This window comes from Neovison vison, chromosome 14 (assembly GCF_020171115.1).
Source record: "Neovison vison isolate M4711 chromosome 14, ASM_NN_V1, whole genome shotgun sequence".
NCBI classification, from domain to species: Eukaryota; Metazoa; Chordata; class Mammalia; order Carnivora; family Mustelidae; genus Neogale; species Neogale vison.
In genome coordinates this window covers 11383580-11450403 of record NC_058104.1, presented here as the reverse complement: position 1 = coordinate 11450403, position 66824 = coordinate 11383580, and the positions used below count along the sequence as shown (strand labels likewise).

The 66824-nt window shown below is 57.2% G+C and overlaps 6 protein-coding genes and 1 non-coding gene across 7 annotated transcripts in view; 3 read left to right on the top strand and 4 right to left on the bottom strand.

Moving 5' to 3' along the window:
- The window catches only part of ABHD11 (abhydrolase domain containing 11), a 2321-nt gene extending 2285 nt beyond the window's left edge, over positions 1–36 (top strand). Inside the window, exon 6 of the mRNA XM_044233162.1 lies at positions 1–36. This exon is cut by the window's left edge and continues 256 nt beyond it. The gene's annotated coding sequence lies outside the window, so the exon portion shown is untranslated.
- Positions 1–1462, bottom strand: part of LOC122895631 — a 1485-nt gene extending 23 nt beyond the window's left edge. The window contains exons 1-4 of the mRNA XM_044233164.1: positions 1071–1462; positions 629–723; positions 290–410; positions 1–200 (exon numbers count right to left, since the gene is read on the bottom strand). The exon at positions 1–200 is cut by the window's left edge and continues 23 nt beyond it. Of these exons, the coding sequence (XP_044089099.1) occupies positions 54–200; positions 290–410; positions 629–723; positions 1071–1430 (723 nt within the window). The 5' untranslated portion in view covers positions 1431–1462 and the 3' untranslated portion in view covers positions 1–53. The remainder of the gene's footprint in view (positions 201–289; positions 411–628; positions 724–1070) is intronic.
- A 9435-nt stretch (positions 1463–10897) lies between these two features.
- Positions 10898–27481, top strand: STX1A (syntaxin 1A). Its single transcript, XM_044233321.1, has 10 exons — positions 10898–10984; positions 19059–19136; positions 19337–19436; positions 22060–22134; positions 22827–22900; positions 22999–23107; positions 23194–23267; positions 24041–24178; positions 25650–25760; positions 26055–27481. The coding sequence occupies exons 1-10, from the start codon at positions 10955–10957 to the stop codon at positions 26130–26132; spliced, it is 867 nt and encodes a 288-aa protein (XP_044089256.1). The 5' UTR covers positions 10898–10954; the 3' UTR covers positions 26133–27481.
- Positions 27482–28126: 645 nt separating this feature from the next.
- Positions 28127–39510, bottom strand: BUD23 (BUD23 rRNA methyltransferase and ribosome maturation factor). The gene is made up of 12 exons (XM_044232822.1): positions 39424–39510; positions 39288–39325; positions 37174–37269; positions 37004–37086; positions 36810–36906; positions 34763–34859; positions 33236–33286; positions 32493–32578; positions 32242–32287; positions 32023–32081; positions 28509–28598; positions 28127–28380 (listed from the first exon to the last, which is right to left on the bottom strand). The coding sequence occupies exons 1-12, from the start codon at positions 39469–39471 to the stop codon at positions 28326–28328; spliced, it is 846 nt and encodes a 281-aa protein (XP_044088757.1). The 5' UTR covers positions 39472–39510; the 3' UTR covers positions 28127–28325.
- On the bottom strand, positions 29065–29195 carry LOC122896194. The gene has a single exon (XR_006382372.1).
- A 167-nt stretch (positions 39511–39677) lies between the features above and the next one.
- Positions 39678–42306, top strand: DNAJC30 (DnaJ heat shock protein family (Hsp40) member C30). The gene has a single exon (XM_044233184.1). It carries the CDS (start codon positions 39678–39680, stop codon positions 40356–40358), a length of 681 nt encoding a protein of 226 aa, XP_044089119.1. The 3' UTR covers positions 40359–42306.
- A 4379-nt stretch (positions 42307–46685) lies between these two features.
- Positions 46686–50538, bottom strand: VPS37D (VPS37D subunit of ESCRT-I). The gene is made up of 4 exons (XM_044232738.1): positions 50386–50538; positions 48872–49043; positions 48320–48402; positions 46686–47768 (listed from the first exon to the last, which is right to left on the bottom strand). The coding sequence occupies exons 1-4, from the start codon at positions 50521–50523 to the stop codon at positions 47406–47408; spliced, it is 756 nt and encodes a 251-aa protein (XP_044088673.1). The 5' UTR covers positions 50524–50538; the 3' UTR covers positions 46686–47405.
- Positions 50539–66824: the final 16286 nt, after the last annotated feature.

The following is a 66824-nucleotide window of genomic DNA, read 5'->3' as shown; positions in this document are numbered from 1 at the left end:
CTCAAGCTTTAATGAATAAAGACACTGCTGCCAAGGTCCCGGGCTGAGCTCTGTCACCGCCAGCGTCCCCACCGACCCAGGGGGAACCGGACCCAGGGGACCCTCGCAGTTCGGGGGCCCAGGGGGGTGCCCAGAGTGCCCCTGGACTCTCTCCGCAGCTGACTCTCGACCCGCTGCCTCACCAGCTGCTGCATGTCCTCCTGGGGGCGGGAGAGCAGGTTCAGGGCCAACCCTGAGCCCTTTCCCTTCTCCCCATGGCTCCCTGGCCCGGCTGGCGTTCCCATACTACCTCCCAGGCCTCCACCTCCTGCCTCAGCCTCAGTTTCTCCTCCAGGACCTCCAGCAGCTGGGCCTCCACGGCGCGCAACTTGGCTTTGCATGTGTCCAGCTCGGCCTCCAGTGCCTGCTTCCTGCAGGTGGCGGGGAGAGCCACACGAGGCTTGAACCCCGTGCGTCTGCTGCGTGGCCACAGCCCCCTGCCTTGTGACAGGGTGAGCGCTTCCGTGGCTTTCCTTGCGGGAACACCTGACTTCTCACCTCCTCTCCTCTAGCAGGACGGAGCCCCGAGGGCGAACCACCCACTGCCCTCCCAACACCCCCCCACCCCCCACAAGCATCTGCCTCTCACTTGGCAATGGCTTCATCCCGCTCCTGGAGGACTTGGTCCAGCGAGGGCTCTGTCTGGGCGTCCCCCAGTGCTCCAGCCACTTGGGATTCTGGGCTCTGTTGTAGGGTGACAGAGGAGGGAGTGGGGATCTAGAGCTTGTCTAGATGAGGTGTCCTGCTTCTGGGCCCGGCTGCCCTGCCCTTGGCTCTGATGCTAATGTCAGCAGGGGAGGGGTCTGGAACTTTCTCTTCCTGCCTCCTTCCCCCATCCCATCCCCCACCGCCTCTCCTGGGCCTCTGAAAGTAATGCAGGGGGACTGGGCCACGCTGAGGGGTGGCAGCTGTGGCCCCCGCCTGACACAAGGCTAAGCAGAGGGGATGGGGCGTTTGGCCCCTCAAGGAGGAAAGAAGTTCCCACCCAAACCGCAGGAAAGAGACAAGGAGGGTTTCAGAAGGACACTTACCCCTCTAGGGCCCCAGGACAGAGAGCGTGGCCTGGTGACTGGGACTCTTGTCAGTGGGGTGGGGCAGGCGGACGACGTAGCCCTTTGCCCTCCCTTCCGGGCGAGGCACTCCCTGTCAGGCTCCGCCCCGGGCTGGCCGGCCAGCCGGGCCCCTCTCTCCCCTCCTGGATCCTGGAACCTTCCTGCGGGGCCCAGAGCTTCCTCAGGCCCTTCCTGTACCGTCACACTCGTCCGCCCCCACAAGGGGGCGCTCCACCCTCGCCGGGAGAGGAGAACCGAGGGCCAGAGCCAGGACTGTCCTGCACACGGACAGGTGGGGGTGCCCCAGCACCCCATCTCGAAAGCCTGGCACCTTGGCATCAACCACGCATATGGCCAATCTTAGCTCAGCAGGAAACAGAAGGGAAAAGGCCTAACCACTCCGGTAGACTCTTAACATCTGGGATGTCCGTTCTTCCTAGTAACATAGCTGGTCACTCCTCCAGGATCCCCAGCGTTCTGATCCTGGAGCCGGGCGGGGTCTGCTGGGGTGGGAGAGGGGTCACCTAGGTAGCCCAGGCCCCCCCCCACACTCCCCCTATTTCTCCCCACCCCACATGCTCACTGAGCACACCAGTGACGTCAAAGGTGTAAGAGAATTTGCCCCATTGAGAAGCGTCTTCAGCAAGGTATGTCCAGAGGAGTAGATCCTCAACTCTGCCTTAAACATAAATATTTCTCCCAGGCCACCCCACACTCTCCCAGGCCACCCCACCAGACATGACTCGTGGCACTGAGACATGGGTTCCTCCAACAGCCAGACCAACAGCTTCCTTGGTTGAGCCCCAGGCAAAGAGGTGACATTGAACTGTACCCCCAGACACACCTCCGTCTCTGTGTTTTGAGAGTCTGATCTGTGCGGTGATCCAGACAGGGCCCAGGGACCTGGTCTCAGGGACCTCCGAGGCCAGCAGGGACGAAGCACAGATAAAATCAGAAAAGAGTGTCAGGGGCTCCCGGAATAGTAGGAGCACGAAGGAGGTCACAGGAGGTCACACCCAGCCCATCCCAGGAAGTTCCCTTAGGAGCTCATCTACAATGAACCCTGCAGGCCAGCAGGAGTCGTTCAGGAGAAAGGCATTTCTTTCAACTTTTTATCCCGAAACAGTTTCAAAACTGCTCTTCAGTGTCCAAAAAAAATACCCTTTTAGGGTAAAAAAAAAAAAAAAAATCAAATACGGTATCAAACATTGTACCCAGTCGTCGCATCCCTCTGGTCCCCCTAGGTCTAGAACAATTTGTGGCTTTTCTTTGAATTTCGTGGCCTTGACATTTTGAAGATTACAGGGAAGTTATTTTGTAGACCATCCTCAAATTCGGGCTTATCCACGCCTTCCTTATGATTAAGCCACTGTTAACCCACTTTGGGCAGAGACATCACAGACAGGATGCTGTGTTCTCCTTTCTAATATCGTTTGGAACCATGACTGGTGGGACCAATGCTGAGCGCTTGACCACAATTAATAAGCACTGGGGAAGGGCGGTACTTAGAGACTATGACACATCCTTTCCCTTACCCCACTTTCACCCATAGGGTTCGGCAGCCGTCGATGTTTCTTGCCCGCATTAATTATTACTACAGTGGTTCGCAAATGTGGGCGCCTGGGTGGCTCCATCCATTAAGCGTCTGACTCTTGATTTTGGCTCAGGTCCTGATCTCAGGGTCCTGGGATCGAGCTCCACGTTGGGCTTGGGCTGAGTATGGAGACTGCTTAAGATTCTCTCTCTCTGGGCGCCTGAGTGGCTCAGTCATTAAGCATCTGCCTTCAGCTCAGGTCGTGATCCCGGGGTCCTGGGATCGAGTCCCGCATGGGGCTCCCTGCTTGGCGGGAGGCTTGCTTCTCCCTCTGCCACTTCCCCTGCTTGTGTTCCTTCTCTTGCTGTCTCTCTCTCTCTCTGTCAAATAAATAAATAAAATATTTAAAACAACAACCACAACACTCTTTCCCAGTGTTCATCCTATGGTTCTGGTTCTCTGGAGAACCTAACTAATAGAATTTACATATATTAAGAAAAAGTTCACTTTTAGACCTGAATTCCCATCCACCAGGCTCATCCTAGCTTTCCATATTTTACCTTCTTTCTCTGCAGTTGTCTGCAGTACATTTTGTAATTTGTTCCGTCTTCCTGGGTGCCGCTAACCCCCCAGAACAATGGTGCTCCCCCTGACGTGGATGCCTTTCTTATGGGGGCCTGGCTTCTGCGGGGACAGCCAACCCCCACCCTCAACTCCGATGCCACCCTCAGGCGTGGCCCTGGCTGCCACTGGGGTGTCAAATGTCTAAGAGCTTTATAGTCATTAAGTGAGTCATTCATTCCACAAATATTTGCTGAGCACCTACTATGTTCTAAGCGTGTTTCCAGGTGGTGGACATAAAACAGAAAGACAAAATTCCCTGACTTCAAAGAGCTCACATTTTTTTTTTAAAGATTTTGTTTATTTGATAGATTCTCTCTGGGAATCTCCCTGGGGAATCCTGGGTTCATGCCCCAGCTGCCCCTGTCCAATCTCGCTCCTCCCCTGCTTCCCCAGGATGGCTCAGCCTCAGGGCTGAGCTGGAAGATGGACAAGATGGACAAGGTGGTGCGCTGGGGTGGCGGAGGCTGGAAGTGGGAAGGAGAACTGCTGGCTGGGAGGGGGCTGGGGGGCTTACCTGTATGTGACCTTGTTTGTGGTTCCCTCCCTTAACTTCATTGTCCTCATCTGTGACATGGAACTAATGGGTCACCTCCCCGGTGGGATCCCAGGGAGGGTTAAGTAAGGTCGCTCACACAATTACCAGCACTTTGCATAGTAATGGACCAGGGTCGGACTTCCAGGAAAGGCGAGGAAGCCTGCCAGAGAGCAACAGAAAAGAAAATTCTATACGAGCTGCCTCCTCGTCCTCCTCCAGACCCCTACAGCCCCTGCACTTCCCCATCATTGTCTTGTCACTGTCAAGGTGTCTCTCCCACCAGCCTGAGGGCTTCTGGAGACAGGTGGTGACTGTCATCATCCCAACCCCGGGCACATGGGTGCTCGGTGGCCAGGACGCCAGTGAAGCAGTACTGGCCATGTCCAGCAGGTGGCAGCAGTTCCCAACCTCAGGGATTAGGTGAGCAAGAGGCCCTTGCCCAACCCTTCCAGCTTGAGGGATGGAAGCCCCAAACTGTCCCCAGGGACTTTGGAACCTCCCAAACGCCCAGCTTTTCCCTCAATGCTCCTTTATAGGAACACAGCTTATTCGCATGTGCTAACATCTCTCACTCCACAAACCCACTTTCTGTGCCGGCCTTAAGAAATACACTAGAAGTGACCTGGTTCCTTTCCTGTAGATGTCCCCATCCAATGAGGGGACAGACACCTAACACAGACCACAGCCTCACAGGACAAGAAGTGCTACAATCAGGAGAAATACAGGTCTTTGCGGGACCACACAGGAGCCCGGCCCTCATTGTTGGGCAGTCAGGGATGAATTCCTGGAGGAGGTGATGTCTGGGGACGGAGTCAAAGTCAAGGGCCAGGTGCCTGGAGAGGAGCAGGGAACAGGGAGGAGAGTGTCCCAGCCGTGGGGAACTAAGGCAAGTGCAGATTCCTAAAAGGAGCGTGTTGTGTGGGTATCGGGCATCACGGCTGTGTCAAGGGAAGGTGGCCTCCAAGAGGTGACACAGGGCTGGACCACAAAGGAACTAGAAATCTCTACTGGGGTATCAGGATCCTCTCCCTGGGGGCGATAGGGAGACCTCACTGCCCTGAACAAGTAGAGCGCAGAATGCCACAGAGAAGCCCTTTTGACTAAGATGGGGACAAGGCTTCACAGGGCATTGGTCGGGACAGACTATCCATTGATTACATGCTTTAAAACACACCTGGAAGGTTCAGTCTGTTAAGCGTCCTACTCTTTTTCTTTTTTTTTTTTTTAGATTTTATTTATTTATTTGACAGACAGAGATCACAAGTAGGCAGAGAGGCAGGCAGAGAGAGAGGAGGAAGCAGGCTCCCCGCTGAGCAGAGAGCCCGATGCGGGACTCGATCCCAGGACCCTGAGATCATGACCTGAGCCGAAGGCAGCGGCTTAACCCACTGAGCCACCCAGGCACCCTAGCATCCTACTCTTGATCTCAGCTCAAGTCTTGATCTCAGAGTCGTGAGTTCAAGCCCCGCATTGGGCTCCACACTGAGCGTGGAGCCTACTTAAAAAGAAAAAAAGAATGGGATCGAAGTGATGTGTGTTACGGGGACTGCCCTGTCCCCACAGGGAATAAACCCTGCTCTCTCCCTCTGTCCTTGTTCACACCGTTGGCCCAGAAGGCCTTTCCCCGCGTTCTCCACCTGGCCACCTCCTACTCATCCCTTAAGCCCCCATTGAAATGCCCCACCTCTGGGAAGTGGCGCCTGATCCCAGGGAGTTGGCCGCTCCAGGACCCATGTCATCTTGTGCAACAGTTTTTATTTTTTTAATTATTTATTTTATTACTTTACTTATTATTTTATTTATTTTTTATGTATTTATTTTAGTAATAAATACGTAAGCACCTACTATGTGCTTGGTGCATTCCATTCCAATGTCAGCCCTTGTTTCTTATTCCAATCTTACACACACACACACACACACACAGATGCATACACACCAGGGACTGTGGCCCCCCAACTTCATCTCCAGAATGAAGCCAGACTACTCCTGCCTCCTTAGTCTCCAGCTGGCGTGGCACATGAACTCCTCACTGACCATCTGCATGTCTCCCCGGCTATCTGGGCGGGCACTTGAAATGCTCACGGGTGTCTGGTCTGGACTCCTCCCCTGTCCCCCTGGGTCTGCTCCTCCTCCCGGAGCCAGCTCTGCCCTTACCTGCACGTGCCCAGTTATCAGCACCTGTTGCATCCAGTTCATCATCTTTCACACTGTTTTAATGTCTTTTTTAGTATTTTTTTTTTAAGTAATCTCGGCTTCCAACGTGCGGCTCGAACTCACAACCCCAAAATCAAGATCAAGAGTCACATGTCCAGGGAGCCTGGGTGACTCAGTCCTTTAAGCATCCAACTCCTGATTTTGACTCACGACATGATCTTGGGGTCATGAGATCAAGCCCCACATCGGGCTCTGGATTTAGAGGGGTATGTCTACTTGAGGATTCTCTCCCTCTCTCTCTGCCCCTCCCCCAGCCCTCTCCTCTTCTCTCTTCAGATAAATAAATAAATCTTTAAAAAAGAAAAGAAAGAAAAGTCGGGACACCTGGTTGGCTCAGTGGGTTGAGCCTCTGCCTTCAGCTCGGGTCGTGATCTCATGGTCCTGGGATCAAGCCCCGCATCGGGCTCCCTGCTCGGTGGGGAGCCTGCTTCGCCTGCTGCTCTGCCTACTTGTGATGTCTCTCTCTCTCTCTGTCAAATAAATAAATAAAATCTTTAAAAAAAAAAAAAAGTCACGCGCTCTACAGACTGAACCAGCCAGGCTCCCCTAATCGTTTTAATGTCTTACAACAAACATTCTTTACATAATTGAAATACAGTATAATAATATTAAATATGTCTCTTGAATGGCTTTGACCATTCCCTCCAGGCTGCCAGGTCAAGGTCTCTCTCCTAGACACCACTTCCAGGCTGTCCTCCACGCTGTCCTCTTCCTATGCTCCGAGAACTTCCTCGGCAGGCTGCTTTCAGCCCTAACTATTCCATGAAATCCAGATCACATGGGCAATGGGCTACTTGCCCTCCCCATTGCGGTGTCTGATGGGCAACTCAAAATTAAGAGAGCCAAACCCCAAAACCTGATCTACTCCCACACCAAACCTACCCCTCCTCTAGTTCTTCCCCACATTTGTGAGCAGTAACACCGTCTTTCCAGGTATTGGGGTCAAAGCTAGACTCCGCTCACCCTGGATTTCTCTCTTTCCTTCAGTTGGCTCTACCTTTAAAATGTATGCAGGGGGCGCCTGGGTGGCTCAGTGGGTTAAAGCCTCTGCCTTAGGCTCAGGTCATGATCTCAGGGTCCTGGGATCAAGCCCCGCATCGGGCTCTCTGCTCAGTGGGGAGCCTGCTTCCTCCTCTCTCTCTGCCTGCCTCTCTGCCTGCTTGTGATCTCTCCCTCTCTGTCAAATAAATAAAATCTTAAAAAAAAAATGTATGCAGAATACGACCGCCTGTCACCACCATCACTGCCGCTGTCACCTTTGTCCCGGCAGGACTGCGATGGCATCCCTGCTTCCTCCCCAAAGCCCTTCACCGTCTACAGATGTAGATTTAAGACCATTCAATTGATGATTTTTGACAGTATGACGGTGCAAAAGTGAGATGCCTTCAGTAGAAACCACATCCTGAATTCCGAATCTGGATCTCTTCCCAGGCTGGCGATACGAGGCACGATCCTCTCTCGTGATGCTGGGTCGCGGCACCAGCAGCAATCACGAGAGTGAGGCGGACCCCTGTGCTGCCAGCCCTCCACGCGCCCAGACAGCCATTCTGCTTCTCACCCCCTGGCCAGCGTTCAGCACATCACTTCATTATGACATAAGCTCTGTGCAGGATGATTCTGCCCAACTGCAGGCTAGTGTAAGTGTACTCAGCACATTCACAGACAGCTCGGCTCAGCGCTGGTGCTCGGTCGGTTAGGCGTTAGGACGTGCATTTTCCTCTTAGGATATTTTCAATTCACGGTGGGTTTATCGGGACGTAACCCCCGCTGTAAGTGGAGGAAGGACCTGATTTCTCCACCCAGCAAACAGGGCGATTCTGTTAAAGTCCCAGATGGATCTTGGCTCGGCTCACGTCCCCTTATCTGTGTCTGTGGCTTGCATCCCAGTCAGAGTAAAAGCCGAAGGAAGAGGTCCGGACCTCACCTCCTTTAAGGTCTTCCTTGCCCGCTAGGCTCCAGGCATCCACGCCTCCTTGCTGTTTCTCCGACAGGCGAGGCGTGCTCCCTGCTCATGGTTTGCGCTTGATGTTGCCTCTTCCCAGAATGCTCTCCCCCCAGAGACCTACATGACTCACTCTCTCCCCTCCTTCAGATGTTTGCTCAAATGCCACCTTCTCATGGTGCCTGGCTGGACCAGTTGGTGGGGTGTACGGCTCTTGATCTCTAGGTTGTGAATTCAAGCCCCACTTTGGGAATAGAGATTCCTTAAAAAGCAAAGCAAACAAACAAACAAAAAAACCACACACACACACACACACACACACACACACACACACAAAACAAAACCTTAAAAAAAGAATGCCACCTTTTCAGCAAAGCCTCCTGGACTATCAAATTGCAAATTGAAAACCCCTGCGTGCCTGGCAGGCTCAGGTGGTTGATTGCTGACTCTTGATCTTTTTTTTAAGATTTTATTTATTTATTTGACACAGAGAGAGATGATCACAAGCAGGCCGAGAGGCAGGCAGAGAGAGAGAGGGGGAAGCATGCTCCCTGCTTAGCAGAGAGCCTGATGCGGGGCTCAATCCCAGGACCCTGAGATCATGACCTGAGTTGAAGGCAGAGGCTTTAACCCACTGAGCCACCCAGGTGCCCGCAGACTCTTGATTTCGGCTCAGGTCATGATATCAGAGTTCTGGGATCGAGTTCCGCATCGGGCTCCCTGCTCACTGGGGAGTCCGCTCAAGGATTGTCTCTCTCCCTCCCTCTACTCTCCCCCCTGCTCCCATGCACTCTCTCTCTCTCTCTCTCTCAAATAAATAAATAAATATTTAAAAATAAAATAAAATGAAATGAGAAACCCACCTCAAACCCCACACCCCCTTCCTCCCGACTTTGTCTTCCCCATAGCATGTTTTCCCGAGCAAGGATGCTATTTACTCTCTCTTTCCTTTCCTAGACGTGGACTCCACGAGGACAAGGACTTTTGTCTCTCTTGCTTTCTGCCACATCTCCAACATCTAGAATAGGCAGTGCACAGTAGATGCTCAGTTAACTTTTTTTTTTTTTTAAGTGGGCTCTGCTGGGCATGGAACCCCACGCAGGGCTTGAACTCACCACCCTGAGATTAAGACCTGAGCTGAGATCAAGAGTTGGATGCTTAACCAACCGAGCCCCCCAGGTGCCCTAGCTCTGCTGATTTTTGACTCCCCCTACTCATTTGACTCATGGAAGTCTGATCCTTGATTCCTTCCTCCTTGTCTGCACAAGGAGGAAAGTTCCAAAAAAAACTTCAGCATTCAAGGAAGGCCTCCTTCACGGGCTTCATCTTTTACCCATGCAGAGCCGTGGCCCACAGCAAGGTCGGAGGTTCTGCAAACACTCCTGGCCTCACCCCAGTGTCTGGGCACACTCCTTCTGTCTTCCTGCTGCAATCCCCGCCTCCAGGAAGCCACCCCAAATCCCTCAACTACTGAAACCGTGTCTGTCTCTCCTACTAGATTACATCTTAAGTGCAAAACAGCGGCTCGAGCATGGTTTCCTCAGTCATGTTTGAGAACTGGATGAAGGCTTGAATGAGGGCAAAACCGCTAACAGAAGAGCGGAGTGAAGGGTACACATCTAGTCTTTAGTCATTGTTCACGCTACATTTAATATGGACATTAGTAAGCGATGCTTGGTGTGACCCTGGGGCCCTGTGAGGGCATGAGCTATGTCTCCCCATCCTGCCCAGACACTGGGCTCTGGGGGTGCACCCATGACCCACCCCACCATTTGCCCTGCACACAGGAAAGCACTCTGGATCACCACGGATTCCCTGTAACCCTGGGCAAGTCCCTCCAGTAGGTGAGTCCTGGTTTTGCATCACCAGTGCTTACTCTGTGGGATGCTCAAGGTTAAGGTCTGGACAGCTGGGAAGGGCGTGGCTGCCTCTGATGCCAGGCTGCATCTAAGCGAGTCAGTCTCTGGCCGGATTTCCAGGGAAGGAGAGATGGCTGGAACAGTGTCTCTAGCCTGTCTACCAGCCAGCAAACCTGTGCCCACAGTCTGGGAGAAGCGCCAAGCTCAGACACACTGGGCAGCGGGAGGCTGGCCCAGCTCCAGAACGACACCTTGGCAGCCCTGGGGAAAGGAAGAGGGAGTGCTTGGCTTGAGGTCAAGAGGGTCCGGGCCAGGGCACAGAGGGGACAGCTGGGGGAGGGGGGGTGTTATATGGCTGCTATATAACAAGCTGCTGGCAGGGATTAGAAAAGGAGCATCTGTTCCTGACTAGCCCCCACCCACCGCCCCTCTACACACTGCTAAGATCTTTCCATTAGCGCTACGGTGAGCTGGGCCCCAGGCTGAGCTGCCCCCAGCCGTGGAGAGACACAGGATCTCAGGCCTGGGGCTGGGACTCAAGGAGGGTCCCTGCATCCTGCTGTGAGTGGAAACTAAAGGAAAAAGGTGGTCACCCAGCATCACCAGGGATGATGATCCGTACCAGGGATAGGAGAAACCCCGGGGAAAGAGGGGCCAGAGCCTGAGTCGGGACGAGGTGTTGGAGGGAAAGGGAGAAGGGTGGGGGCTCAGCGGATGAAACTCTGGAGCAGGGTTTTGGGGGCAAGTGCCAGAGGTTCCAAGGAAATCGAGGGGTTTCCGACCTCCAGCAAACCCCCAGGAATGGGAGGAGCTCTGGGGGCGAAGATCCAGGGTCCAGACGAGGGCGGAGCTGCTGGGCGGCTGAGCGCAGAGAGGGAGCGGGGGCTCGGGGGGCCCCATGCCTGGCAGGGATCACGCGGCGTGGGGCACGCGGGGGCACGGGGCGCACGGGGTCCCCGGGCTCCCACCCCGCGGCTGGCGCCGGGGGCCGGCGGGGCGGGGCGGGGGGGGGGGCGGGGGGGGGCCGGGCTGGGGGCTGGGCCGGGGTCCCGGGGGCCGGGGCGGGGCCGCGCTGGCGCTGCGCAGCCGCAGGGCGGCCGCCGCGCATGCGGGGCTCACACGGCTGCAGCCGGCGCCGCTGCCACTCCCGGGAGCATGAAGGACCGAACCCAGGAGCTCCGCACGGTGAGTCCGGCCCCCGCGCGCCGCCGCTCGCCGCTCGCCGCCCGCGCCCCGCGCGCCGGCCGCTCCCCTCGTGGCCTCGGCGGCCACCCGGCGACAGCCCCCTGCGTCCCCGGCCGGGCGGGAGGGCGCGGCGCGGAGCCCGGGACCCCGACCCCCCTCCGGGTCCCGCCCCTCGGACCCACTGGCGGCCACGGGCTCGCGTGAGCTCGGCGCCGTGGGCCCGCGGGCTGGCGGCCGGAGCCCCGGGTCCCGGATAAACTTTCCCGCGCCCCCTTGTTTTGGGGGGTCGGAGGGCTATTACCGGATATCCGCGGCGGGACGCAAGGCTGACCTCGCCCGCGGCCCGCGGAGCCGGTCCCGTCTCTGTCCCCCCCGCGGTGCCGCATCACTGACCCTCCCGTCCCCCGGCACGGGTGAGGGCAGAGGGCGGGACCGCAGTGGCAAGGGGCCGGGGGCGGTCCCCTGCCCAGAGCCCAGCGGCGGGGCGCGCTGCGGAAACCGGGCCGCCGGGTGGGGCCGGGCCCCTCGGGCGGGCGCTGTCCCGCGGGGCGCCCCGCCGCCTCCGTCACCTGTAGCTCCCATCACCTGTGGCTCCCCACCCCCGTCGCGCTCGGGGGTAGGTGCCCGCCCCGGTCCCTGAGGGGTCGGATTCGCCCTCGGTCCACCTCGCTGGCTTCCTGGCAGCCCCGGCCTGCGGCGTTTTGAGATCTTCCGGGGTTCCCTGGTCTGAGTCCAGCCTGAACCTATTTTTCCACCTGTGTCTCGGGGCCCCCGGGGTGTGGCTCCTGGGGCGGGGTTTGGGGGAAGTAAGAGGATGCGCAAAGGCTCTGACCAGACAGAGCCCACCCTCTTCCTGGCCCTGACTGAGACCCCTGCCGCCTGCTCCTCACTCACCCCTACTCCCTCACCCCTGTCTTCCCTGGACTCTGACATTTATGAGGACATTCTCACCTCTGCCCTTACAGATGGCAAGCCTGGGGGCATGTGGGGGCATTGAAGGAAATGAAGCCTGCCTGTGGGGAGGGGGGCATCAGGACTTTAGACCAAGCTGACTCTTGTCGGATGCCCTAGCTGACCACCATGCTGGCTGGCAGGTGCCCTGTCCATAGTGCTGATCTGGGGTGGGGGGGGCAGCTAACTCACTGGCTCCTCTGAGCCCTCCCTCTGCTACCCAACTCGGAGCCAGAGACCGAGGTCCTCATATGGAAAGTTTCAAGTGTACTTCGGGTTTTTGAGCCCCTGGCTTGACCTGTCCGTCCAGAGGCTCCCTGCATTTGTGCCCCATCTCCTCCATTGTACCAGTCTTGTCTCGTAGGCAGTCTGGAGCTGGTACCTGTACTCTCCTGCCTCCATCTCCCCCCTTGCTCTGGCTAGGACCCCCCCCCTCCCAACAGACCTTTTATTCCTGGCCAAATGCCCAACCCCCAGGGTAAACCTCAGGAGGTTTCAAAGGAAGAAGATGGTCCCTCATGTCATATATGATGTCTAAACACTTCCCCCCGCCAGCCCTTGCGGTTGCCCTCAAGCTTCCTGTGTTGTGTTGAGTCAGAAAGAATGTTATCTCGGCGATGAGTGGCTTTGCGGTGCATTGGCTGATGTTCGGGTGCCTGGTGGGTCAGACGGGAGTGTATGTGAGAACCAAGTGGTCAGGGGAACACAGTCCTTTACATGTGACAGGCTGCCCGGCGTATCAGCGGTCCCCTCTCCTAAAGGGGAAATTGAGGCATAAGGGAGCAAATGGCACGCCTGGTAGCTCAAAAGGGACAGTAGAAAGGGGTTTTGTCCCAAAGACAGTCAGACTTAGGCCTGGCTGGGACTGGAGGCCCATGCGGGGGGCACGGGTTGTAGGGAGCTTGAACCCAGGACCGTTGCTCTGGGGTGTGTCTCTGCGACTCCCTCACCCCCATCCCTGCACATATATACATAAACAATAGCCTTGGGGCTCCCTTAGATGGCGAGGCCTGGCTTCTCCTCTAGACCCCACCCCGCAGGCATTCAGAGCCAGTGAAGGCTGCTGTCCTCATTGGCAGGTGGTCCTGCCCCCTGGGGGTTTCCGGCAGCCCCCAGGAGTCCACACAGGGTGGCTAGTCTGGGGGAACCTGTCATTCCCACAAGTCTCCCTCTGGGCCTTGGGTTCCCACCTGTGAAAGGAGAGAGAAGAAAAGCTGGAGCCCAGTTTCTCAAGGCAAGGGGTGGTCCCCTGAGTCTGACTCCGTATGTAAGAGACCTTGAACCCCAGGAGTCAGAATCCCCAGGAACCGAGGGGCTGGCGTACAGGCTGGGCTGGACAGAGGTGGTGCTCGGGCCAGTGACTTGCACCCCCCGCCGGCCCTCCCTCCCTCCTCCCCCTCCTCCTTCCACATCCAACGCCACCACATTTGGAAGGAAAGCAAAGGGAGCTTATTTATAAAAGTCACACTTGGGGAAGGAGCTGGCGCATTTCCTCAGCGCTCTGCAGGCCGGGCCCAGCCCTCCAGCCGTCGCCAGCAGCCTCTCCTCACGCAGCTTATCCTGCGGTTGTGCACATGGAGCGAAGGGATCATCGGGGGCCCTCAGAGATCAGAAGGGCCACCCAGGGGTCTCAGAAGAGCAAGGACTAGCCCAGGGTCACAGAACCAGAGAGACTTAGGGCTAGATGCCCCCCCGCGGGGCAGCCTCACCTGGCATGCTGCTGCCTCCTTCCCCCCTATTCAGAGGCCTTCCTGGTTTTCTTTCTGCGATCTTGGAGCTCACCCACCCTTCCCGGGGTCCAGAAGGGTGTTTACCTTCGTGCTGAGCCCCATGCAGGACCTGGGGCCTGCCTGGGGAGCCGGAGGGCAGAGAGGAGGGAGCGCGGGGGCCACCAGACCCCGGAAGAAGGGAACCTAGGGTGGCCCAGAAGGAGTTGGATAGAACTGGGGGGAGGGATCCACGTGAGTAGAGGCAGAGAGGCTGGAATGCCCAACCAGGAGAGGATGGGGGGTGGTCTGATGCCTGCTCACGGCGGGGCAGGCCTGGGTGGGGAAGCCCACCCGTTCCCGCGTTCTCTCTTGCTGAGAGAAAAGAGACTGGGGGTCCTGGGCAACACCAGGCAGGTTCTTGCCTTAATCCCTCTTGCCCCGTCCATCCCTACAGTGCACCTGGCCCGACCAGCCTTGCAGCGTGGAAGACGCGATGGACGAGTAGGCCTCCTCCCTCCCCTTAGCTCCCTGGGGTTTCCCAGAAGAAACAGTGGGTTTCTCTTCCAGAAGAATCCTGGGGTGCAGCCAGAATGATCTGCAGGGATGATCTAGTCTTTCCTCTTTCGCAGATAGGAAAAGTGAGGTCTGGAAGGGACCAGGGGTTTATCAAAGGTCCTATGGTGTGTTGTGGTTTGGGACAGGAGGGTAGTGCGGGGCTGAAGCCGACTCCTGTCCAGGTGGAGGCTGCCTCCTGCAGCTGCCCTGGGGCCCCCGCTCAGGGGCAAGGATCTGGAGGTGAAAGGCAGACACCAGGTGGGGAGAGGGCAGAGGGATCAGATGGGGGTTGGAGGAGCCCCTCTTTCCTGGAGACCCGGTTTGGCCTCACATGCCCCTGACTCAACGCTGGGTCTCTCTGCTCTAGTGGTATTGACTTCGTTGTGGTCATCAAAAACAAGAAGGGGAAAAAAACGAGCCCTCGAGGCAGACAACAGCCAACTCCTGCTCCAGAGGAATGAATCAACACAGGGGCTGGCCTCGAGCCATCCATCCCCAGGGACGGGCCTGGAGGCTGCTGGCCTCCAGCCTCTTAGAGGAATCACACTTCTGTTTCCAGGAAGGTATCCCGGAATCCTGGGCCTCCGCCAGCAGAGACCACCAGGGCTGTCTGGCCTCCTCTGGAAGTGCAGGGCTTCTTGGCCAGGGCGGCCTTCATCCTGGATGGCTTGTCCCAGAGGCCTCACGAGGCCAGAGCCTATCAGAGAGGAGAAAGATCAGACCACTGGTTCTCAACCCCGGGGTGGGGGGCTTTTTAAAAACTTAGCCTTACCAGCCCCAAACTCCTAAATTCTGATTCCGTCTCTCTAGGTAGAATCCTGGAAGCCGGGATTTAAGTTTTGGGTTTTTTTTTAAGCCTTCCAAGGGATCATGGTGCTGGACCAGGGTTAAGACCCAGTGAAAAGGACACCGCAACAAGTCAAATGTTGGATGGATAGGAGAGGAAGAGGAAGAAAGTAGATGTACCTGGTTTCTGATTTGGGGGGACCCTTGGGAATGGGGGGTTTCAGAGGAGGAGCTCAGGAGAATGAGGCAGAACCTAGTTTGGGCCAGATGGCTGGTAGGTTGCTCAGATGATGACGGGCTAGGTTTGTCCTGAAGATGCTTGCCACCCCCACCAGGTCCAGCTGCCACCTCAAGTCCCCAGTCCAGGCCAGCCCTCTTTCTGGTGCTGTGACTGTCACTCACAGAGGGCTAGCAGGTTTTCAAGGGAGCTGGGGTCCTCAGGATTCTAAACCATCTGGGTGCTCCCTTGGTGCGTGTCAGTGATACCCACCCTGACCACCCCCAGGACACGAGGACATGCCAACCCAGTTCCTACTTCGTTTTGGGTCCAAGTGTGTCTAGGCTTGGGGCTTGTCATTTATTTAGATTCCAGTGAAACCTGGCTGGGATCTTAGTTAATCTGGACGATGTCTCTAGAAAGGTGCCACAGGGCTCCAGCTTAGATATGGACGAGGTTGCAGGGAGCCCCAGAGTCATGAGCCATCAGATTCTCACCAACTGGAGCAAGGATCAGAACAAATGAAGACATTAAGCAAAAAAAGTCCTTCCCTTGAGCCTAAAATCCAACCAAGTAGACAGGGGTGGGTAAGGGCTTGGGGCTTTTCTGGCCAGGAAGTGCTGTATGATCACTTATACTGATCTCTGGTTGCATTAATGAAGGTAGACCACATAAAAAGAGGGAGGGGATGGGTCAGCTCTTTGGTACCACTTAGACCACAATCAACAGCAGATTGAGTTTATATCATGTACCGCAGAAGAAGACAGAGGCTGAACCAAACAAGTCTGGGGCAGGGGTTGCAACTTAATTTAGGGTCCCAGGAGGAATGTGAGGGGAAGGGAATGGTCAGCTTGAGGAGAAGAACCCAGGGAAGGTGTGGATGCTGCTGTCAGATCTCTGGCAAGTCCAGCCAAGGGAAAGGGCACCAACAGGTTCTTCATGGCTTAGGGCCACAAGAAAGGGACAGTTGGGGCAGCCCAAGGTAGGCAGAGCTGCCTGGGGAAGCCTCGTAAGCTCACCATCACAGGAGGTATGCAAGCTGAGGCCAAGGTGGCTTTTCATTGTGTGGCTGTGGTTCCAGTAGAGATGTGAACAGTGTGTGGGGAACCAGAGGAGCGAGATACTGACCTGGGGGAAGGCTTCTGAAAGAAGGTGGCATCGAAGGATGGCGGGAATGTCTGCTTCGTGGAGTCAGCATTCCAGGCGGAGGGAATTGCACTGGGGCAGGGGAAGACAGTGGGTGGGTTGTGGAGGCAGGGAGGTGGTTTAGGTGGGGTGTATCAGGGTCCGGTTTCAGGCTGCGCCAGCGAGGTAGCAAGGGGCAGTGGGTACAAAGTCCTGTGGGGGAGGAAGCGCCAGGACGTGGTAAGGAAGGGGTCCCCACGGAGAATCCCCTCAAGGTTTTGCTTGGAGTCACCACTGCTGTGACCCGGGCTGCAAATTCAGGCCCTCAGTCCTCCGAACGGCTTTGGGGCCAATCCAAGTGCCACCTTTGGGGTGTACCCCAGCCTGGGAGCCCCAGTCAGGCCCTGGCCCCTGGTGTCCCCTTCCTCAGCTCTGCCCTCATGGCCTAGGGGCCGGGGGGAGAGTGTGAGCGGCCTTCCTGCCGACCCTGTGTGGGAGAAACTCCCCGACTCCAGCTGTCAGATTTCTGGGGAGGCCAAGGAAGGGGCAGGTCGGAGCTGCTGGATGCTGGAGAAGATCCATCCTTATTTGACGGATGGGCGGGCAAGCGGGGGCCCAGGCCGAGCAGCGGCCCAGATCCCAGGGGTCTCTGGCAACGGCTCTCGTCTCTGGAAACTCTGATGCCCTTGTCTTTGGCCCTCGCTGGTCATTACTGTTCTTGGGAGAGGTCCTGGAACATTCTCCTTCTGTCCTGTCCTGTCCATCCCTCTGCTTCTCTAGATGCCAGGAAAAACAGACAGGGCAGGCCACTGAAGGGCAGGAGTTCCTGGGGCCACCTCCCAACCTAGCAGGCTGCCCCGGAGGGGGACCTGGGGCTCCTCCAGACTGCACTCTGCCTCGGTTTCCCTAAGGAGTGCTCCTCTAGCTTAGGTCCTGCTCCTGGCGGGGTTCAAAAGTGTGGAAACGGCTTCTAGATTCTCTTTGTCTATAGGTGGGCTTGGCTGGGGGGAGGGGGCCACCTGGTAGCAGCCACAGGCACTTGTGGGAGCAAGGATTTATTTTAGCTGCTGGGGGAGGAGGTGTGATCTCCTGATGAGGGGGCCTGTGAGAGCCACCTCCGTAAAGCTCCCAGCCAACCCCTCTGCTGTCTGGTCCCTCTCTGGGGGGGCAGTGGGACCCCGAGAGCCCCAGGGGCACAGCCCTTTACAGAACATGCTGTGCCTTCCCACCTTCCTCAACCTTCTGTCCCTGCAGCCAGGCGTCCCTGTCCCCACCGCACACAGAAGCAAACAGACTCAGAGGGCATGTCCCTCAGCCAGTCCCTGTCTGTGCTGGGCGCAGAACCTGGGTCCCTCCCCAGCAGGCCAGCTGGGCCCAGCCTCCGGGTCCCCCAGCTTCCCCATCCCTCAACCGCTGCCTGGTCCTTGACCTGGACCCTGACACAAGAGAGACCAAGGTGAAGGCCAGTGCTGAGCCTGCTCGCACCTCCTCCCCATGGGTGCCGGGACCCGAAGGGCTGTGATCAAGCCTGATAACCCCAGTGCGAGGGGGCCCCTGGCCTTGGCCATGGAGAGGGACTTGCCCTTGCCAGCAGAGCGGGCTGCCCCTGGCGATTCAGAAGCCTAAGTGTAAGGCGGACAGGGGCAAGCGCGGCCGGCACACTGGGAGTCACAGGTGTAATTACTCAGCCCCATTGTGGGTGGCTTTTGTCGGGCCACTCCCAGGGTGGCGGGGTGGGGCCTAAGGCAGGCCCCGAGCCAAGCGACAGGACTGGCCTCTCAGGCTGGTGGGGCCCAGCTCTGGGCTGGAAGGGAAGGAGGATGGAGGTCTGATGTCCCGCGTGACGGGGAGAGCTGGGTTTGCAGGGCTGCACACCGGGATCTCCCAGTCCTGCTTCAGGCACTGTGGGAAAGCGCCGCAGACTGAGCCAGCCTGCCTTCTCCGAGGCAGGTATGGGTGGCCTGGCACCCAGGCCGCCCACGCCCGGACTGCCCCCCACCCGCCCACCCCCTGCCAAAAAGGAGCTTGGGAACTTTGGGCTCCATCCTACTTAAAACCACAGGGGAGGGGCGCACACCTGGGTGGCTCAGTGGGTTAAAGCTTCTGCCTTCAGCTCAGGTCATGATCTCAGGGTCCTGGGATCGAGTCGCGCTTCGGGCTCTCTGCTCAGCGGGGAGCCTGCTTCCTCCTCTCTCTCTCTGCCTGTCTCTCTGCCTGCTTGTGATCTGTCAGATAAATAAATAAAATCTTTAAAAAAATCCCAACCTATCGGGACTGGGAAGTAGAGAAGGCCGGCTTCTAGGCAGCGTGTCCCAGGCAAGGTCCGTGAGTTGGAGCCGCTGGCCAGGGGGCCAAGCGTTTCCAACTGCCCCCTGGGGTGAGGGGTGTGTCGGGAGGGCGCCGGTTCTGTGGGAAAGGGGCAAACAGCTGGGCGGGGGAAGGAGTCCTTGGCCTAGAGGTAGAGACTGGGCCCTGTCACCAACTTGACAGGCAGGGCCTCTGTCCTTACGCTGGGGCCCCAGGGGTCCTCCAGGTCTCACTGTGGCTGGGAGCTGGGGCACAGCCAGACCTTGTCCCTGCCAAGAGGACAGAGCACAGAGGGCGGCAGTCAGGGCCCCGGAGCCGAGCCCGCCAGCCTCCTGCATATGATGCCGGGCAGTTTGCAGTCCCAGGCCCGGCGGGACCCTGTGGGGCCGCTGCAGTTCCACTCACGTGTGCAAACCCCGCACAGGCCAAGGACAGCGATGATGACGACGACGTCACTGTCACGGTGGACCGGGATGGCTTCATGGATGAGTTCTTCGAACAGGTGGGAGCCAGCACACCCCACGCCCTTGAGTACACCGGGAGACCTTGGAGGCGGGGTGGGGTGGGGGGACCCACGTCACACCCCCCACCCGAAGCCTGGTCCAGCCCCTCTGAACCTGACCGCCAGCCCCAGTCTGGTCCAGCCCCGGGGCCCACGAGCGCCCTCCCCGGTCTCCTGCTGACCGAGGCCGTGGCGCACAGGTGGAGGAGATCCGCGGCTTCATCGACAAGATCTCGGAGAACGTGGAGGAGGTGAAGCGGAAGCACAGTGCCATCCTGGCCTCCCCCAACCCCGACGAGAGTGAGTGTGTGGGACCCAGGCAGCGGGGGGAGGGGAGGGGGGCGGCGTCCTGTCGGGGAGGGGCTCCTGGATCCCCAGCACCTGCACTGCTGGGCCTGCCTGGTGCAGGGAGGGCCCCGTGGAAAGCTCCAGGAAATGCAGCTGGCCCGGGGCAGGGGTCGGTGCCCAGTATGCCCCGCTGGCCCCGGGTCTCCATGCCACAGGCTGGTGTGGGTGGACCAACCTTGGGCCAGGTAAGCTGGGTCGGGGGTTGCTGCCCAGCTCAAAAGGAAGCCTCTCTGCCCAGCCCCTCCGCTTCGCGAGCCTCCCAGGGGAGCAGATGGCCGCGCCGAGCCTCAGCGCCGTGGGAGGGCGAGCCGGCCAAGCGGGAGGAGCTTCCGGCAGGAGCTTCCGGCAGGAGCTAGCTGCCCTGGCACCTGGCCACTGGTACCCCGGAGCCGGGCCCTCCCAGGGCTCCAGGAAGTCACCTTCCTCCTGCACACAAGGAGCCTCTGTGTGTCTGCATTGCACTCTGTCCCCAGACAGGCCCCCCAAGCCTCTTGTCGCCGTTCCTGGTGAGGTATTGGTGACTGCCCAGCCCTGTGCTGGGCTGACAGCACACAGGTCAAAGGTGCCTTCCCCTCAGCCCTGGGGAGCCAGTGACAGTGCGGGCGCCCAGGCCTGTGACCTGAGCGGGTGTGCTCTGCTCCTGCCGGCTGGCCTCCTTGCCCCACCCCTCCAGCCCAGGGGGTTCCAAGAATGCAAGGGGGGGCGGTCCTGGCCCTGGATGGCCCAGGGGAAGCCCTTAGAGCTGGGTTTTCATGTGGCCTCCGGCTGCGTCTCCCTATCCCTGGCCCCTCGGCCCAGCCTGCAGGCATCCTCAAGCCCCCAGAAGAAATCTCTCCACGGCCCCCAGAGTGCCCTGGAACCCGAGGCCAGGGCCAAGCCGAGCTGGCCCAGGCCCTTAGAAAGCAATATGAGTCTGCTGGGAGCCGGGAGCCTGTCCCAGGAATGGGTGGGAAGGAGAGGGGGCCCCCCAAGACAGGGCCCGTGTTCAGTTTGGCCATGGTGCGTTGCCCCTCTCCCCAGAGACTTGTCTCAGGTAGCATCGTGTGACGTCATACGTCTTCACACACGCGTGTGTGAGTCTGGGTGTGTCCCCACGTGGGTCCCTCCTGCTGAGGGTCGGAAGGGGGCTGACAACGGGCGCAGAGTGCTGCAAAGAGCTGCGGCCTCCCCTGCTGGTGGACAGGCCGAGCGAGGGGCCCCAGACACGCCGGGTCCTTCCTCTTGTCCCACCTTCTGCACAAGGTGTCCCCACGTCAGTCAGTAGCGACCGGTTCGGAACTGCCACTGTGAGCCAAGCAGTCAGGACTGGCCGGCGGTCACTGATGAGGGCAGGGAGCTCCCCGGTAAGGGTTCCAGACCAGAGGGAGCAGTTCCCGAGGAGCCACGGGGAAGGACGGCAGCGAGGGGGGTGGCTTTCCCCGGGCCGAGGCCTGCTCTGCCTTCCCTGGGGGCTGCCATCTGGGCTGGGCTGTTTTGGGTCTGAGCAAAAGAGGCAGAGACAGCAGAGCAGCTGATAACCAAGTTTCCTTTGTTTGTAAGAGAGAGGCGCCCTCCTCCACTCCCTGAAGCCCCCTACCTCACGACCTACTTAGGAGGTACCCCCCAACTGATCAAATGCTGTAAATGCTCCTCCCACCCCCCCTCTAGGAGGGGCCCAGCCCCAGAGGAAACTAAGGCTCCCCCAGGAGCTCGGGCCTGGTTTCTCCAGGAAGTCAGAGTCCTGGGGTTGCCCGGAGGCTGGGGCACTGTCACCAGCACCCCAGAGGGAAGCAGCCACCTGGCCCCACTCGGCCAGCCTGCCACTTGCGGGGGGTGGAGCAAGCTGGGAACCCCCAGGGCCTCTGCCAGCTTTAGAGAGAGGTTCCAGTCGGAGCAAGGGCCAGAAACACTAGGCTGTGGCCTTCCCCCAGCATCACTGTCACAGGACTGGCCACCTGCTGCCCGGGGGCTGACCGTGTGCCAGGGGGCCGGCCTCTCTGAGCCTCTCTCCGCCAGCTCCCGTCCAGGCCTGGTGCCTCGTGCCCCCAGCGCCCATTGGGCATCCAGCGCTTGCTCTCCTCTGAGCTCAGCACCTGGGAAAGGGCACCCAGTAGAAGGTCTGCCCCACCCAGGGGGCTCCGTTGACGGGGGCTCGCTTCAGCCGCCCCGACCCCTGGCTCTGTCCCCCTACTGGCTGGACATCTGGCCCCCCTGGCCCCCCAGAGCTACCAGGGAACTCTAGGTGAGCCCGCAGCGCCCCCCCCTTTCGACTCCGGCAAGCGTCAAGTCAGTGTTCCCCAGCGCCGACTCCAGCATCACCAGCTGCTCCACAGTTATTTCTGCCTTAAATTTAGACCCATCTGTTATCTGCAGGGGGTGGCAGAGCCAGTGAAGGAGGAGGGGAGGCTCCTTGGAAGGCAGCACGGAGGGGGTGAGGCTGCAGCTGGCGTGGCCCCGGCCCAGCGGGGAGACCTGGGACCCAGGGTCTGCCCGGAGCCCCGCGACGGAGCCTCCTGTGCCAGGGGCTGAGCCTGACTGTCAGGCAGCAGTGGGGGCACCCCGGGGCATCTACCCTCTACCCCTTCTACCTCCCCAGAGACGAAGGAGGAGCTGGAGGAGCTCATGTCCGACATAAAGAAGACCGCAAACAAAGTTCGCTCCAAGTTAAAGAGTGAGTCCGGGCTCCACCCGGGCCCTGGCTGGAGGTGGAGGGGCGCGCCGGGCCCACTCCCTCTGCGTCCCACGGGTCTCCCTAGCTCGGAGCGGGCCGTTGGGTCTTGCTTTCCTTCATGAGGGTGCCACTGCTACCTGGTAAAGCTTGTTTGCACCGGGCTTCACTCTGGGAATGTCCCCACTTAAGCTAAAGAGGGTTCAAGGCGTGGCCAGCACCGCGTTTGTGGGAGCGCAGAGGTGCACGGGCGCAGGGACCGAGGGCCTGCAGCTTGGGGCCACCAGGTCCTCCCCGGCTGGCCCTTTGCTGGCGCACAGCCTTCCTGAGCAGAAGGCAGGGTGGGCCTGAGCTGCCAGACCCAGTGCGTGGTGGACACACACACACACACACACACACACATACACACACACACACACACAGCTTGCAGTATGCCTGAGGCCTCACGGGTGTGCATATGTGCACACGCCGAAACCCGCAGCGCGCCCGGATGGGCCCCTGGCGACCCTCCCCCAGTGTCTGGTGCGTCCTCCCCCTCTGCTTCCCATGACCACCGCCCCCACGCCCAGTCCACACTAGACCCTCCCCAGGGGAGGTCTGGAGCAGATCCTGGGTGTGTGGGTCCAAGAGGGAGAGGACAGTGGCGAGGCGGACAGGTCGTGGCTCAGCGTCCCCCCCCCACTCCGTCCGCCCAGGCATCGAGCAGAGCATCGAGCAGGAGGAAGGCCTCAACCGCTCATCCGCGGACCTGAGGATCCGAAAGACACAGGTGCTGCTGGGGGTGTCCGGGGTGGGCTGGCGGGCGCTGGACGCCCGGGGGCTCTGTGGAGCTGGGCCTGACACCTGCACCCCCACGTCATGCCCTAGCACTCCACGCTGTCCCGCAAGTTTGTGGAGGTCATGTCCGAGTACAACGCCACGCAGTCCGACTACCGCGAGCGCTGCAAGGGGCGCATCCAGAGGCAGCTGGAGATCAGTGAGCTCGCGGGGGGCGGTGGGGAGGGGCAGGGCTGGGGCCGAACCCCGCGGGTGGGCAGGGCTCAGTGCGATCCCTGCTCGCAGCCGGCCGGACCACGACCAGCGAGGAGCTGGAGGACATGCTGGAGAGCGGAAACCCCGCCATCTTTGCTTCCGGGGTGAGTGTGAGCCACCCACCGCCCCCGCCAGCCCACCGCACCCCGGCAGGGACCCCTGGTGCGTGTGCCCAAGCTGGGCCTGGGCAGTCTGTGGACACAGCCACCTTGAGAGGCCAGTTTCAGGGACGGCAGAGTCCCAGAGGAAAAGGGCCCAGACTGAGGCCACACAGATATTAGTGGCCCAGGTAGAATGAAGACCGCCGTCTCCTGGTTCCTCTGCCCAGGGAAGCGGGTCCCCTTCCTTGCTTCTCTGGTTTGCCCCTGACCAGGGGCTCCTTCCACCGTTCTCAGGGCCTTGTTCCTCCTCCTGGGAGACATGGTGCCCTTGGCCATCTCTACATTGAAGTGACACTTGAGCAGGGGGGCTTCCCGAAGGAGGCGGCCCGCAGAGTGGAAGGCAGCTAAGGGCTGCGGGTTCCAGGAGAGAAGGGAGGAGTAGTTGCCCTCTGGGAGGCTGACTGGAGGGTGGGGGCGGGGGGAGGGAGAAAGGAGGTTCAAGGCCTGGGTCTTCGGGGGCTGTCAACTTGGCCTCCCTACAAGGCTGCTGAGCGGTGACTATGTGGTGGGCACAGGGGGCCTCAGGTGAACGCTGAGACGTCTGTCCCGGAGAGATCCAGTAACAGCTAGTAGGAACCGAGCGGGAAGTGGCGGAGCGCTGTGGCTGGGAGGGAGCCGTCACGATCCCCCATCCCCGCTGCTGTCCTGGCCGAGGCCCCCTGCCCTGCCCCCCGTGGCAGGTTCCCAGGTCCCAGCCCACTGCTCCCACCCCCTAGATCATCATGGACTCCAGCATCTCAAAGCAGGCCCTGAGCGAGATTGAGACGCGGCACAGTGAGATCATCAAGCTGGAGAACAGCATCCGGGAGCTGCACGACATGTTCATGGACATGGCCATGCTTGTGGAGAGCCAGGTGAGAGCCCGGGCCCGGGGCCCTCAGCCCGCCAGCCCCCAGCAGCCCCCAGCAGCCCCCAGGGCTGTACTAACCCCCACCCTTTCTGCCTGACACGCTGCCCTGCCCGGGAGGGACCGAGTCTCCAGGTAACTCACCCACCCCGGCTGTTGAAACCACCTCCAGGGCCGGGCCCATCTGAAGGACCCTTGTCCTTTGCATGGCTCTGCTTGGCCCACCAGGCCCCACATGGCCCCGCATGGCCCCGCATGGCCCCCCACCCAGCCTTGTCTAACTCACCAGCCGTTTGTCTCGGGGGTACAGGGGACGGCTGTCTTCCCAGGGAGCCGCAAGTACAGCAGTGACTAGGACAGCGGGGTCGGGGTGCGGGGGGCTGCTTCCTGGAGCTAATGTCTGTGGGGTAGGAGGGCAGCAGAAGGGAGTGACGAATGGAATGTTCTTTGGTTGTGCCGGGTGTTCTAATCAGGAGAGGTTAGCAGGAGGCAGTGAGATAAAGTGGGGCTTCTCCAACTCGAAAAGGGCCCAGGAATCACTTGGAGGGGCTTGGAGGTTTCCTAGTCCCCATTCCCAGAGATTGGTAGGTTGGAGAGGGGGCCAGAGAATTTGCATTTCTAACAGGCTCAAGGCCGTTGCTGCTAGTCCCAAGGGCCACACTTAAGGTAATACCGTAATAGCGTCCCTGCAGTGGCTGCTTTGGATGGGGGTGGTCAGGGAAGGCCTCTCTGAGGAGGTGGCCTTTGAGCTTGGAAGACTTCCCGGGTGAGAAGAGCGGGACCAGCAGAGCCCAGTCCCGAGACTGGCAAGAGCCAGGCTCACTGAGGAGGTCGTGCGGCTGGAGCTCGGGGGGTAGTGAAGGTGAGGCAAACAGGGTGCTGGCCTTCTGGATTTCCCAAAGTGTGGGTGTGGTGTGAGCCGAGTCAGGAAGCCGGGAGGCCACCAGGAGGCTGCTGGGACGGAGACCATGGCGACACCAGCAGGACACCAGCAGGACACCAGCAGGGGCAGTGGACTCGGAGAGCGTGGCCGCTTGTCACGGCACCGCTGGTGGTAGTCTTGGGCAGCGTCCTGGCGGGAGCGGCCTTGGAGGGCTGCTGGGACCAGATTACGGGGCCCAGGAGGGCTACGGGCGTAGGCAGGGATCTTTGGATGTTGAAGACCGAAGTCAGCCGGAGCAGAGTGGAACCCGCATGTCTGCGAGGAGGGAGCGGGACCCTGTCTCAGTACCTGCTGCCGCCCCTGCCTCCCCCTGCCTCTCCCGGCCCCGGCTGAGCACCCTCTGCATGGTCTGCACCCCTTTGGCTGGAACTGCATGGCCCAGTCCCTCCCCGGGCGCCTGGCCTGAGGGGCACAGGTGACAGGCTGCACCCCATCCTCCTCACGCCCCCACTTTTCTTTCTCTAACCTCAGGGTGCTTCCCCAGAGTCCTGCCCTGAGCGGGGCCAGCTGGAGCTCACGGGCGCCGGCCCTGCAGGGAGAGATGATCGACAGGATTGAGTACAACGTGGAACATTCGGTGGACTACGTGGAGAGGGCCGTGTCTGACACCAAGAAGGCCGTCAAATACCAGAGCAAGGCGCGCCGGGTCAGTAGCCCCGTCTGCCCCTCGGAGCCCCGGGGACCACCGCGGAGCCCTCCCCACTCTGCCTTGATCCCATCTCTGGGCTCTGACCGGAGCCCTGACCCCAAGGCCTTCAGCTCCCCGCAGCCACTGCCTCCCTGGGTACATTCCAGGCGGCACCTTCCCCAGTTCCAATTCTGATCCTTGTCCCCGGGCGCCCCCGTCCTCAGCCCCCCTTCAGGGACCCCTCTCCTTGGGTGCCCCGGCCCCGAGCCTCCCCTGAGTCTGAGGCCACCCCTTCCCGCCTGCCCTGTGCAGAAGAAGATCATGATCATCATCTGCTGCGTGGTCCTGGGCATCGTCATCGCCTCCACCTTCGGAGGCATCTTCGGGTAGAAACCACCCCACCCGCCGCTCCGCTCGGGACGGTCTGTCTGCCCTCAGGAGGCCCGCTGGCTGCCGCCGCCTTCTGGCTCGGAGCCCCTTCCTTCCCACCCGTACCGCTCCTTTCTCGGCCGTAGGGCCCTCCGAACCCCCTGCCCTGAGCCGTCGTGTGCATGATCTCTGTGACAGTGTGTGTCTGTACCGAGGAGCCAGTGGGTGGGGGCAGGTCCGCAGGGAACAGACTCCGGCCCTGGCCCAGGCTGCCTCACCCCTCCCGGGTCGCGCTGCCCAGGGTAGCCATACTCCCGTTCCCCTGCCACCCACAGTCCCGGTCCAGCCCAGGGTCTGCCCTCTCCTGGGACCAGGGCGCTCGCTGGACCCCCAACCTTGCCTCCTCCTCAACGGCCCATCCGCCCTGACCTCTGTTCTCTCCAGCTGTCCCCCAAAGCCGAGCCCCCTGAGGGGTGGGGGCCAGCTGGCCACATGGTGCTGCTTTTCAGGTCAGGGGAGGGGTGGCCCTGAGAGACAGCCCAGCTCTAAGCCTCTAACAGCTCATCACTGCCAGGGAGGCTCAGGGTGTCGTGGCCAGGTGGCTTCAGGTGGCTTCTGGCTCGGTCAAGACCAGGCTCCCTCCCCGGCCTAGGGGCAGAGGCCAGCAGGTCTTGGCTGCCTCATCCTCCCTTCCCACATTCCTACAGCCCCAGGAGCAACCCCTCCGGGCTATGCCTGACCCCAGGTAACATTCTAGAGAGGTTGTCCGGTGCCTGGTTTCCAGCTACCCTTCGAGCTTAGGAGGCAAATGGGAGGCAGATGGGCCCGCCGGGCCTCTGCCCTAGCCGGAGCCCACACCCTGGGCCAGCCACCCTCCCCGGCCGGCCTGTCAGGTTCTCAAGCCATCGTGTGTTGCATGTTTGGGACAGGGGTCCCTGCTCTCTTGTGCCCTGGAAAGTCAGACGTCACCTCAGGCCTACAGTCACGTCCTGCCCTTGCTGTCCCCCCACGGACATGCCACGTGGGTGTCTGGTGTTTGGGATGCAGTACTCAGCAGCCAGCCGGGGAGGCAGACCGCCCTCCTCCCCTCTAGGGGCTTCTCCAGTCAGAAACGTGCCCCCACCCAAGAGCCTGCCCCCTTGCTGATTGGCTGGGAGTGTGCATGCGAGTGCATGCGGCAGGGGGCGGGGCCGCGGCCGGGCCCCGCCTCCCCTCAGCTCTGCTCCTGCCCAGTGACTGTGACCACCGTCCGTGTTGCCTTCTTGAACAGCGACTTCCCTCCCCTCCTTCACCCCCTTCACCAAAGGTCTTGGTACAACCAGCTGCCCATTTTGTGAAATTTTTATGTAGAATAAACATTTGTATCTGTACCCTGCCTCTGCTCTGGATTTGTCGCTGTCCCCGTCTTACTACTTAGGACTCAGTGTGCAGAGCATGAACAGGAAGGAGGGACTTGGGCAGAGGATCCCCTGCCCTCCCTCACCTTCAGCCTCCAGATCCTTGGGCCCCTCCGCCCCAGCCTCAACGTCTCCACTCCTGCTGGAAGCCTGATGCCTGCGTTCTGTACTGCAGGCCCAGAGCTCTCCCCTCCCCCTGCTTTTCCCAGAAGTCACAAGCAACCCAGAGCAGGACTTGCCTGCCCTCTGACCACTGGAAATCGGACAGAAGACAGGCCCCAAAGGCAACCACGTGCTGGGCCAATCAGCAGTTGGTGCAGCTCAAGGCCAAGGTCAGCCCAGGCCACAGGCTGGATAATGCCTTTAACCGAAGGGCAGCCAGAAGCTGGGCGATGGCCTCAGGTCAGCGGGTCCCCCAGATCCTCTCATCCGGCCCTGTGTCCCCTCCTTGGCCTGTGCTGGATCAGTAAGCGGCCTGAGATGGAGTCCTGTGTTCCCTGTATGCTTCCAAGTTCTTCAAGCCTCATTTGGACCCGGGGCATCAGGCAGTAGCCCTGACCAGTGGAGGAACTCAAAAAATGCTTTTAGGGTCGGAGCTGGAAAACGCCAGAGCCACAGTTCCACGGAAAGTGGTTTATTGCTTTTAGAACAAGAACTTTTGTTAGTGAACAACAATGGTTAGAACTTGAGAACTTTCCTGTAACAGTATCTTATCAGCTGACGAAGTAGGCACTTCAACAGAGAGACGTCCCGGCGTGCGACAAGGCGTGCGACAACGGGGCACAGCCGGGCCGTCCCAACACGCCCTGCTCGCCGCTCAGAAGCGGGGCTTGCGCCTGCGCCCGGTGTATGGGGTGTCCGGTCTGACCTCCCTGTGGCAAGAAAGTCAGGGCCCAGTCCCAGAAAACAAGGACCAAAGAACCCCCAGGACCCCTACAAATGCAGGGGAGCCGTGAGCAGCCCCACCCCGTCCTCCCCAGCAGCCCGGCCCGGCCCTCACCTGCCCTGCCGCCTGCGGCGCGCCTTCTTCTCCAGCACCCACTGGCGGCTCTTCCTCACCAAGCCGCGCCTGGCCATCCTGTACGGGATCCTGTGCGGGAGACACCGCTCTGAGGGGACGGAGGGCACGGCCTGGCCCAGGCTCACCCACGCAGGGCACCACGTGGCTCCTCCCCGAGCCGGGTGGCTTCCGACGCCCCTTCCACCACAGAAGTCCCCACCTTTACACCCCCTCCCGTCCCCCAGTGATCTCCCCCAGGGGCCGAAGTGGTTTCTGGAAGCCAGCAGGCGGGGAGAAGCCCCCCACTCCCTCCCAGGCGTCTCTGTGGTAGCGAACTACCTGCTTCGGTGTGTTTACTGGTCAGGCGCTGCCCGTGGGGCAGGCACGGAGGAGCCCCACTACTTTTGGGGCAACACAGGCCCGGGTCAGCTCCCGAGAGCCTGGCACCATCCAAGGAGAGCCAGAGGCCCCGTCCCCGGTGCGGCCACTTGAGCCCCTCGCGTGGCCGTGGGGTCGGCACGCCTGGGACAGACCACGCGCGGGCTCCCGGCAGCTACGGTGTCGGAGGCCGGAAAACGAGGCTGCCAGCTCGCGGCAGCCCCGACAATGCTCCTCCAGGGCTGATCTTGGCCTCCGGCCCTGGCCGAGGAGAAAAGGGACCCCTCATAGCCCTGTGGGAGAGAGGCCCTGAGAACACGGCTGTCTGCCCCCCGCACACAGCTGGGATCAAGCGGCTTCCAGCCCGACTCCTGCCACGCGGGGCTGCTCCACCCGCGCAACCAGCACTCCCCGAGCACCTGACCGCACGACCCGGGGGCGTCCCGTGGCGGCGGAGAGCCAGCCTCGGCCCTGAGGAGCCCAGGGCGGGGCTATGGCAGGGGCCAGCCACACCGGGCAGAGCGCGTGCAGAGGCCCAGCAGCCGCTAAAGGAGCGACACGGGAAGGAAAAGCGGAGCCTAGGAACAACAAGACGGCTGCCGAGGTCAGCAGGGATCTCTACAGGCAGAACGTGGGGCAGCACCGAGACCTCGGCGCCACGGGCAGGGAGGCCCTGAAAGGACGGAGCAGAAGCTTAGGGGACAGAAGAGTCCAGAGCGCCCGGGACGAGAAGGGAAGGGCACCCAATGGGATCCCGCGCGTCCGAAGCCCACGTTCCCTCCTTGCCTGGGGGCCAGGCCACTGTCGACCCTGTCGCTGCTACGGCTCATCTGCGCTCACCTAACACGGACGTCCGAATCATCAAGTCAACCAACCAACCACCCCCCCAAGGCGCCTGCGCGGCTCGGTGCAGCACGTGACTCTGTTTCGGCTCAGGTCATGATCTCAGGGTCCTGCCACCAAGCCCCAGCCCAGGCTCTGCACTCAGTGTGGTCCGCTCGGGATTCCCTGCCCCTCCCGCTCTCTACACACTTACATGTATCAATACACAATAAATACATTAAAAAAATCTACTTAAAAAAAAAAGTATCTCAGAATCTCGCTTGCTTTATAGGCAAGGAGCGAGCGTGTTGTCCCTTAAGCAGGGAGCAGGGACAGAAAGCGATCTAGACCCTTCGGTGTGTGCAGGCGGTGGGGGGGCGGGGGCACAAAGAAGACGGGAGTGCGCCCACGACCGGGGGCAGGAGCCTGAGGCACCAAGTGCGAACCAGGAGGCAGCTGCCACATGGGGGCTGGAAGGGCAGGACCATGCACGGGGAGCCTGGGGGAAGGACGAGCTGGGGGGCCAGCCATGAGCCACAGAAGGGACGACAGGAGAGCCATCGGGGCAGACAAGATGGCATGTGCCCCAGACCGAAGGTGCCGAGGGCAAAGTTGGTCGGAAGCAGCAAATGCCACAGGTGGACTGTCGTCAGAGCCAGAGAGAACGATCAGAAACGACAGGAACGGGAGAAGCCCCAACTATGCGCCCCACAGAGCAGAACACATCTCGGAGAGCCCCCCAGATCCCCGTGGGAATGGGCTGAGGAAGCTCAGGGAACCGATCACAGTGGGTGGGTAGGTTCCAGGGGATCAGAGGGCTCCAGTCTGTGGCGGACACAGGGACACACCCGTGCTCTTCGGCACTGCGGCCTTCCAAACTCATTCATTCTCGCCCATTGTTCCTCTTAAAAATATCCGTCTTAAAACCTTGGAGCTTTTCACTCCACAACAAAGAAATAACCACCTCTGCTGCCTTACCATCCGTTATCCAGCCAGGGAACCCTGGACACCGCTCACGGACCAGACCTGCTCTGACATCAGGGACATGCCCGCAGTCCCCGAGTTCTCCTTCCGGGTGGGGAGACCCCCGACCACCCAGGAAACAAAGGTGTGGACTTCAGAGCAGCAGTGGAAGGCGGAGGGAAATAAGGGTAAGCAGAACTCAACCAAGGACACCAGACAAATGCCAAGACAGAATCGCCTTTTGTAGCAAATGAAGGGACAAGGAAAGGACTGACTCGTCCTGCCGCGGCGTGGAGGAGAAATTCAAACGGGTAGGGAGGCCCGCGCAGCAGTGTCTGCATCAGGCAAGGGCGGCGGTGGGGACTCAGGCCGGGGAGGGGGCCGCCGTCTGGACAGACGTGGGCACCAGGGGCGACAGGACGCGAAGGACTGGCTGGAGCGGACGTCAGAACGACAGGACCGGGGAGGGGGAAGACTGGAGGGAGGGAGTCTTGGGGTGAACGGCAAGAGCTCGGCTTGGCCCCACACACGTGTGAAGTCGGGAATGGACACTCGGTGGCGGGGGGCAGTTCAGAGGCTGGAGGCGGGGCTAAGGCCGCAGGCATATATTTGGAGCGAGGGTGCTAGGGCTGGAGGCTAAGGCAGCAGACAGAGAAGGGGTCCACGCTGGGCGCCCCAGGGTGCTCGGAGAAGGAAGAGCCAGTGAGCCGAGGACCAAACCAGGGTGCGGGTGGGAGGCCGGGTGAGGAAAGCGTCAAGGGAGCGAGAGTCCGTGTCAGTGCCAACGGAGCTGGGGGGTTAAGAGGATAGGAGAGCGCAGACCCGGCAGCAGCCACAGATTTGGCAGGACAGAGGCTGCCGTGGCCTTGACCACAGTGACCAGTAAGGATACGGAGGCAGGGGTGAGAAAACAGGGCGGTGCAGCAAGAAGCAGGTGTGAGATCGGATCCATGGGGGAGCCCCCCAAGCACGGATGGTGAGCTGTCGTGGGGGGGTTCGGGACAGACGGCGCGGCACGTGTGCGAGCGCATGGGACAGAGCCCCGAGAGCGGACAGGAGCGTGCAGGAGAGGGGGCACGGGGGCATCCAGGTCGCAGGTGGAGAGGGAAAGCAGAAAGAAGGCCGCGTGGCTGTCCGGGGACATCCAGCAGGGCCCCAGCCACCCAGCCTGAGGCAGGGGCAGGCTCAGGCCTGGGAGGGCTCCCACTCTGTCACCACTGTGGTGCCACTGTCCTACTTGGACCTGAGAAACCTTGTGAAAGCGGAGCGTCGCCACCTTCCTCCTGCCCCGCCTGCCAGCCCCGGCAGCCGCGAGCTCCCGCACCGGAGGCAGCCCATGCAACTGCTTTACCTCTCACTCGTGAACTCGGACTCCCTGGTCTCCTCTTCGTCATTGCTCTCATTCAGGGCCTGCGGGGACCAGAGTGCTCTTAGATTGTCCTGGTGGGCTACACAACTGCCTGTCCCACCCCAAAGAGGCCGGGCCACCCAGGCCTAAGCCCTTCCAAGGGCTCAGCCCCACAAGTGAAGAATTTTAAGGCTACGAGCCTGCAAACTCTGGGTCCCTCACCTTTGGCAGAAAGGTTGAAGGCCCAGAAAACAAGCAGAGGTAGAACCTGAAACCAGAAAGTAGAGTGAGGGCTGGGCTCAGAGAGCCTTCGTGGGGGGATACTGGGGAGAAGTCCTCGGCACCCTCCCTCCCACACGCAGGTGCAGAACGTGACGGCCCCTGGGGACCCAGCCCCGCTCGCCTCTGGCCGGCTCATCACCCCAACACCCTCTCTGCTCGGTGTGGGCAGCAAGCGAGGCCCCAGCACTCACTTCTTGGCCTTGGCGCTGTTGGGGAAGTCCACCACCACGCCACCGGTGAAGCCAGCCTTGGTGGCCTGGGTCGTGATGAGCTCCAGCTGAGGAGAGAACAGCGGCGAGTCAGGCCAGAGGCTGGGGGAGCAGAAGCCAGTCCCCAGGATGGACTGTGCCCAGGAAAACTGAATGTCTTCATTGGACTCTTCCCCATTGAGTCCCCAAGAGCTACACAAAGGAAAAGGCAGGCTGGAACCAACAATCCCCCCAATTTTCTTTCTAGCCCAGGGACCCATCTCAGGGATGAAAGGCCAACAAGGAGGGCAAACTGGTGCACGTGAGGACTGGAGACAGCTCCCCACCTGTCTTTCAGGATCTGCGCCTCGACACCTCAGCCCCACGGAGGACACTCCACAGCACAGACAGCTTTGCTGTCCTCTCAAATCCTCCCCAATTTCTGTACCTTTGATTACGGGAGCCAGAACTAGCCTGTTAACTGTGACACGCGTCTGTTGGAAGACAAACGTCCTTATCTAACTCTCTGCCCAGATACCACGACGCTCGTCCCTAGGATGACGGGTCATAAAACGTGCCAGCAGGGGCCAGAGGAAGCCCTCTCAGAGGCTCGCTCCCTAGTTCCCCTACCAGTCGGCAACAGGTTCCTTGTTCTGTCCCCTCCCAGCAGGAGGGCAGGTGAGTGGGGAGCAGGACAGCTTCTGGGGGCCCCCCTTCCCTAGCCCTCTAGGAACCGAGGGGCTCACCTGCTCTGAGTTCTCAGGGTACAGCTGCAGGACGGCCCGGGCTCCACGGACCTGCAAGCGACAGAAACCTCACTCTCCTACAAAAACACCGTGGGCTCAGGGCCCAACGCTTCTCCGCTCCCCGCTCACTCGACATCTGAAACCTGACTCGCTACACGACACTGTTCCTAGGGCCTGGGATACAGGCTGGGAAGAGAGCGAGCCCCGGAAGTGCGGAGCTCATGTTCTAGGGAGAAAGGCTGCCAACGTACAGTGCCGATTTAGTGCCAAAAAAAGAGTACCGCCGCAAAGAACGGTGAGTGCCAAGAGACTGTTGGGTTTACTTTTGGCTCAAGGAAGGCCGCTCTGAGGGACACCTGAGCAGAGTCCTGAAATGTAGCGGGGGGGAGCTGGCTCCACACAGGAGGGAAACCACTTCGGCAGAAAGGCAAACCCAAAGGCCACCAGAACCTCGGATTAACTCCAGCGCGTGTGTGACGGAAACCACATGCCGCACAAGCCCAGCCGGGCGCCTGCAAAACCACCCATCCTAGGAAATCCAGGATGAGGTGCGGAGATGAAGGAGACCAAGAAACATCTAGGTCCGTTCAAAAAAGTGAAAGAACTCATTTTTCGGACTTAAAATCTCAAACTATCTTCTAATCCTGTAACGCAACCGAAATCAATAGTATCAGTTACGAGGACAAAGTAAAGCTTAATAAAAGCTCTGTGATAAACCACCACCCCGCTCCCCATCAGAGCATCAGCAGTAGGGGAGGGAGGGGTGGGAGTCAGAGGATGTGGGCACACTGTGAGCCCTGGACACGAAGTCTCTGTCCCCGCCCTGGGGACTCCATGCCCCCAAACCAACTTCCGATTAAAATACAGTGCAGTGGGGTGGGGGGGGGGGGGGCTGGGTGGCTCAGTGGGTTAAGTCTCTGCCTTCGCCTCAGGTCATGATCCCAGAGAGTCCTGGGATCGAGCCCCGCATCGGGCTCTCTGCTCAGCCGGGAGCCTGCTTCCTCCTCTCTCTCTGCCTGCCTCTCTGCCTACTTGTAGTCAATCTCTCTCTCTGTCAAATAAATAAATAAAATCTTTTTTTTTTTTTTAAGATTTTATTTATTTATTTGACAGACAGAGATCACAAGTAGGCAGAGAAGCAGGCAGATAGAGAGGTAGGGAAGCAGGCCCCCTGCTGAGCAGAGCCCGATGCGGGACTCGATCCCAGGACCCTGAGATCATGACCTTAACCCACTGAGCCACCCAGGCGCCCAATAAATAAAATCTAAAAAAAAAATACAGTGCAGTGGGGACACAGGAATGGTGACCGGTCTCAGATTTTGATACCAGCATCTTCTACGTTTCGTTAGGGATGTCAGACCACTGAGCTTTCCTCTTAAGACTAAAGACCTGGACAGAAGTAACCATAGTAAAGTCCTGTCACCCTTCTTGGGTCCTGTGGTCCCATCTGAAGGGCTTTTCCTAGCGCGTCAGTACCTGCGGGAGGGATAAGCCGCCAGCCCAGGCTGGAAGGAGATCTCTACTCACCAGCACAGAGTACAGAGAGGAGAAGAAGCAGTACAGGCGCTTGGCAGGGATGTCCGACTTCTTGTTTGCATTACAGAGCCACTGAATAGCAGAAATGCTGAGAAAGGAAGGGACCCTGTCAGGAGAGGGACCAACATGCGCTGCTCCCTCCACCACCTCTTCGAGGCGCTAACATCATGCACATCCTTCAGCCCCAACCCTCCTGCCCACAGGTCTCTTTCCGGGCACGCGCAGATCCACTCCAGCTCACCATTCTACACCAGGACAGAAAAGAGTGAACAGGAGGTCAGCACGGACTTCCTTGTAGCCAGTCCGAGCAAGTATTTTCTCAACCTTGTTTCTCCACGCATCTCGAATTTAAAATTACACAGCATGTCAAGGCTCTCTGCCACCTGCCCCTTCCTCTGATCAAAGGAAAACCCTTTTATAACACTTAACGCAAACACACTCATTCATTCATCCTCCTCAATCGGTTCCTTTAACTGTACTCACTCGGCGTCTTCACCATCCACAGACCTAAAAGCCTCAAGCGCCTATTATAAACCCCTCAGGTAGGTCCCCCTTCACTGCTGTGCACACACATATCCACAGAACCCCACACCCCGCTTGTCCGTCCAAATGCCTCTCCCAGCTTTTACTTCCCTCTCTCTCCTGGGTCAGCGCCCCTCACTGCCTCACTTCTTCAACCATCTCGCTTCTCTTCTCTTAAATAATCTTCCCAAAATACAGCTCTGATCTGGTCACTCCCCAGCTTCCCATCGACTACTCAATAAAGCCCAAACTTAGCAGAGTTTAAAATTCCTTATTCTTCCCACACGATCTATCAGACTCCTTTCCCTGGCCTCTTCTGTCCCTTTGTTCACACTGTTCCTTCACTCAGAAACCCTCCCCATGACTATCCAAATTCCTCAGAGCCCTGAAGGCCCAACCCAACCCCTCCTCCTTCTAAAGGCTTCCCTGTGTTCTCTGGCCTCTCTTCTCCACCACTCCCCAGTCACACTCCACACTCGACTTCGTGTTTAGTTGTGTGGGCCATGTCTTTTAGCGCCTAATATGCCATGGAGACTCTTAAAAGCTATATATTTCCACAAACTCCACAAACGCTTCATACCTTGTCCTACATGTAAGCAATGCCAAAAAAAAAGTTTGCCATGCCATCTCTAAAAAAACAAACAACAAATAACAACTTATTCCTCAAACATACAGACCTGATTGCTGACTGTTGGTTTTCCGCAGCTTAGAACATCTCACCCAATCACTACTAAAAAGCCACTGCCATCCTTGAAACGTGGTTTCTCCCCAGTCTTGTTCCCACATGTAAACTAATCCCTAACCCTAAAAAACATCTTCAAATCCAAATTTTCCTGCTCACCCAGATCCCCACTGCTCAGGCCACAATCACAGGAGGAGGCATCCCCCCCAGGGTAAGGTTATGACTTCTTCCTTATCCCCTACCTCCACCCCATCAACAACACAGCACACGAAATATTCAACAGAACTTGACCACAGAAGACAAACAACTTCACATTTCAGTCATTTCAATGTTCATGTTATCAAAGTACTATGTAAATGTCCAAAACTTCACCCTCGCAACCCAGAAAGGGCCTAGTCACTGAAGAGACTGGAAAATTCTGGGCCACTCTCCGCTGCAGAGCTATTCAAAAAGAAGGCGACAAGATGGCTGCTGGGGCCAACAAGATGGCTGCTGGTGTGAACAAGATGGCCGCTGGCGCCAACAAGATGGTCGCTAATGCCAACAAGATGGCCAATGGCACCCACAAAATGGCTCCTGGAGGTGTGAAAAGACCACCCCTCCCCCCCACCCCCAAGCGGACAGAGTGTCTATACCAGAAGTACCTGAACCTGGCAGCGTAAGATGATCAAAGAACTAGACAGCTTCAAAATACCAAAAAAACTGACATAACTGGGGACACTGGTCTAACCTGGGGATGTGTATTTTTAAGTATCCCGGGTAACTCTGCAGCACAGCCAATTTGGGAAGCACTGATCTGCAGGACTAAAAGTAGGATGCAAAGACTCTTCTCACCTGATACATCCATCAAATGAACCTGGTTTGAAGGGGATGCCCTGGCCCATGTCCCCCAGAAGCAGGTCTCCCTCAGTGTCTCGGTCCAAGGCCGCATCTACATGGGAGAAGAGAATATCAGGGAAACAGACGATGCCTACTGCTCCACACTCATGAAGAGCAGTCCATTCCGGGTCTAAGCAGGTCAGACTTACCCAGCATGGCAGGGCTGATGTCGATGCCTACCCAGTAGTGCCCTTCATCCGAGAGATAATCTCCACTCAGCCCAGAACCACAGCTGGAAGGCACAAACAGGAGCTCAAAAGCATTAGCGGCAAAGACACTTCACCACCTAGACAACCTGAACTGGGCTCCAGGATCTCACCCAATATCCAAGAGGTAACAGGGCTGACCCTCCGGCAGACAAAGGAGCTCCAAAGCTCGCCCAGCCATTTTGGTCTGGACATCAATCATCCGTGAGCTGGGAAGGCAAAAAACACAAACAAGCGATAAAAGAATTCTGAGCTAAAACATCACCCAAAGCAGAAGAAAAAAGGAAAAAAACAAACAAACAAAAAAGGCAAAGAGGAAAAGGAACAATCCCCCTGAGGTACTTTCCCTATCACCATACTCAACTATTTAAAAGTGACCCCCAGGGCGCCTGGGTGGCTCAGTGAGTTAAAGCCTCTGCCTTCAGCTCAGGTCATGGTCCCAGGGTGCTGGGATAGAGCCCCATATCGGGCTCTCTGCACAGCAGGGAGGCTGCTTCCTTCCTTCCTCTCTCTCTCTCTGCCTGCCTCTCTGCCTACTTGTGATCTCTGTCAAATAAATAAGTAAAATCTTTAAATAAATAAATAAAGGTGACTCCCCAAACCCATATAATATCACAAGTTTTTTGGGGGACACTAATTATAACTCAACCAGTCACAATGCTAATGTGAAGGGAACAAATCACCGAGCTCAATGACTAATCATTGGGGATTTTCAACTCAGTGAAGTTCTGATATGGTTGTTACTTAAAAACACACTTTCTGGGGCGCCTGGGTGGCTCAGTGGGTTAAGCCGCTGCCTTCGGCTCAGGTCATGATCTCAGGGTCCTGGGATCGAGTCCCGCATCGGGCTCTCTGCTCAGCAGGGAGCCTGCTTCCTCCTCTCTCTCTCTGCCTGCCTCTCTGCCTACTTGTAATCTCTCTCTGTCAAATAAATGAATAAAATCTTTAAAAAAAAAAAAAAAACACACTTTCTGGGCACGTGGGCGATTTAGTCGTCAAGCATTTGCCTTCAGCTCCAATCATGATCACAGGGTCCTGGGATCGAGCCCCACGTTGGGCTCCCTGCTCTGCAGGAAGCCTACTTCTCCCTCTCCCCCTGCTTGTGTTCCCTCTCTTGCGCTGTCAAATAAATAAAATCTTAAAAAAAAAAAAAAAAAAAAACATTTTCTGGAAGAATTACCCACCATAGTAGCTCTGTTGCGTAAGGCTCAACAGTGCACAACAAAAGTCTCTATCAGGGGTGCCTGGATGGCTCAGTGGGTTAAAACCTCTGCCTTCCGCTCAAGTCATGATCTTGAGGTCTTGGGATCGAACCCCGCATCAGGGTCTCTGCTCAGTGGGGAGCCTGCTTCCACCTCTCCACCCACCCCCCGTCCCGCCTCTCGCCTACTTGTGATCTCTGCCAAATAAATAAATAAAACCTTTTTTTAAAAATCTGTATCATATTGTCTATGAGATACATAGTGCAGGCCACGTAGAACTGTGATAACAACGAAATACGTAAAATTAACTGTAGTAATAGTTTACCCAACCCCATATACCTGATAACTTGCCTTCCTTAACCCATTATGCTCTAAACATTTCAACACATCTGTTTCCTTCATATTATATAATTCAAACTAAGTATTAATATAATATTCAAGTTTCCTTCATAATAAGTAATTCAAACTGAGTATTAGTTCAGTCGATGACGACCACTAAGAAAAACCGGGTCTCTAGTAGATGGGTCTACCCCAAGACCAGGAGAGAGAATTCCACACAGTTCTCTCTACAGCAGCGTATCAGAAAAGGAAGACCTGCGGGTCCCTGTTCTAGCCCTCCACCCTTCCCCCTGCGGGCCCCGCACCCGCAGTTCTTCGAGAACCTGAGACCTACAGACATTCTGTGAATGCGCCTTCCTTCCCCTCAGCAGCACCCACGGCCCCTTGCACGCCCCCAAGGCCCCCTGCCCATTTTACCCCGCGCTTCCAACAAGCGGTCACTTGAAACTCTGAAAACCACCAGGAGACAGCACGCAGCATCCACCCCCATTTGAACGCTACTTGACGGAGGCCCGGAGGATTCCGAGCTTTATTTAACGCTGACTTTCCCACTGCCCAGAACTGAAATCAGTCCTTGTCCCTCCCTTTCCCCGCAGCTCCCCAATTCTGCGCGCTTTCCCAGCCATGCCCGCTATTGGGTCAACCTGCCGGTTCCCGACCCCCGACAACATGTGGGCTCCCCTTACTTGCGCACGTATTTCCGGGCTTCATTCTTGTCATAAAACTGCGGGAGACAAAAAGAGAAGAGCAGTAGAGGAGGAATCAAGACGCGGCAGCCCCACCGGCGGAAAGAAGGGGATTCGCCAAGCAAAAGCCTCTCACCAGCTCCGGGGGCCCGCCGTGCTCCGGCCTCTTGCTGCGAAACGCCATCTCCACGCCTCAGCCTCGAGACTGAAAGTAGCGTCCCGGAAATCCGCCTTTTATGTCATCGGCTCCACGCCCACCTCTCAACACGCATGCTCCGCCCCTCTCCCCGCCTCCGCTTTTACTCGATTGGCTACAGGGCGGACGCGCTGCGAACAACGCACGCCTCCCATTGGCCAGTCCGTCTGGCACCGCCCGCATGTCCATCCAAGATGGCAGCCAAGCGCGATCTGAGGTGTTCGCGGCGGTTACTGTGGAGGTTGTGGCTGGTCCCGACCGGTCCACAGAACCCGGGGTCCGGCCTGGGCCTACAAGCGAGGACTTACTCCCAGGGCGACCGCTCATACTCGCGCACCGCGCTCTACGAGCTGCTCGGCGTCCCCTCCACGGCCACGCAGGCGCAAATCAAGGCAGCTTACTACCGGCAGAGCTTCCTCTATCACCCGGACCGCAACTCGGGGAGCGCCGAGGCTGCCGAGCGCTTCACGCGCATCTCCCAGGCCTACTTGGTGCTGGGCAGTGCCACCTTGCGTCGCAAGTATGACCGCGGCCTGCTCAGCGACGAGGACCTGCGCGGACCTGATGTCCGGCCCTCCAAGGGGCCCGCCGGCGATGACCGCTCGCCCCGCACCCGGCCACCTGCCTCTTGGGCCCACGACCGCGGTCAGGCCGCGGCGGGCGCCAGCCGCACCATGTTCAACTTCGACGCCTTCTACCAAGCGCACTACGGAGAGCAGCTGGAGCGCGAGCGGCGCCAGCGGGCCCGGCGGGAGGCCCTGCGCAAGCAGCAGGAGGACCGGGCCAAGAAGGGCTTCCGCTGGGACGAGACCCGAGACACGACTTTTGTGTTCCTTCTCCTGACAGCCTTCGTCCTCATAAGCTTTCGTTTTTAATCGGAGGAGGAGGAGGAGGAGGACAGGGGAGCCGCTCCCAGCCGGCCCCGAGAAAATGGCCTTTCCTGTCTGCTTGAACCCTTTGCCTTCGGTAGTCTACCTCTGCTGGGGTCCGAAGGAGCTGCCTACCCCCTCTTCCCCGCCCGCCCAGCTTAGCCCTCCACCTGCACGTCCCTCCCCTACGGTCCAGGGAAGAAAGCTTTTGGATGCCCAAGAAAGAGGCCCCGAGAAGAAGAGTCCCGAAAGCCCGAGAGTGAAGGGTTTTCTGGAGTCCCTTGGGTGCCTGCTTCCAGAGGTTGCGTTCCTGATGTTGTCAACTTCTGGAACACGTGCTCTGGCTTTGTTCTAAAGCTCGGGGCAAGCCCTGTCTGCTCCTGCCCCGCATTCGTTCGGTGGGGCGCCTGTGTAACCTTGAACCGTGCCATGCGACCAATTGTTGGCTGCCAAAAGAAAAATTCTGGGGTTGTACGAACCTTGTCTTTCTGTGAGTTCCCCAGCCACAGGTGAGACCTGATGTAGGGTAAGAATGGGATCTTTGGAAACCTTGCCACACTTGATCAGCCCCAGGCCCCACTCCCCCTTCTGCTGGTGCCATGTGGGAGCTGCAAAGCAAGGTCACCGAGCATAAGGGACCAGAGTGCCTGTGTAGGACGTCAGAGAAATTACTCGGTGGCACGGCCACAGAGGAACAAATCATTTTGCTCTCTTGAGGTCTGTCACACTTTATTATCCATAGTTCTAATGGGCTCAGGGATTAAAACATGATGTTAGCAGAGTCAAGTTTATCCTTGGGACAGTGTGCCCCTTGCTAACTGTACAGTCCCGTGCCTTCCCCGAAAGACAGCAACAAACTGGAAATTTGAATCCAGCAAACTGGGATGGCGGCCTGTCCTCTTGTTTAACCTCACAAGTCAAGTCCTTGAAACCTGGCAGCTTGAGCGTGGCGTCGACGGTACTTGTAAGGGAGAGGCGGCATGTGGTGGAAACTTGGTTCTTTATTCTGAGCTGGCTGGGGCTTTTTCCCTCTCTCGGTTTCTAAGTCGAGCTAAGCAGTTGGTCACCACTTGGCTGGAGCTGTAGTAGTCAGGCTCTTGATTCTGTGTCCCTGATCATGGTGCGGGGTGGGGGGACGGTGAGGGGGGCTGTGGGAGTTCAGCAGCTCAGGTGTTCCTGCTCTAGGGCTAAGTGTAAAGCTGTAGGATAGGAAAACCTTTGCAAGAACTCTACCACAAGAGTGAGGACAGAAGTGTAGGTTCTAACCAGAGCCAGCGGTGCTTTGGTATATTAGTAAGAACTGCTCTTGAGAAATCCTAATAATTAGGATAAGGCCACAGCTAGTTCAAATTGGTGTCTCAGAAATGATTTTGATTTTAGCTTTGGAGGTTGGGGCAAAATCTTTGGACTTTGCTGTGACCATACGATTCAGTGGTAAAGATTTGAGCCGGCTTTGGATTCAGACCTGGTAGGCTCAGTTAGCCTTGGTTTGGGGGGAGGGGCAGATGTACTTTTAGAGAGAACATTTAATGTTACTATGTTTCATATTTGGAAAACAAGTCCTTCAGAATACAAACAACAGGAAGTGTTCGGCTTGGTAGAATGTGCCAGAAACCAGTGGTTTGCAACCAGGCACCTGGACGAATAATGGAGTGTCCTTGGGGCATGATTCTCTCAGAGTTTCTATCAAAAAGGATTGGGTTCTTTGGAGGTTTGTATAAACACTAGTGGTCTGTAATAGCTGGGACCTTTCTCATCGGTGGCTTTATATAGACCCCCCGAGTTTGTGTTCTGTCCGTGAATGTCAAAGCTAAGAACATTCCCCTGGGGTCCCAGAACACGGAGGTATATAGGAAGTTCCAGAAGGTTGGGGGAGGGGCAGACCCTTTGAAACTTCTGGAACATTCCATGCAACTCCAAGGAGGGTGGTCAATAAAGTTTATTAATCATCCAACTGTAAGACTCTCCTTAGGCCTTAGAACCAGGCTCACCTTCTTCTCACAGTGCCATCCTGCCTGCCTCAGGTGTTTGTTTTCGTTTTTGTTTTTTAGCCCAGAGTGAACTCTACTCTCCCTAAGATGGAGTCTGGGCCCTTCATGGAAAGGGAGATGTGTGGGAGGCTTTCTCAAGGATCCCCAAACTGGTTCCCATCATATTTCCCCATTCTGAGATGGCCCTAAGTCGTTCCTTTCTCAGTTTCTTACCTGCCCTACAGAGAGGCTGAACCAGGCCAGGGACATCATCCCCGCCTTCTAGGGGCTGCTGCTGTTACGAATAGTGGAGGAAGGCTCAGACATGTTCAACTCCAGACACTTTTCTCCTTTTGATCACAAACTAAAAACTCCTTCAAAGGTTGGACCTAGGACAGGAGAAGGGTAAGAGCAGCCCAGAGCGCCTCAGGCTGCGTTCATTGGGGTGGGCAAGTACAGTATGCCGGTGAGTGCCACGCATAGAGTCCCGAGCGGGGAGACACGGACAAGACAGTAGTCAAAGGTATACTTGTGTAGGCAATTCCAGTACTGTCTTTGGACTCGATCAGGACTTTATTTCTCCTGAGCCAAACTTTGCCCTTCGTTACATTTTTTTTTTACTGCTGGGTAACTAACTGATCCTTTACAGATCCCAGCGCTAAGGGAGTAGGATTTGCTTCCCTTCTGAGGTTCTGGCTTTTTGTTCACTTGATGCACCTTTCCTTCCATAATGATCCTAGCATGAGCCAAGATGAATACGAATAACCTCCCTTAGACCAACGAGTTGTCCATTTGGTCATTAATATATAACGTAATGCACGCATGCACACACGCGCACACACAGAGTCCTTATGGTCGCAAGCCTCGGCACCAAGGATGGAGCCCAAGTAAATGGCCACCATACTCATTTTGGGGGAAATGGCCTCAGGGTGAAGGTGGCATATCTCAGACCTTTCTGGAAGGTCACCAGATCGCAGGAAGAGAGGCTAGGAAGTAGTGGTGTTTTTTCAATCCACTGTCTTGAATTCAGTGCCGTAGAGAAGTGGGCTCTATCCTGGTCTTTACCTCTTCTCCATGCCTCAGCCTTGTGACAAGATCACACGCTGCCACCTGTCATGGTCAGGATCATAGGAGAAGGCCCGCCTTGCCTGCCCTCAGTACCTTGGTTCCCAGGCCAGCTTGTGGGCCTGGTGGCCGTACGGTTTGTGCAAAGCAGTTGAGGATCCCTCTGTTACTGTGTGAGGATAACCGCGAGACCCGAATCTGTGTTCTCGTGGTGAACTTGTATATACTGAGAATGCTCAGTACCGTCATCCCCAAGAAGCAGGTGCAGAGAGCACTTGCTCTGAGGTCATGGTCATGGTGTTGCGCAATCGATCTCTTACGGCTGGGGTCCTGTGCGTTCTCCCTCCCATCCGGCTTTGGCCCCTACAATATTCACACCCTCAGTTCTGGGAGGGGGCTTCTGGTAGACCAGGCAAGGCCTGTCTCAGGAGGACCAAGAATGGGCTGCAGTTCATGGCCCCAGAGGCCACACAGCCAACCTGCATACCATGTTTCGCTCTGACTGGCACCACATCTTCAAAAACTTCAGACAACTTTCCAAACGGAAGACTGTATAAAAAAACAGATTTCTGACTTCTCTCAAAACACGAGAAAACTTGCTGCCTTTGTGCTCACGTCCACGCTTGTAGTAGCACCTGGGAAAAGCTGTTAACATGTGCCTTTTAGGGAGGACATGGCTCCCGGGTTCGTGGCACACCCACGCACAGAGGGGAAGTGTAAAAGGCCTTGATCTACACACTTGGCCATTTTGCTCATAATAGAGAAATGTCTCTCTATGCTCCGTGTCTGTCGAGAAGGGAAAAAGAAGGGACCATGCATTTTTTTCCCAAAAAACGGGAGAGGGTGTATTTCTTTGTGGAAATGGGCAGCTTTGACCCTCTGTGAGCCTCCTAGCCCAGCAGCCCTTTGAGCTTGCAGATAACGTATCTTGTTACGAGAGCTCACGCTCTCAGCAGCGAGGCAGAGTCTAAACCTTATTTTCATGTGGGACAAGAAGGATCTTTTGAGAAGTCTACAGCAATGGCAAGGCCCTGGACAAAGGCAGGTAACATCAATTCCTGCCCTCGATCACTTGTGTAAAATCCTTGTATAAATTGGAAGAGACTAACAGCTAGTCCAGCTTGAACCACTTGTCTCTAGCCTTGGAAGTCAGGGACGAGTTGTTAGCCCTGGCTCTGCACTGACCACACCACAGTTCAGTAGTAAAGATTTTAGCCCACTCTGGTTCAGGCCTGCTTGATTCAATAAGCCTTAGTCCCTCCCCCCTCCCTCGATTATGTTTTATATTTCAGACATAAGGGGGGGAAGCTTAGGATAATGCCCGAGATAGCGATTCTTGAACAAGGATGTGTACATAACAGACTTTCTTAAAAGGGCAGGAACTCTTTGTTATTACAGAAAGGGATAGAAGTTTTGCTATTTGGACAACTTTTTGGTTTTGGTTTGTAAAAGCACTGGTGGTTTGTAATAGGTGGGACCTTTCTCAGGGGCCCCTTGATGTAGACTCTCAGGTTCTCTCTCACAGAGGATTGAGCTCAGGGACATTTCCCTGGGGTCCTGGAACCTTGAAACAGAAAGTTCCAGAAATTGCTAGGTGGCAGAGGAAAAGCCCAGACTGGCTGGAACCTTCCAGAGCCTTCCAGAATATTCCATGTATCTTCAAGCATGAGGATTAATGAAGTTTATTAACCATCCATCTCAACTTTCTCATGGCCCAGAACTGAGCCCACTCCACTCTGTTGGTATCTATACCCACCAGCCTCAAGTCTTTTTCATGCCAGAGCTGAACACTACAAGGCCTTGTTCCCTACCCCTTCTAAAACTGAGTTTGAGCCTTTAAGGAAGGTGAGTGGTGTAAGACCCGCAGAAAGATATCATCTGGTTTGCTTGAATAATATTTTTCTCCCCTCTCAGCCCCTCCCCTGGGGTTGGTCATTCCTTTTTTTTCTTACCTGTCCTGGGGAGGGGAGGCTGAACAACTAGGGAGTGCACATTAGCCTCTGCCTTCCAGAGGCTGCTCGCTAATTCCCGCTAGTGGAGGAGGGTTCGGACGTGCCCAATCCCAACGCCTTTTCTCCTTTTGGTCACAAACCCACAACCCTGGAAGCAAGGCCCAGGAATGGAAAACGAGGACAAGAGGGGCCCAGCCTGCCCTAAGCTGTGCTGAGGATGTGGGAGGTCTTCAAAGCAGTTCAGTCTTGTCTCAGGTCAGGCAGGTACCTTGTGATTCTGGTGTCCCTCAGCCTCCAGCAGCTCAGGGGCTAGCAACGAGGACAGCGGGAGAACCAAGGCCAGTGTGGGGTAGACCTTCTCGAGTGGACACTCTGCACAAGCTTTGACTGCACCCCTAACTGCTGTACCTCTGTCTAGACCTTAAGGGCTCTGGAAAGCTCTGATGGGCCAGGCCCTCCGACCACTGCTGAAATGTCTACAACTCCACACGGGCACTGCTCGCTCATTTTTGTGGACGGACCTCATCCATCCTATGGTTTCCGCCCACCGGTCTTGACTCTGACCTCTGGCTCTACAGCTCTAGCCCTTTGCGGGTTCGGAGGCTAATCATCGCCCGTATCTCAGATGGCTCTCAACTCCTCGTTGTGGGATTTAGTCCTAGTCCTCGTTCTCATCGAGTGCATTGGGGATATGCCCAGGAGACCAACGATGGTGGTTTGTGACGGGGGAGTCCCTCCTACAGTATAAAACTTGAGTGAAGAGTAGAGCCAGTGCAATATTTTCCTCTTTCTAGATGGTTCTGTCCCATGGACCACGATCACGTTCGCTTCTACAGCACTCTGCCTGCCCCCTCCTGTTTGCCAGACCTTCCAGGCCTCCCTGCCAATCGGCATCTCGTTAGACTTGACCTAAGCTGACCCAGGGCCTCTCCTACCCTCATCGCCTAAGCTGGCTACTGAGTATTCACCCTAGCTGAAAACATGACCTTCAGCCTCACAGAAGCCGAGCCTCCACCCCTCACGGGAGGTGGTCATTCAGCAGGCCAGAGCAGGAATAGGAACCATCCGGCCTGGGCTTACAAACCCAAGAAGAGAAGGTGCATACAGGTGAGGCGACTGGAGAACAGTGATGGAGCAGAGTGTGCTTCTGGCCACAAGAGTTAGGAAAGACTCTCTTGGGTTGGTAGTCAGAGAAGGCTTCATGGAAGAGGCAGCAGCAGTGCTGGACCTGAAGGAGAGCTGGGCTTTGGCTGGGCAGAGAGGAAGGGAGGGCATCGCAGGAGCTCGGCTGTGAAGGCTGCGACAGCAGAGTGGCTGGTTGAGGGAGCAGAGACGAGTCGGGCAGCATCGTCATCCTCATCACATTTATTGACGGCCCCTGGGAGGTGGGGCTGGGGACAGAACATACAAAGACAAGGACCTGCCCTCAAAAAGGTTCCATTCTAAGGAGACGGGGACAGAAAAATACAGAATGGTCTTTCCTGGGGATGGCCCACTCGCATCGGTGCAGGTCAGGAGCCCCTGGCCTACCTTGCCCCAGGGTCCGGAGCGGGAGTGGGGCACAGAGTAGCCCCAGGGCCATGGTGTCCCTGGCCCCGCAGCTGGGGCCTGACCACCCGGCTCCTAGGCGGTAGGCCCCAGCACTGGGGAAAGGTAGGAGCAGGACGTGATGGAAAGCGCTCCTGTCGGCCTTGGCATTGTGCTATAGCCCAGTGGAGTGGAAGGGTGCAGTCAGGCCTCCTGGGGGAAGCAGGCACCTTCCAGGGGAGGCCCCCAGCAGGAAAGTTCTTTCATTGGAGCTGGCCCATTACCCTGGAGGCCCCAGCCGGGGAGGAAAAAAAGGCAGCGTTTCCTCAGCGCCAGAGGCACCCTGCCCACCCCACCTCCGGCCTCTCTCTGGGCATCTTCCAGGTGACCCTCCTCCCCAGCTCAGCCTCCAGGGCCAGGGCCTGCCTGAGGCCAGGGGGAGGGGCCTGCCCCTCCCCCCACCCAGACAGTGGGGGAGGAGGAGGAGCCACAGATCAAGTTTGTCTGGGCCCCCCCACTGGGGGGCCATACCCTGGATCCTACCGGTGGGGGGGCTCTGGCTGCGAGGGCCGAGGGCTCAGCAGCGGGGCTGGGCCAAGGGGGCACCCGGGGGAGCCCTTCAGAGGGGGCACTGGGCGGGAGTCCAAGGGAGGCAGGCTCCGGGGCACTGCTGGCGGCCCCCGGGCGGCCCCGGTGGGCAGGACGGCTGCGGCGGGGAAGGGTTTGGGGGCGTCCGCGGCAGCAGTGGGGGCCGGCTGGGCTGACCGCTCCCGGCGCCGCAGCAGCTCCTGCAGCTTCTCCGCCTGGGTCCGCCTCAGGTGGGCGAGGGCGCGGCCGCGCTGGAAGGCGGGCAGGAAGGCCTCCAGGCTCTGCTCGCCCAGCAGCAGCTGCTCCATCTGCTCCTGGGATGGGAGGGCGGGCACAGTTTGAGAAGAGCCCAGCCAGACACCTCTCCCCCTCTCACCTCATCTCTTCCAGGGGTGCCCACCCCACGGCCGGGAGATGGGACCCCTGACTTCCAGCCTGGGCCTGCCTGGGACTTGCCAAGGGACTGGGGACGCATGTCCTCTGCTGGGTGGAAGATGAGGCAGAATCCGAGATGGGGACACACCTGGAGTAAACTTCGGTGTCTCTCATCAAGGCCCCCTCTGCTACCTCCTGGGACTCTCTGAGCACTGTGCTCCCGACCCAGCACGGAGAAGTTCGCCCCAGCTCCTCTGCAGACCCAGTCTACACTGTCCTACGCTGAGACATTCACAGCTGGGGAGGATGAGCCTCGCTGTCCAAGGTGGACAGCTGAACAGCAGCGTACTGGGCTCTCCTGGGGCCAGGCACTCAGGGAGGGCTTCCTGGAGGAGGGGCTCTCAACGCTGCAGTGTAAGAACGGAGGGGGGGCGATGATAGGCTGGGTCTCCCTCCCTGCCATCCCCAGCCCCACGGCCTCTCCCCTCACCTCAGCCTCCTGCTCGGCCTCTTCCAGCTCAGCCTGCAGCCAGCCCAGCGCGCAGTGGGGGCTCCAGCGATGCACGCTCTCCTCTGAAGGCCACAGAGGGACAGAGGAAAGAGCGCCTGCCTTCAGGGCCCGTCGCCCAAGACAAGCCAGGCCAGAGACCCAGGGCCCGATCCTGACTCTCCCTGACCCTGTGTGTGACTCTCTGCTTCTCTCTGGTGCCTCAGGGTCCTGCCCATGGGATCAGTTTGTGAACCTCCCCCGGGGGTCTGCCCCCGTCCTAGCGCAAAAGAGGAAGCAGAGGCTTTGCCCCCTAGAGCACCCCAGGGCAGCTTTTCTTCCCCTACTCAGAGCCCCCTTCTGGCCTTTCCAACCCAGTTCTACTCCTGGACTGCTCACTTCCCCAACTCAGTGTTCCAGGAGCGGCACCCCGAAGACTTGGCCAGGGAGGAGGGCTGCCCAAGACCTGCCCTTCAGAGCCTCGCCCTTCCCAAGCCCGGCCAGCCAGAAAGCCAACGGCGCCCATGGCAGGCGGTTCTCCCAAGTGTCCCTCACCCAGTCGCTGCAGCTTGTCCGCACAGCTCTCGGCCACCTCTCGAAGCTCCTGGTACTTGATGGCCAGGGCAGCCCGGCCCATCTCCAGGCGGGGCCGCAGTGCCAGGTTCTCCTTGGCTAGTGCGTAGTTGGAGGCCAGGCATGCCTCACGCTCCAGCTGCAGGCCCTGGAACTGCCAGAAGAGCCGGGAGGCCCACTCAGGGAATCTGCCCAGATCCCCCTACTGCCCCCCCCCCAACGCCGGGCACAGGGCCCAAGGGCCAAGCCCTAGGAACCCCGCCTTCAGGATGGCCAGCTAACAGGTGGAGGGACTCCAAGAGGCCTGGACGGGGCTTTGCCTTGAGTTCACTCTCTGGGCCTCAGTTTCCTCTTATACAAAGTGAGCAGAAAACAGCTACCTTCCCGGGTTGTTGTGAGCCCAAGCCAGGAAAACGATGACCGCCTCCACAAATGTTAGTTAATTTTTAATTTTTCAATTAATATGTCTGCTCAGGTCCCTGAGGAGTCCCCCGCCCTCCTCTGTCCCATTTTCCATGCATGGGCAGCTTCCCTCTCGTTCCAGGCCTTTGTCTGCTTCCTCCTCAGGTGTGTGTGCCGAAAACATTCCCCCCTGCTCTCACTCTCCAGAGAGATGTCTTCGCCCTGTCCCCGCATGGTACCCCCCTCAAGCCACCCTCGCTTCCCTTTGCACCCCTCCTCCTGCCCTCCAGTGGAATCCCCACACCCCAGGGGATACACACCCCCTTCTCCTCCCGGATCCCCAGCACCTGCTCCCAGCTTCTCCTTCTCTTGCAGAAAGCAGACCCCCTTTCTCTCCTGGCTCTTGAGAATGCTTCTTCCTTCTGTCTGTCAGAGGGCCAAGCCCCCCTCCCTGACCCTGGAGAACGCACTACCCTCCATCTGTCCCCTGTAGGATGCACAGGCCCCTCCTGTCTGCCTCCCTCCAACAGACACTTTTCCTTTCTACCCCCCACAGACCAGCAGCCCGGGCCTATCTCCCGTGAAATATACAACTTTCTCTTATGGTGGCCTACGGAATACACGCCTCAGCTTCCAGTCCCCCTTCCCAATGGAAGCCACAAAGCCCCCTCTGGCACCCTTAGAATGCAGACGCCCCCCCAGAGGTCCCCCCAGGTGTCAAACAGGCCCCTAGTTCTCCCTTATGGAAGGCGCCTCCCCTTTCTGGCCCTACAGAACGTGGGTGTGCGAGACAGGGCCCCCCACAACACAGCCAGTCCCTGTCCCCGGAACACACCTCCCCGGAGCATCCGCTGGAGGACACGCCTCGCGGCCATCCCGGGGGTGCACGGGCGCCTCCCTGGGTCTCCCGCCCCCCACCCGCCCCAGGCAGGCTCTGGGCGCCCCCTTCCCCGGGGGCGGCTCCGCGGGGCCCACTCGGACGTGCCAGGTTCCCGCGGCCCCGCGGCCCGGCCCGCGCGGCCCTTCGGTCGCCCAGCAGGTCCGGCAGGCCGCGGCCCGTCCCCCGCGCCCCCCGCCCGCGCCCCCCGCGCTACCTTCCTGCTGAGCCGCACGATCCGGTCCAGCTTGGGCTCATCCTGAAGCAGGTCCCGGAGCTGCCCGGTGCTGAGGATCCCAAAGCGCCCCGGGCTGCCGGGCTCCGGCCCCGCCCGCGCCGCCCGGGCCCGGTACATGCCGCCCGCCCGCGCCCCCAGCTCGGCTGCTGGCTCGGCCCGCTCGGCCCGCTCCGCCCCGGCTCCGCTCCGCTCCGCTCCGGCTCCGGGATCCGGCTCTGGCTCCCGCCGCGCGCGGCGCTCCGCCGCCAGAGGGCGCCCCGCCCGCTCTTAAAGGGGCCGCGGCGCTGGGGCTGGGGGTGGGGCGGGAGGGGGCGGGCCGCACCCCTGGCGGCCCCGGCAGAGCCGCGCCTCCCGCACCCGAGAGCTCGCGGCAAAGCCATCCTCCCGCCGCCAGGCGGGTGTACCCGAGGCCGTCAGTCTCCGCACCCCGTCTCCGGCCGTCATTCACCACGCCCCCCCCCCGCCCCGGGCGCGGACGCTCCCACCCCAGGCGTTTACAGTTTGCAGGGCTATTTCACATTCCTCCCTTGGATTCGCACAACAATCTCCCGCGTTTGGCCGGGCGCCGGGAGCTTCTGCCCTGTTGCTAACTCGGACGAGCCATGTACCGCCCCAAGACTCAGTGTTCTCTTCTGTAAAATGGGGCGATGACGCACACCCTGAGGATCCGAGCTAGTGAATGCGGAGGGTCTTACACGCAGCCAGTGAATACCCAGTGCGAGTGATTGTTCTGCCAGAGATGGGGGAAACAGATGCACACAGATGATGTCATCTCCCCAAAGTCACATTACAGGTACATGATAGGCGGGCTCGGTTCTTCCTGCCTGTGCAGTGTGCACGGAGCACGTGGTACCTCTCTGTGCCCGGGCACTGGGCGAGGCTCCGCAGGGGCATGGTCTCTGCCCTCAGAGAGCTCTCGGATTGAGGCAGAGTCACATTCTCAGCTTCCCTTGTGCAAGGGAGAATGGCAGGTGTCACCACGGGATGTCTTCCTTTGTGATTCCCACGTGATGCCACAGGATGTCAGGTAGCTTATCTTCAAGCCAGTGCGGGGGTCCGGAGACAGACACTCAGAGATGAAGTCACTTGTCTAAAAATCAAGCAGCAGTGACTGGAGCTTGATCCAACTCACTGCCCTGAGAAAGCGCAGAGGTGGGACCGGGACAGTCTGAAAGCCTCACAAGGGGTGGGGGTGGGGCCGGTGGGGGGAAGACACCAGCAGAGGTGATATTTGAGCTGGGTTTTGAGGGATGAATAGGAGTTCTGAAGCTGAAGAGAAAAAAGCAATGAACCCAGAGAGAATGAACCCAGACTTCCTCTGCCAAGGAGTCTCCCAAACCAGCCAGCGCACCCTGGGCATGGCAGAAATATATGAGAAGGAGAGACAAAACGGGCCATCCATTGGAGAGGTGCCCAATGGACTTGAGCAGGACAGGCTTGTTGACGGATTGTGATGACAGTTTTCCTTCCACATTTTTTTTAAAGATTTATTTATTTATTTATTTATTTGACAGACAGAGATCACAAGTAGGCAGAGAGGCAGGCAAAGAGAAAGAGGGAAGGGAAGCAGGCTCCCTGCAGAGCAGAGAGCCTGATGCAGGGCTTGATCCCAGGACCCTGAGATCATGACCCAAGCTGAAGGCAGAGGCTTCAACCCACTGAACCACCCAGGTGCCCCCTTCCACATTTTTATGATAACTGAAATTTGATTTTCCCCTTCAAGACTCAGCTGGAAGACCACCACCTCCAGGAAGCTGTCTCTCCCTCTCCAGGGTGGGTTGTGCACCCCTCTCTTCTGGGCTCCTACTGTCTCTGCTGTTCCTCCACCCTGGTCCTGGTCGCTAGCAAGAACACCTCTGCACTTTCCAGTTTCCTGGTTATGATCTCCCTGGTTCTGCTCTGCCTCCTCAGTACCCACCATTTCCTCTAAACTTCCAGAGTGCTCCTAGACATGCCCCCTACCTGCCCTGCTTTGCCCCTTCCTCCTCTGGGCTTCCCTAGGAGGCGCTGGTTAGATCCCATGGGAGACGCTTGCCTCAGCTCGTCCCCTCTTTCTTGCCAGTCCCCCCCCCCTTGCTCAGTGGACCCTCTGTTGAAGCCATCCAACAACACATCCCATAAACCTTCCCCACACTCAGACCCTCGCACCCGCTCCTGCCCTCTCAGGAGATAACTCTGCTGCCCAACCCATGGAGAAGCTCCCACCAACTTTCTGCCTCACCACTTTGGGTTTTTTCTGCATCTGCCCTGGAGTCCTTCCTTCCCGGCTGCATCCAGGAAGAGCAGCCCCCCTTGTTCCAAAGCCAACCCAGATACCTTCGCTATGGGTCTCCCCTCCACCTGCCTCCCCCGAGATGCCTTGACCCAATCTAGTAGTTATGTCTCACTTCCCATCTTTGGCCCTTTCACCTTTCATCTCTGCCTCTAGACTGCCCCCTTCCTTTTACCCCCCGCCAATATTTTGAAGGAACTTGGGATGAACTGAGTACTTGTGTATCCGCCCCCCAAATTCATATGTCACAGCCCGAACACCCAGTGGGATGGTTTTTGGCGGTGGGCCTTTGGGAGGTGATCGGGTTTAGATGAGGTCGTGAGATTGGGGCCCCGTGATGGGATTAGTGTACTTATAAGACGGGAAGGAGAGACAGAGTTCTCTCTCTCTCAAGGACACAATAAGAAGGTGGCTCTCTGCAAGCCAGGAAGAGGGCTCCCACCGAAGCCCCCACTGCTAGGACTTTGATCTTGGACTTCCCAGCCTCCAGAAGTATGAAAAAGAAAAGTCTCTTGTTTAAGCCACTTGGTCTGTGGAATTTTTTTTCGGCAGCCCCCGCAGACTAAGACATCCCCTGTACCCTCACTGCCCACTTCCTCACCCTCCTTATTCCGTGACTCAGGCTGACGTCACTTCCCTTTCACCACTTCCAGGGCAGGGCTCAAAGTCAAGGTCATCGGCCCCTTCCTTACCACCAAGGGCTACTCTCACCGACCATTATCTTTTTCTTGACCACACTGTGGTCAGAGCCCAGATATTTCAGCCGTAGGGCTGGTGAAAATTAAAAATTAAAAAGTCAGATAACATCAAGTGTTGGTGAGGGTGGGAAGCAACAGGAGGTCTTATGCCCTGCGGGCGCGAGAGAGAATCAACTCTTCACTCCAGAAAGCAGTCTGACAAGCTCACGATTCAAAGACACCCCCTGCCTATCATACTACCCAGCTCTTCCCCTCTGTCCACAGCCTAAACCCTAGAAAACGGTGAGTGTGTTACTTTACGAGGCAAAAGGGACTCATCTATCAGATAGTCCAGTAGAAATAACAACAACCACAACAAAAATGAGGCAAAAGGGACTTTGCAGATATGATTAAATTAAGGGTCTCCAGATGGGTTGGGGGGGATGGTCCTGGATCACCCAGAGCGGCAGCAGGCTCAGAATCAGAAGACTTGTGGCAGGGGAATCAGAGAGCAGGAGACAGAGAGAAGCTCCAGGACACTGTGTTGCTGGTTTTGAAGATGAAGGAAGGAGCTTCATCATAAAGAGTAGAGGCAGCTTCTAGAAGCCAGAAAGGGAAAGGAAATGCATGGAGACTCTGGAGGGAGCGTGACCCTGCTGACATCTTGACTTCAGCCCAGTGAAACCCATTCTGAACTTCCGACGTCCAGACCTGTAAGATAACAAATTCGCAGGGTTTTAAGGCACGAATTTGGTAATTTGTTACAGCAGCGATGAGAAACTAATACAAACTCGTAGGAGTTTTTGGTCCCCTGGGCTAGGAGACAAGAATGGGAACGCTCACGGTGGCTCTACTCGTCGTAACAGAAAACTGGAAACAACCCAAACGCCCAAGCCCCGGAGAGTGGCAAAGGAACCAGGGAAACGTCATACAGTCAGTTCTTTGTACTAAACACCAATGGACGTGAGCAAATTTTAGCTACCCCTGTCGATTTCAGTGAATCCACAAACAACGCTGAGCGAGAAGAGACCTCCTCCCTGCAGTGCTGTTTTTACAAAGTCTAGAAACACACAAAACTATACTTCCTATTGCTTGCAGATATGAACAAAGTAAAAGTGGGAACAAGAAATACCAAATTCAGGAGCATGGCTGTCTGGCAGAAGGACGGAGGGGAGGAGCCTGGGTGGCTCAGTGGGTTGAGCATCTGCCTTGGGCTCAGGTCCTGATCTCAGGGTCCTGGGATAGAGCCCCCATTAGGCTCCGAGCCCCGCATTAGGCTCCCTGCTCATCGGGAAGTCTGCTTCTCCCTCTGCCCTTCCCCCTGCTCATGCTCTCTCTCTCTCTCTCTCTCACTCTCAAAGAAATAAAAAAAAAAATCCTTAACAAAGAAAAAAAAGGAGGATGGAATCAGGGAGGAGATCAAAGGAAGTTCAATAGCATTGAGAGAGAGAGTTCAATTTCTTAAGCTAGTGGGGGTACCCGCTATTATTCTTTATATTTTTATTAAACTCTGAAAACTCCCCACACCAGGCTCCCTGCTTGCCGGGAGGCCTGCTTCTCCCTCTCCAACTCCCCCTACTTGTGTTCTCTCTTGCTCTGTCTCTCTCTGTCAAATAAATAAAATCTTTAAAAATAAAATAAAAAGTTTGAAAACTTTCATATAAAATTAATAATTTTAGGATCTATTTTTAGACATAGAATCAGACAGACCTGGATCCCTTTCTGAGCTCTGCCACTTTTTGTGTGACCAAGAGTAAATGCCTTCATTCCTTGAGACTCAGTTACATTACCTGTAAAATGGGTAGTTGAAGGATATGTCCTGACATGTGTCTTGCATGATGCCTGACATCTAGTCAGTGCTCCAAAAACAGCAACTGGGATGTGTTTCTCTTTCTGGAAACACTCCATTGTTTTTGTTTTTGTTTTAAGATTTTATTTATTTATTTGACAGAGAGAGAGATCACAAGTAGGCAGAGAGGCAGGTAGAGAGAGAGGAGGAAGCAGGCTCCCTGCTGAGCAGAGAGCCCGATGTGGGGCTCGATCCCAGGACCCTGAGATCATGACCTGAGCTGAAGGCTGAGGCTTAACCCACTGAGCCACCCAGGCACCCCTCCCTTGGTTTTAATTTACGGGGTACCTACTATCGGTCATGAACTTCCGGGGCTGGCTATACGAAGGGGACGCTTCATCTTCATGGTTCCGCTCCCCGGTTCAGTATTTAAATTCATTATTCTCCAAGAGCCCAATCGCTACCCTCTTTAAACAACAAAACAACAAAAACAATTCTATCGAGATATAATTCACATGCCGTACAATTCAACAAATCAATTTGTACAGTTCAGTGATTTGGGTACATCAGCACAATTTTAGAATATTTCCATCACCCCCGAACGAAACTCCGTAACAATCACTCCCCATTCCTGCCCCAGCTGAGATCACAACCCAAGCCAAAATCAAGAGTCAGTCCCTCAACCAACTGGGCCACCCAGGTGCCCCTGTCCTCTTTCATTTAACATAATGTTTTCAAGATTCATTTACACTGGGGGTGCCAGGGTGGCTCGGACAGTTAAGCGTCTGCCTTCAGCTCAAGTGACGATCCTGGGATCCTGGGATCCAGCCCTGCGTCTGGCTCCCGGCTTCTCGCTTGTGCTCTCTCTTACACGTTCTCTCAAATGAATAAATGAAAAACGTTTTATGTTTTTAAAGATTTTATTCATTTATCTATTATTTTTTAAGATTTTATTTATTTATTTGAAAGACAGAGATCACAAGTAGGCAGAGAGGGAGGAAGGGAAGCATGTTCCCCACTGAGCAGAGAGCCCAATGTGGGGCTCGATCCCAGGACCCTGGGATCACGACCTGAGCCAAAGGCAGAGGCTTTAACCCACTGAGTCACCCAGGCACCCCTAAAGATTTTATTTATTTATTTCACAGACAGAAATCACAAGTCAGATAGATAGAGATCACAAGTAGGCAGAGTGGGGGTGGGAGCAGGCTCCCTGCCAAGCAGAAAGCCCGACTCAGGGCTCAATCTTAGGACCCTGGGATCATGACCTGAGCTGAAGGCAGAGGCTTTAACCCACTGAGCCACCCAGGTGCCCCAAATGAAATCTTTTTAAAAAAAAAAAATGCATTCATGGAGCGCCTGGGTGGCTCAGTGGGTTGAGCCTCTGCCTTAGGCTAAGGTCATTGTCTCAGGGTGCTGGGATCGAGCCCTACATTGGGCTCTCTGCTCAGCGGGGAGCCTGCTCCTTCCCACCACCGCCCCCTACCCCGTCTGCCTGCCTTTCTGCCTATTTGTGATTTTTGTCTGTCAAATAAAATAAAATAAATCTTTAAAAAAATTCATTCGCACTGTAGTATTTATTACTACACAAGTCCTTCTGATTTTTGTGGGGGGGTAAAATATACATAACATAAAATTTACCATTTTAGTCATTTTTAAGAATACACCTTGTGACATGAAACACATTCACATTGCTCAGTGACCAACACAACCATCCGTCCCCAGAACTTGGTGATCTTCCCAAACTGGAACTCAATGTCCATTAAATACGAACACCCCATTTCCCCCTCCTCCTAGCCCTTGACACCCACTATTTTCTCCTCTCCATCTCCATGAATCTGACTGCTCCAGGCAACTCATATAAGTGGAATCTATAATATTTGTCCTTTTGTGATTACTTTATTTCACTGAGCATAATATCTTCAAGATTTATCCATGTTTTAGCGGGAGACAGGATTTTCCTCCTTTTTTTTTAAAGATTTTATTTATTTGACACACAGAGATCACAAGTAGGCAGAGAGGCAGGCAGGGGGGGGGGAAGCAGGCTCCCCACGGGGCTCTATCCTAGGACCCTGAGATCATGACCTGAGTAGAAGGCAGAGGCTTTGACCCACTGAGCCACCCAGGCACTCCGATTTTCATCCTCCTTAAGGCTAAATAATATTCTGTTGTCTGTGTACACCATGATTTTGTTTATCCGTCCATTGCTGATGAACATTGGGGCTGTTTGCCTTTATTGGCTATTATGAATAATTCTCTTATGAACATTCACACACAAGTTTTTAGGTGACGTGTGTTTTTCTCTTGGCTATATACCAGCGAGTGGGTATATGATAACTTCGTGTTTAACCTTTTTGAGGAAAGGCCAGACCACTTTCCAAAGCAGCCTTGCCACCCTTCACTCGCACCAACCAAGGACGAGGATTCCAACTCCTTCGCCAACAATGTATTGTCTATCTTTCTTATTATAACTATCCTAGTGGATACGAAATAGGATCTCGGGATTTTGATTTGAATTTTTCTGGTGACTGATGAGGTAGAACATCTTTCATGTACTATTGGTCATTTTTTTTAAGTTTATTTATTGAAGTAATCATCATGGGGCTCGAACTCACGACCCCGAGATCAAGAGTCAGCTCCCCACCTGCCTCGTCCTGGGAGGCATAGATTTCACCCGTCATCCTGAAGACAACAGTCTGCTGGCCATCACCAACCCCCCCAACCCCCAGTGTATCTTCGAACTCTGCTCAGTCAGCCCCTCGGGCACCCCCTTATTTGGTTTGGGGGGGGGTTAGCATCCTGCCCGGCAGTTAGGCTCAAACCAGGAAAGACTTTCTCAGCCCCGCATCTTCCATCTAGCCCCAAATCCTTTCCATGCAATTCACATGACATTTACAAGCACGCTAGTTCTCTCCTGGTCCTGCTCTGGGGCTGGATCCAGAGCTGAAGGAGACCCAGGCCCTTCGGAGAAGCACCCTTAAGAAATCACGGTGACAAACTGTCCTGCTCCGCAAGTCTTTGGTTCATCTCCCCCCAGGTCAGTCACACAGGCAGCGCTATCCTTCCTGGGCTGAGGCACCCACCCCCATGCACCTCCTGCTTCCCTCTTTGCCACAATCTCTGCAAAGCCCCTGGTTCTACCTTTGCTCATCATTCTTCCATGGCTCCCTGTTATCTCTCTGCTGGTCTTCATTTCTTTGTCTGCATCTGTGTTCCTCCATGATTCTGTCCCTCTTTCTTTTCCCCGGTCTCGTACCTGACCCAGAGACCCTTTCCCAGTCAAGCCAGAAGCCTGACTACCCCCCGACCTTAGGATGCATTTCCATACCTCCCCTGCTTTTGCCCAAGAGGTCCCTCCATCTCAGATGCCCTTCCTCCCCATGCCTTGTCCGAAAGCTGTTGAAGAACCAACCTTGGCCTAGCACATACCTACCTCTTCCTCCAAAATTAGGATCAGTCCTTCCTTCCTGCCACTTCCAGTCACAGCCTGGATGCCGGCCGGACCTGTACCAGAATCACTAAAGACTCTTCCATGCCTCTCTGTTAAACTAGAGGTCCCCTGAGACCAGGAACGGCATTTAGATCATCTTTCCCAGCCCCTGGCCCCCCAGCAAAAGATCTATTACACACCAGGTGCCAAGCCAGGACATCCGGGCTCAAACTCCAGCTCTGCACCGAACACCTGTATGAACCTCCTTGTGCCTCTGTTTCCTCATCTGTAAAATGGGGAGAAAATATACATCCCATCCGGTCTCTGAGGGAATTCAATGACTTAACCCACACTAAGGGCTTAAGAAGTATAGGCAGGACCCTGGCAAGTAGTCAAGGCTGGGCAAACATTAGCTAGAAGTAATGATTTATCAAGTTGAAATGAGACCCTGCCCTTGCTTTAAAGAATCTTCATTTGAAGGGGGAGATGCGTTCTGTTGATCTTCAGGAGACTTTCTTAAAAGAGGAGACCCCCCCATGTCTCCCCAGCTTCCATCAAGAGAGGGGAGCCAGTCACCAGAAGCCATCAAAGTCATCTCCTTCCTTTCTTAGCATCAGAGGAACCATGGACATCTTCCTCCTCCAGCAAGCCTTCCTGGATTGGATTCCTTCGAGGAACTTCTTTCCTCTGCCTTTCTTGGATGTGAAGGCCCAAGACCACCGCCATCTCCTCCACCACGCTTCCCATTTCTCACTTGAGGAAACTGCTGCCAGCCAGCCCGGAAAGAGGCTTAAGAGGAGAGGAAGGAGGTTAGAAGGGAAAGGTAACTCTGGAAGGGCACAAAGCTGTGGAGGGGGAGGGTCGTCAAAGTGGAGAAGGGTTTGTGTGCGCCCCAGAGAGAGTGGGGAGCGGCTCAAGGAGGGGAAGAGAGACCAGCGAAGGTAGGGGGTGCTCCTGAGGGTCGTCGGAAATCAAGGAGAGGGAGGGAGCTTGGAGGCAGAGTGAGCTCAGGGTGGGGTCCGGGAATGGAGCTGGCACCGGGGGAATGAATGGGGTTGGGTGAGTCGGATGGGAGCTCTGATGGAGGGAGGGAGGGAGGTTCCCAAAGGGGCGGGGGCTCAGGGAGCTAGCCGCCAAGTCCCAGGCTCTGTCTCTGCCCACCTGGGCGGGGACCCCAAACCTGTGGCTCCTCCCTTCTCAAACCCGGGATCGCGGTTTGGGAGCCCGGCACCAAACCCCCGGGGAGACCGGGGGTTAAAGGTGAGCGGGCACGAGCAGGTCCCAGACGGGGATTGGCAGGCGCCTGGGCGCGCGGCCCGGGCCATGTCTGTCCCACAGGCAGCCAGACGGGTGAGCGGCTGCCATCCACGTGCTAAGGAGAGAAGGAGGCACCCGATCAAGGGGCAAAGGACATCTCAAGCGGGCGGGGGGCCGGGCAGTGCCCGCGTCCACACCCGCTGCTAAAAGCCGGGCCCAGGGCGCAGCGCACAGAGCCCTCTGCCGCCGGCGCCGAGAAGACGCGGCCGCTGTCGGCTGCAGCCCCGGGAGCATCCCGCGTGCGCCCCGCGGCTCCGGGGCCCCCGGACGCCGCCCGAGCGGACCCTGTGGCGCTGCCTGGGACCCACCCCGCCCGCCGATCGGACGGAATCCAGGTGAGGGGCGAGGAGGGCATCAGGTGGGTGCAGGTGCCTGGCCCAGGGGGAGTCACATCGTCCCCCAGGCTGGACCTCCGTCTCTGCACTTGTCAAAGGGGGAGGGACACTTCTCTGGCTCCATGCGCGGCTGCTGGGGTTAAGGCTTTTGTGTACCTGTCCCGGCCCAGCAGCCAGGAGGAGGAGGAGGCTAGCTCAGACCCCAGAGAGCGCTCAGGACTGAGAATCTGGGAGTTCATCCTGCCGGCTCTACCAGGTACACCCAGGTTCCCACTGCCTCCTGGGGTCCCACGGGCTGGGCAAGGATTGAATGGTGGTCTGGGAACTCTCCAGGGAGCTGAGAGTGGGCTAAGGGAGGCAGGAGGGAGGCAGGAGGGAGGGCCCTCTTTCTGCCGGTTGCACCCTCTGCCCTGGACAGGTGTGGGTGCCGTGAGAAGCTGGCCCCAGGTGGGCCCTAGGACCAGGAGCAAGGGCTCAGAGCTCCCCCTGGCTGGGCAGGGAGAAGCCAGATGTTACTGTGTGGCTGGGAAGCCGTGTGCAATCGGGACCACCAGACATCCAGCCAACAGGTGTAGTTAGAAAAGTGGCAAAGGGCACTCCCACTGGTCCGGCCCAGGAAGCCCAGGCCTTCCTTCTGCCCCTCAGCCACCCTCTCCCACCCTCAGTGTCTCCTGAGGGCACCCTAGTGGGCAAAGAACCTGTGTTCAGGCCTGGCCTGGCATTAGGAGCTTGGAGTTCTTGTCTGCATCCGGCTGTGTGACCTTGGGCAGGTTACTTCCTTTCTCTGGGCCCGGCTCTCCCTCTGTGATATGGGGAAACTCGTTTCTGGGCCACTTGGAGTGGAGATAGGGACAGGATTCAATGGGACATCGAGATGCTTTGGAGGACAGGGCAGGTCCCTCCAAGCAAAGTCCCTGTGGTCTGTCGTCGCAAGGGCGAGGATATCCCAGGGTCAGCGGGATCAGGGATTGGGTGGGGCCGGGGATCCGGTCCAGGCCTCCATCTTGTCCAGGTGTGTCTCCTTCTGTTCTCTGCATCTGGCCTGCCCATCTCCTGCCCAGGAGCCCCAGATCCAAGGGGAGGAGCACTGAGGCCTGGGGATCTCAGGCCCAGGAACCTGAGCAGCGGGCTCACGCACTCGCCCCAAGGAGGCTCAACGCCTCAGCCTTGGGACAGGGGCAGCTCCTGGAGGAGGGAGGAGAATCCCACTGAGGAGTTCCCCTCCCCTGAGAGGGGGATCCTTCTGGCTGCACCCCGATCCCCCACCAAGGACACGATCTTCCCCAGGCCAGGACTCAGTTTGGAATCACGCTCAGGGCTCAGGCTGCAGGATCAGGACTCGACCTGGGCCCAGGTGAGGGGGCCAGGGTCAGGGACCCACCTGGGATCTTGGAATGCTGTAAACGAAATCCCCTGGCCTATGTGTATGCGTGTGTGGCACCGGGGGAGGTGACACTGGGAAGCTGAGGTGGAGGGCAAAATGAGCTTTGACAAACGCAGAGCGGTATGGAGGTGGGAGAGGCTGTTCTCGAGGCTCCCGTGGACCCCACCTGCTCCAAAGCCCACTTCCTCCTTTCGGGCAGAGGAGCCCTACCTGGGACCTCCCTCAGAGGCTGCCCTTGGCCCTGCTGCTGGTTCTGTGGGGGGCAAAGGCAAATGGGAGAGGCCCTCACCATTCCCTGATCAGTACTGACGATGGGGTTTGGGCTCAGATGTGAGTCCGGCGAGGAACAGAAAAGAGGCTCCCTGAAGCCCAGGGTAGCTGGGAAGGGGGAAGGAGGGCCTGAATTTTGCTGGGCACCTACTGTGTGCCAGCCACTGCGATTTTCTGTCGCTGTTTCCTTCTTCCTGATAGCCTGAGAGAGAAGAGATGTTGTCTTCACTTTATAGATGAGGAAACTCATTTACAAAGATCTATCAGAGACTCAGAGAAGTCAAGGCACGGGCTCAAGGTCACACAGCCTGGAAATGACTGGGCTGCGATTCAGAGCAAGGCACCCTCATTCCAAAACTCCGATTTCTGCTCCCACTGTCGCCTCTGGGCCTCACTCTGCTTGTCTGTCACTTGGGGTTAAGTGGGCTCGCGGGGGCTGTCGGCGGCAGCTGTGGGCAAGCTCTGCGTCAGAGGGGGGTAGGCTCATGTCAAGCTCATCATCTGACCCAGCTAGGTCCTTTCCAGAATCCGCAGGCCTCCCTAATTCTGGGTAGCCCTGGGAGTCTCACCAGCCCTTGGCCCACACAGCCCCATCAGCCAGGTGACCCTGGTTGAGAGATATGCCTCCCAGGGACTGCTTTCCTTGTCAGTCCAGGGACCCGAAGCCCTGATGGGGCTGGTGTGACTCTCACAGCTACCCACAGCTGGTCTGAGAAGCTTTCTTTCCATCCCCAAGTCCCCTGGGGGAGGTGGTCCCCACCTCGTCAGTCCCATAGCACCCGGTTCTTTTCTCTAGCACCGTGCTCAGAAATGCTCGCTAGGCAAGAAGGAAAACAAGAAAGGGCAGGGATGGAGGGGTGAGAGAGGAAGGAGGGAAGGAGAAAGGAAATCCACACTCATGGGCCTGCCACCGGCTGTCACACCTGTCCTTTGATTCTGCCAACAATCCCGTAAGGTAAACTGACCACCGACCATATCCCCACACCCGTGTTAAAGGTGACAAAGCAGCGTTCAAAGCCCACGGTACCATTTTTCCTCGTATAGGAGTCACGGTCAGAGTGGAGCCCAAGGTCACATGGGGGGCAGGTTTGAGCACCACGTTCCACACCCTGTCCCCTTGCTTTGGCGTCAGGGAGCTGTGGATGGCAGGGGTGTCGTCTGACCCAGATGTTCCCACAAGCAGGCCAAGGGTCTAAGGAAGACCAGGGGAGCTCCTAGCCCCCTGACAATCATTCCACACCCTCCAAGGCACTCCCCATTCTACTCTCCCGGGGCTGACTCTGAACAACCAGGCACCGACCCGCCCTGGCACACTGAGGTGGCCAGAAATGCCATCTGGCTACAAAGAAGGAGACTCCGCTGCAAGGCACACCTGCTCGCCGGCCCTCTGTGTTCTCATCTGCAGCATGGGTAGACTAACACGGTACCTGTTCGACTTCTGGGGTTTCTCTTGTAAGGCTCTGATAGTGCCGTGTGGAGGGGTCAGAGCTGGGAGGCAGAGGACCTGGCCGGGTCACTGATGGGACACGACAGGTGGCCTGATGCAGTCCGAGGCTCCAAACTGAGCCCCCTCCTCCTCCAATAACAGGAGCCTGTTGCCCCTGCTGACTTCCACAGCTCAGTCCAGTCCTGACATGCCAAACTTATAAGCAGCGGGTGTTTAACTCCTAAGGAGTGTAAGGTTGGTCCTTGTCCTTTGTTTCTGGCGCCCAGCTCCGAAAACCCTCCAAAACCCTCGGAAACTCCAGAGCCCTGAGTGTCTCTTGTATGCTAACGAGATGTCTGGTGGCTGGCAGCCCCTGATGGTTTCCGGGTAGAGGCGGGGTCACCAGGGAAATCAAGGTGGGATTAGAAGGGCTTAGAAGGTCGGAAACTTCCACCCCACCCTCCATCTCTCTGGAGGGAGGGGAACGGGACTGGAGATTGTGTTCAATCACCAGTAACCAATGACGCATTCATGCCTACCTAATGAGACCTCCAGAAAAACTCCTAAATGAAGTTCGGTCGGGTTCTAGGTCGGTGAACACATCGAGGCACTGGGAGCGTAGGGCACCTGGTGGGGGCAGGGAAGCTCCCTGCACCCCTCCCCCCACCCTCCAAACCTTGCCCTGTGCCTCCCTTCCATTTGGCTTTCCCCGGTCGTATCCTTTATGATAAAGATGGCAAACGTGAGCAAAGGGCTTCCTTGAGTTCTGTGACCTCTCTAGCAAATTGGACTACCTGAAGAAGGGGCGCTGGGATGCCCCGATTGACAGGCGGTGGGCCAGAAGTCCACGTAGTAACCTGAACTTGACGTTGGTGTCTGAAATGGAGCCAGTTTTGTGGGTCTGAGCCCTTAACGCGTGGGGCTGGATGCTAACTCCCAGGAAAGTGTCAGAATGGACATGAATCATAGTATTCTCTGGGGGTTAAAATGGTCCAGTGGTAAATGGTGGCCAGGAACATTTTTGTAGACTGAGAAGACTCTTGGCATTATGGTTCTTCTTGGCAGAACCTCATCTCCTTGGCTCTACCCCCAACCCCCAATCCCTGCACTGCTGTGTACCAGATTCTACCCCCTAGCATTTCAGAACACACCTAGGGGGCTAGACTGCTTCTGCCCATGTTGTGGGGGGCGGGGCAGCTGAAGACCAGAGAGGGTGAATGCCTTGCTTGAGATGACCCACAGGTACCTGATGAGACCAGCCCCTGGGCTTTGTGTCCTAAAGAGAAAATGTCCCCCATGGCATCCGTGGGCTGCGTAGAATCAGAAAGAGTGTTCCCAGGGGCTGGGGTGGGGGGCTGTCCCTTCCCCGCCCCCAGTGCCTGGTTAGCCAATCAGGAACCCTTTTGCTTTTGTTTAGACACTTTTGATTCTGAACCTTTTGGTCCTTATGGAGAAAGGAGGAGGTTCCCACGCCATCATCTGCTCTACTCTCTCATCTCATTCTCTGTACGTTTTTTGGAGAATTTTTTTTTTTCTCGTTTCAAGAGTAATACACAGGGCGTATGCAACTTGAACATTTATGGAAATTTACAAGCGAATGTCTGTTTCCCACCCCCCATAAAGACCACCAGCGTCATCGTTTGGTGGGTGCATGTCCTGATTTTCTTCCCTTTTCACATGTGAGTGTTCACTCTTGTTAGTTTCTTCTCAAATGAGATCACGCTTTGCACATTGTTCTGTAACTTTCTTCTTACGTCAGCATTGCTTCTTAGCTACCTTTTACTATTTCTTCACTTGCCATGATGATGATTGCTAGCATTTACCATCTGTCCATCTGTCCCTCCTTCCTTCTACCCGGACATCTACCTAACCTTCCATTTCGTCATCCGTTTCCCACCCAAGAGCTCCCTCAGCTGCCCACTTGGCACACATACTAGCCGTCTGCTGGTATCATGCCCTCAGTTACACCGGGGGTGCAGGAGTTCAACGGGGGGGATGTTCAGACACTTGGATTCCTGCCTCCAAGCAACTCAGCATGGGAGACCGAGGCATGCCCCCCCCGAGACTCAGAGAGGGGCAGAAATGTGCCCGGGACTGTGCAAGTTCAGTGGAGGGAGGGCTGACTTGCATCATGGCAGGGTGGAGGAGCATGGTCAGAACAGGCTTTCTAGAAGGTGTGCTTGAGGTCATCCTTGAAAGACAAAGTGGGCATCAGACATGCAAAGAGGGGAGAAGGTATTCTGAGGGAACACCGGGGGTGAAGGCAGGGCTGGGGAACCACAGAGAGGCAAATCATTAAAGGGGCCCGAGTCAGGATGGGGGCCCATAGCCCGAAAAGCTGCCCTGCTCCCCACCCCCGGCCCTGCCCCCAAGCCCAGCTCCAGTGGGCACTGAGGCTTCTACACTAGTGCTCCCCGAATTGGGACCCGTGGACTACCGCCAGGCCACAGATTCCCTTTCCAGTTGACAACCAGATAAGATTTTTATTTATTTATTTGACAGAGAGAGAGAGATCACAAGTAGGCAGAGAAGCAGACAAAGCAGGCAAGAGAAGCAGGTTCCCCGCTGGGCAGAGAGCCCGACTCGGGGCTCGATCCCAGGATCATGACCTGAGCCAAAGGCAGAGGCTTAAACCACTGAGCCAAACAGACTCCCTGACAACCAGATAAATACATAACTTGACAGCAAGAGTTTAAAAACATATCAGTCTAATAGTCATCTGCTACCTGTGGAATATGATAATAAAATACTAGGCTTCTAGCTTCTTTATTCCTTCAATTGAATTTTTCTAATAACTCACTTTTTTATCATGTCTTGCCTACTTATACAGCCGTGGCAGATTAAAAATAAAAGTTGGCCCTTTGCCCATTTCATTTGGGCTGCGGGTAGTTTGAGAAGCTCTGGTAGACGACCCTAACCCTTGGCCAAAGTGGCTTTGTGGTCATTATTTCATTTGCCTGAGAGCGGGGCAGGGCAAGGACTTTCAACCCCATTCTACGGCATGGCCTGACCGGCTGTTCTCATGCATGGCCGGGGGCAGGGCAGGGCAGAGATTTGAATCCAAGGCTGACATCATGGTGGGAAGCCTCCCATGAGCTCCTGCCCCAGGCTGGACGGGGCTGGGTGTGGGGTGGGGAGGGCACAGGAGAGGAAGAGAGAACCAACTGGAAAAAGACGAGCAGACAAAGAGGGAGCTGGGATGCAGAGCCTGTCCCAGAGTATCTCTGACTGAGGAAGGACAGGAAGAAGAAGAAATCGGCCGGAAGGTCAGCCTGGGCTTCCCCAGATGGTTCTAGAAGAACCAGTCCAGGTCCCTGGGATCTGGGGGAACGTGCAATGAGACGAGTTTCAGCCCCAGCCCACTTCAGTCTCTCTCGGGTCTTCTTCCCTCCTCTTTTCCTTCTGTGTCCCCCTCCCCCCATCATCCAGCTTCCCAAGGCCAAGGCCCATCATCTGTGCTTCCAAAGCCTGCCCAACGTTTAGCCAACGAAACCACCAGTCTCTCCCGAGCCCAGCAGCCT

Coding starts and splice junctions, on each gene's coding strand:
- STX1A (XM_044233321.1), top strand. CDS start 10,955: ATGAAGGACCGAACCCAGGAGCTCCGCACG. Junction 19,437..22,059: donor CTCCCCCAACCCCGACGAGA/GTGAGTGTGTGG, acceptor CTACCTCCCCAG/AGACGAAGGAGGAGCTGGAG. Junction 23,108..23,193: donor CCAGAGGCAGCTGGAGATCA/GTGAGCTCGCGG, acceptor CCCTGCTCGCAG/CCGGCCGGACCACGACCAGC.
- BUD23 (XM_044232822.1), bottom strand. CDS start 39,471: ATGGCGTTTCGCAGCAAGAGGCCGGAGCACGGCGGGCCCCCGGAGCTG. Junction 39,326..39,423: donor ACGGCGGGCCCCCGGAGCTG/GTGAGAGGCTTT, acceptor TGTCTCCCGCAG/TTTTATGACAAGAATGAAGC. Junction 33,287..34,762: donor CCTCTCTGTACTCTGTGCTG/GTGAGTAGAGAT, acceptor TGTCGCTTGCAG/GTCCGTGGAGCCCGGGCCGT.
- DNAJC30 (XM_044233184.1), top strand. CDS start 39,678: ATGGCAGCCAAGCGCGATCTGAGGTGTTCGCGGCGGTTACTGTGGAGG.
- VPS37D (XM_044232738.1), bottom strand. CDS start 50,523: ATGTACCGGGCCCGGGCGGCGCGGGCGGGGCCGGAGCCCGGCAGCCCG. Junction 48,403..48,871: donor GGACAAGCTGCAGCGACTGG/GTGAGGGACACT, acceptor TGTGGCCTTCAG/AGGAGAGCGTGCATCGCTGG. Junction 47,769..48,319: donor AGGCCGAGCAGGAGGCTGAG/GTGAGGGGAGAG, acceptor CTCCCATCCCAG/GAGCAGATGGAGCAGCTGCT.